This window comes from Desmodus rotundus, chromosome 13 (assembly GCF_022682495.2).
Source record: "Desmodus rotundus isolate HL8 chromosome 13, HLdesRot8A.1, whole genome shotgun sequence".
Classification (NCBI taxonomy): domain Eukaryota; kingdom Metazoa; phylum Chordata; class Mammalia; order Chiroptera; family Phyllostomidae; genus Desmodus; species Desmodus rotundus.
The window spans coordinates 10,881,826-10,953,914 of record NC_071399.1 but is presented as its reverse complement, the minus strand read 5'-3'; the positions used below and the strand labels follow the sequence as shown (position 1 = coordinate 10,953,914).

General features: G+C 37.7%; 1 pseudogene; it reads right to left on the bottom strand.

Moving 5' to 3' along the window:
• Positions 1-37,171: 37,171 nt before the first annotated feature.
• On the bottom strand, positions 37,172-60,452 carry LOC112306673 (nuclear receptor coactivator 4 pseudogene; annotated as a pseudogene).
• Positions 60,453-72,089: the final 11,637 nt, after the last annotated feature.

The following is a 72,089-nucleotide window of genomic DNA, read 5'->3' as shown; positions in this document are numbered from 1 at the left end:
AAGGGTTAACACATTTCCAAGTGCTTGAAATGCTTCTTTTAACTTAATGCTTTTGTTTTTTGTTTTTCTCCTGGCTCACATCTAAAATCAGTGTTTGAATTGGTTGATGCAGACCAAAGTAAATTAGGTAATTACCAAGGAAAAAAAGAAGTATCAGCTATTGTTTTTTACAAATTTAAGATGTATATTTTTATGTAAATGGTCTAAATATTAGTCATGTTTATTTCTCTCATGGACATAGAGCAGAGATAAAATTTGCTTTGTCTTTTTTCTTTAGGTCTATGACAAATGAGTTTCATTTCCAATGTTCTCTTCTCACCAGTCATAGCCATAACTAAATGTTTTCCAATGCATTTGAAAATGAATCATATTTTAAGAATACGAACTTTACTAAAGCTTTTAAAATTGGATCTTTGATGCAGTAGTGGTCAAGCTACTGGGAAGAACAGTCTGAGATTTTCAAACCAGCAATATGAGAACAAAGAAGGTTTAAACCAATAGAATAAAGAGCAAGTTCTTATCATTTATTATATGAATCAAATCCAATAATAGAAGTTGACTTAAGACCCAGCACTTATTCTGTGTACAGGAGAACATTGAATGCCAGCCAGTAAGTGTGTAAGGAGTACTGGAATTGGAAAATCATTTTACAACCATTATAGTAACGATTAGTTCAGGGAAGAATCATCCATGAATGCTAAGTCCAGGACAATATTTTGATGAAAAGTGGGCTGAGTGCATGGTCTTAAAGTGTCTCTGCATGAATCATTTGTTAGTTGCATGCAAATTATTATAACTATACAGTGGAGAAATTCAATGGCACCTTGACAAAGTGATCAAAGTTAGTGTCACCAATGAGGAACAGGCAACAGTGTGCACCCACAGATGTGAGGGGGCCAGAAATTCATAACCTGAATCTAATTATCAGAAAACACTGGAAAAACCCAAAAGATATGTATTTTTTTCAAATAAAGACAATGATAAAAGACAAAGACTCTATGAGGTATTCTATATTCTTTTATATGTAAGAAGAATAGACATGACTAAGCATCCTACCTGATCTTAGACTAGGTCCTATACTAGAAAGCAAAAATGGTTATTGAGTACATTAATGGGTTATTTGAAAAATTAGAATACAAATGTTTGATTAAATTATAAGATTTTATGGGTGTTAATTTTCCTAAAGTTGATAACTATACTGTGTTTTTTTTAGAGAATATCTTGATGTTTGTGGAATACACATGGATATATTTACAGAGAAAGAGAAATCAAATGGAAAACGTAAGTGGATAAAAATGCTAAAAATACATAAATGTGAGTATTATGTACCTTATTGCTTAACTGATTGCTTAACTTCCCTGTAAATTTGAGATCATTTTCAAGTAAAATGTTATCATTGGCTAAAAGCCAAATGTATTGGGACACACACACGCACACATAAATACATTTGGCTCTATATTTATCTTTTATTTTCCCTTAGTACCAAATCAGCGTGGTATAGATTACAGTCACTATAGAGATGTCTGTTTCGATTCAGGTTAGAAAAATCTGGCCAAGAGATAACACAGCCTAAGGGCATAAACACCTTGAAAGAATACACAACCGTAGCAAGTAACATGTGTGAGATTCTGAGCATAACTTGGTATCTGATGCTAAAAGTCTAATGGGGTAAAGCAGAGCTATTAGCAAAAATCTAAAGCAGCTCTTCCTTGAAATCTCCCTGGGACCCACCCCCTAGCCATCCTTCTATGGGATGGCTTTGACAGTGGAGCACAGGGAAGAATGACAGTGTCCTCTGTCCTCTCTAAACACAAGGACACACTGTAGCTTGAGCAGCTTGAGTCATGACTGAATCAGGGAACAACAGGGCTGTAAAGACAAGATATGATGTCTTGTGCCCAGTAGGTGACAGGAAAAAACAAAAAGTACTGTATATCATGTGATCATTCACATGACCACTGACTACATCTGCTTAAAACATCCACTGAAACTCTCAAAACTATGATCTCGGGGGAATGAGAACCATTAATTGCCATAGCTGCAATTCCATTTAATACCCACAGCCCAGTGATTTCTTGGGAAGCTTACTACATGCAACTACATGTAAAATCTACATGTAGATTCACACACACACACACACACACACACTTTCCTACGAGAAAAGCAAACCATTGCTCCAACTGAGAGGCAGACCCAAACTATCCATGTACACTAAGGCAGATTTTCTTAAAACATTTTTTTTATATTCATAAACACAAAGGCCTCAAAGCAGAACAGAAAATCAATGTAAGCTAGGGGGAGAATGCAAGTCTCCTGTTTTTGCAATCAAATGTTCCGCCTGGAGAGTGCTGCTTTCAGGAACATAAATAAAAAACAATGAAAAGTATTCATCACAGAGATGCCATTCCTCTGCTTCTCCTTTATCAACCACACCACCGTGAACACTGAATGGGGTGCTGTGCTCTCCATCAGAGATCACACCCATGCCCACCGAGAAGAAAGAACAAGAGCTCACTAGATTTTAATCAGCACTCTGTGGAAGAGCTTTAGAAAGATCTTTCCTAGTCCAGGACTGTTTAGGGAATGAAAAGGAGGGAAGATTGGAGAAACAGAGGTGGACTCAGGGTAGATAGGTTAAAAAAATAGTGAGAGAATAGTTTATCTGAGGGGAAGAAAGACAAAAAGGAAAAGAAGGGGGAAAGGGTCTTAAGGAAAGAATTTACTATGCCTCTGCTTTTGTGGAATTGATTTTTATGTCATATTCCATCTAGACTGTCCATTGCAAACAAACAAACAAAAAAAGAAAAACACTGAAGTTTGGAAAGAAGTGCTTCTCTGTGTGATAGAAGGTATTTTAAAATTTTCCCATTAAAAAATAATGAAGTAGTGAGGCAAGAGTTTGTTTGTCAAAGAGTCATTGCATTTATAAAAGAGCAAAGGTCATTCCTTAAGTTTCTCCAGTGACGACTAAGCACACATATATGTATTTAGAAATGAAATGTGTACTTTTTTGTGAGTCCAAGTCACAAAAACAGTAACTTAAACTCCACTGCTCAAAAGCCTTGACTTATGAAAAAATAATGTTGCTTTTCCTTAGAAGCTAAGGGTTAAATATATTTATAAAGAAATGTAAAAAAAAGTATTGGATTAAAATTTTATATGATATCAATTTTGTGATGGGTCATTTTACCATGAAGATAGCCTAAAGCAGGCAGGTTTAAATAAATTAGAAATGTCCCCTTGTGTTGTTTATGCAAGGGTGGAGTTACTCTACTTTCATCTCCCCACCCTGTTGGCACAGGGGTTCATATGGCTACCTTTCTGTCGGAGGTGTCTCTCCAGCCATGGGAAGCTGTTGGTAGCCATTTTCTTTTATACACAATGGCAGAGAAAGTTAGTTGTTTAGCACGAGGGAGCAGAATGGAACAGAGTAGCTCGATGAGCAGAGATGAGAAGGAAAGGGGTCCCCCGTTCCTCCTAACACTACTGTCCTCGGCTGCCTCCTGTTCATAATGCCCAGCTGAGATGTGGGAGAGTCTAGATTTCTCCCCTACATATTTCGTCTTGGCTCACTTGGGTTTCCAATGCGTGACACAAATGTCTTACCTGACACAGCCACTGTAAAAATGTCTAAGTTTAGGAGATGGTGTGGGCTCAATTTTGTCCCCCCAAAAGATACACTCAAGTCCTAATCCCCAGTGCCTGTGAATGCGATCTTATTTGGAAATAGGGTCTGTGAAGCAGTTATGATGAGGGCGGGCCCTAATCCAGTGGCTGGTGTCAGTATAAGATGAGGGAAATTGAGACACAGCCACACAGAGAAGAGAATGTCATGTGGGGACATCGGGAAAGAGTCTCACAGGGAAGACAGCACACGAAGACAGAGGCAGGGGCTGGAGTGATACATCTACCAGCCGAGGCTGTCAATCATCACTGGCCTGTGCCAGGAGCTCGGACAGAGAGGCATGGAACAGAGGCCTCTCAGAGCCTCCCGGAGAAACCAGCTGTGCCGACACCTTGACCTTGGCCAGCTAGCCTCCAGTCCGTGAGAGATACATTTCAGCAGGGTGAGCCACCCAACTTGTGCAACTTCGCTAAAACAGCTGATGGAAACTATTCAGGAGACACTAGTGTGCTGGGCTTTTAGAGCTGGGAATACTGGGGCTAAAAGTTAAAGCGACAGGCTTAAACCAAAGTCAAATATCTGTCCACAGAGGCTGTGTGCTGGGATATTTCTTTCATGCCATGCAATTCGCACAATAGAGAAATTCTAATTGAATTTAATATGTCTTATAAAATCCTGTGATTGACCTCCTGCTTCTAGGTAATAACTAGTTTATCTCGATTTTAATCAATCCACTCTACAAAGAATAAGAGATAAAACCTTTATTAAAAGCGAAGGTGTTAAGCAGGAAGGTGTAACGTAAAGTGCTGTCACCATTACATCTGACATTTCGTGAAATCTCAAGGTACCACTCAGCTGCGATAATATTATACGCACCGCTGCCTCCGCTGTCACTTTGTTAAGCCACTTTACGAATATACCAGGCCTCACTGAATCTTTAAGGTATTTTTTACTCTGGCTTTCTGATAGATTTTGAGTTTTATTAAAGAAAGAAGTTCTACTTTTTCATAAGAATACAGGCATTTTGATAGCCATTATGAGAGATACAAAGAGAAAGAACAATCATTTCTCACATGCAAGATGCAAGTTACATGCCAAGCATTGTGATAAACACTTTCATTATATCTTTACATGTCGCTTATGTTGTCCATATTATTATTCCCAGTTTAAAAAGGAACTGAGCCTCAGAGAGGGTGGATCACTGGCCTTAGGTCATGTAGGTCCTACGTGGCAGAGCTGGGTGGGATGCCTGTGACCATCCTACTGAGCTGGCTAGCCACTTGCAATCAAGATGAGAACTTAATGCAGAGGCTTCCCACCCATGAAGGAAATGAAAGCAAATGTAGGTTTAAGAAGAAAAAAGACATGACAGAAACACAAGAAAGTGTCCTAGGATTAGACTAGATCTTTTTAAGGTTTCAGGAAAATAGCAGACAAAACGGGATTAATGTTTAAACAAAGCCGATGCCATAGCACCAGATCAGAGGAAAATGTGGCTCTTCCCCTGACTCGGCAGTAAATTAATGAAAGGGACATCACAGGGACAAGGAGGCGAGTCACAGGATGACTTAATAAAGAGTTTCCTGAGACTGTTGTCTTCCTTCTTTCTGAAAAAGGAATGGGTGGTAGCAATGGCATTGGATCTCAAATGGAAAAGACTGTGACATTCTCTGTAAAGGAAGTAGGCTACCTGCCCAGGGAGGCTTGTGGTGAAGACAGCAGACCCAAGAAAGAAGCAATGGCTGGCAGAACACTGGTTCTCCCTGGTGGAAAGAGAGGGAACACAAGAGTTCCACGCCAGGACAAAGCCCCCTTACTGTGAAATATGAAGTCCCCCTATTGTCCGCATGCTCCTGTAATGGAGACCATGTTGTGACACAATCCCTTTTGGGCTGAAGGACTCATTTCCCCTAGGCTGGGAGTGTTGCCTAAGATGAGGCTTAGTTGTCTGCACTTTTAGGGAATCTCATTAAGATGAAGAAAGCTGTTCACCAAAGTCACATCCACTTCTTCCAGCAGTCTATCACCACTGTTAACTGATGTATGAAAATATAAAGACTCGACCTCTTCAATCACCTTGGGTAACCGTGCAGGGCTTGTCCGGTTTAGCACTTCTGGTGGGATTGGCAGAAGCTTTGTCAACATATCACACCCAAACCTTTCCCTCTACCCCATCCCAACTGCTTTCCTCCCCCAACAGGAGTTTGTCCTGAGAGAAATATCCAATAAACATTCTCATGCTTACTTGTGTTGAGCCAGCTTTCCGAGAAACCCAACCTATACCACTCTCTTTCCCTATGCCCTGCAGGAGATATTTCCATCTATGTGGTCAGTTTACCTGGGACTCCTGGTTATTCTCCCATTCAAAGGAGAGGCACACTGGAAAACTAAGACTTCTTAACAGTGTGGAAAATCATTATGAGCCACATCACACTAACCAACCATTTTCACTTATTAATGTACATCCACAACTATATAACCAACAGATATTGGAGAAAAAGCAACTCTGTGAAACACAGTTATGAGAACCCACTAGAACAGTACAGTACAAAGGAAACAGGTAAATTAGATCCAGATGCACTCTTTCAAAGTACATCATTCAGAGACTGAAAAAGGTATTTCACCTATCAATGGAAATACTGTAAACAGGATAAGAAAAATTATTTCTTAAAAATTTGATATATGATTTTTGAGGTTATAAAAGAAATTCTGATTTTGAAGACTAAATTTAAAAAAGGAAACTTGAAAGATCATGCCTAGAAAATTAAGACCACAAAAAAATTGGAAAATCTAGCAATATGAAGAGTTGTGGAAGGACAAGCAATTGTCAAAGAGAAAATAGAAACAATGGAAGGACCAAATAACTAAAAATTATAGCCAAAACTTTTCCCAAGCTGAAGAAAGTTTTAAGTTTTTACTAGGAAAAGAAAAGCCTCTCAAAATGATTCCTGGAGAAAGTATCATGAACTTTCAATACTCTGATATAAAACAGAAAAGCATAAATGCTGCAGGAGAAAAAGCTCTCTGGGAGAGCTGTCTAATACAAAGACCGGATAATTCGGTCAATGAACAATGAGCTTTGATTGTGTTAAGCCACTGGGATTTGGGGTTTGTCTCCATGAACAGCTAGCATTATCTTGACATAAAATTCAACGAGATAAATTTGATAAGACAAGTAACAAAGATTTAAGTAGGTTACTAAAATAATAAAAACAAACATTAAGTTTAAAAATATTACTACTACTAATAATAGTGATGGTGATAATAATAATAACAACAATAATAATAATAACGGCAACATCCAAAGGCAGAGGGGGACTGGGAGGTTTGTAACTGTGTTAAATTTCTCATCAGCATAGCAGGGGCGCGGTTGAAGGTGAAGAGATACTATATGAATTTGAGAAATTAGGAAACAGGTGAAAAGGTATAATTGTTTGCATTACGGTAGTAAAGGCCATAAAATCTAAAGACTGTTGACACTGTGGTCTCTCACGAGCACAATTGGCAGTAAAACATTATTGCTGTCCATTTCACTCCCTTTTGTACAGCCTAGCCTCCCTTTCACCGTGTGCATCATTACTTTTAAAATGTAAACACATTTATTCCATTTCGTTTAGAAAGTAGCGTACAGCCCTTCAATGCAACGCTGTCCTGCATCCTGTAGATAAACTGAACGAAGGAGCACAGCATGCACATAACGATAACCTTAATACATTGTTTGGAATGAGTGACATAAGATGCCCAATGGTGCATGCAAAATGAGCCCAACTGCGTAAGTACATCTGTGCAAACAAACATACCTATGCACAAAAGGAGTAGAAAGGGAGAGAGGAAATAGAGAGAGAGACAGAGGCAGAGACAGAGACGAGAGAATGGGGAGGTAACGGGAGATGGTCCGAAGCCTCTCCCGGGACTGAATGGAGATGGAAACAGCAGCAATGACTATAATAGAGAAGGGTTGTCAACGGTCCAAGGTTTCCACAGTAACAGTCGTTTATTCCCTGGGTTCGAGATTTCCTGGGTGTGGCTGTTAGTGTCAAATAAGTACATTTCAAGTTTCTGTAATGAAAATCATAAATTACCATACTTTTACATGCTAACAGAGTCACTCAAAAGCACTACATGTTATGAATCTCCAGGAATTTGGCTGGCTGACATTTTCTTCAGGGGAAAAGCTATATTTAACTGTATACCTCTCTAATAAATATGATTGTTTGGAGTTTTACTTGAAATAGCGTAACACAAGAGTTAAAAAAATACAGTTTGAGTAGCCATATTGCAATTGTGATTCAATTTAAAATTAATCGTACCGAAAATTCCTACTGGAAATATCCCTTTTATTCTTTTTGATGCAGTTGAGTGTAATCTAGTTTCAGATAGCCAAATTTCTCATCTTTCCATACACAAGCAGCAGCCTGACATGTAGGTGGTTTCGTTTTATTCTGTTTTCTCCCCAGGGAAATTCTGAAAAGACTTGGTGATATTGTTGGTCAAAACATAATGGATAATGTTCTGGCCAGTAAACGGAAGCCACATATACGGTATATCTAGCTTTATTTTCTTCTTACAAGCAACTGAAGGTCACTGATGAAAAGAAAAAAAAAACAACAAAACGTGAGTTTGAATAATGCTTTTTACCCAAGTGATACAATGTTTTAGGCCGTGAAATAGACTGGCATTTCAGCAGTCGTCCAGGAAGTCTTGCTGGACAAGAACTCTGTATTTAGTGTGCTCAGCAAGCAATTTTGAACCGCTCTGCAGAGAATGGCATGCTAGGAACAATCATATACCTGCAGAAGCCTGAGGTCATGTAGTAATTTATAATACACAAATCCTCCATTTTTCCAACATATGTTCACTGGCAGAAGGGTGGCAAAAGCTGTCATCAGTGTGTGTTATCACGGGGACGCGACGTCTCCTCATTCACTGTTGGAAGCACGAAGCAATACACTAGGTAAAGGCCGTGTGTTGTTTAGGAGATGGACATAATAGGGTACCCGTGTGACCACAGCAGTGTCCCTGCCTGACATGACACCGACTGCTGTGTAGTGAGCTCTGATGCAGATGTCACATCTGTCATTGTGAGCAGTCCCATCATGTCATTTCTGAGCCACCCCTCACATCCACAGCAGAGTACAGTCACCAACAAAATGGTTCTGGAAGCCTGCTAACTCCCTGACAATGGGATCACTCTTGCTGAAATGGATCCTGCCCAGCTCTGTGTGCCTGGTGAGGAAAGACACTCTGTCCTAGGTCTCTGATGAAAGATTGGACACGGAAGAGCATCCACAGCAGTGCTTCTGTGAGGAAGCGGGACATTTGCCGTGACAAAAAGGAAAAGGAATGGGGAAGACACAACAGCCTCGGGGATGTATGGTGACAGCCCTGGCTTCCGGGAAGCAGAGGCGCAGGCAGGTGAGACTGGAGTGCAGAAATCAAGGTGTAAATTTTATAGGAATTTTTGGAGTAAGACGGTCAGCTCCCCCATTAGGTTTAAGGTAACTGCTGCCAATCACCAAAGCCCCTCTCCCACTCTTTCTCTCTCTTCAATAAAGAAATTAAAACATAGTTCGACTCAGTATTCGTCACATGCTTGCTATATGCCTGACAACGTGCAGGGGAGCATGACAATGCAGAATCAGACTGACATGCTTCCTTCCTTAGGGACTTGAGTAATTTTGAAACGACATGATCCATGAAATGTTTGGAGAAAGATAGAAGACAGGATATAATCAAATGTCACCGAATGTATTAGAGGAAATAAGTGCGCTGGCAGGTTAGGAAAGGTGGAGATCAGATTTTGGACCCTGTGGAAAAAATAAAAATAAAAAAGAGGAGGTGGGCCAGGAAATGCACCAGGAAGGAGAGAAAAGATCCAGAAAGGAAGGTAATCACACACAACCCACTTAAGAGGGGCGTTTTCGTAGAGGAGGCAGTGAAGACCCTGATGCCCCAGGTATCCTATGGGACAGAAAAGTAGATGCTGCCCCTGCAAATCTGGTCACTGGGAAGGTCACTGGGAATGCTCATCGCAATGCTTAAGCCTTGATGCCCATCGGTCTGGCCACTGAAGATTCTGTTGATCTCAAAGAATGTCACTAATGAGTAGTGTGGAGAATAGTGTAGAATTAGAGAATGGAAGGTTCTATCTCACAGATGCAAAAGCTGAGGCAAAGCTTTGTAAATGGGCCGTTGCTGCTTATTCGTCTTCCCAACTGTAGGTACCAAGATTGTTGGTGAGGAATCAGGTGTCTTCCCTTAAACCCAGAATGCAATATTTTTTGCAACGTTAGAAGCCCAAAGAAAAGATGGGTTGCACAGAAGTGAACCCAAACTTTGCAATAAGATAAGGGCAGTTTAATAAAAAATCAACTTAATTATAAGCTCGGGCTTAAGTAGGTGTAAGAAGGGTATAAACGCAAATGTGACACCTCCCCTGCCTCGTGACAGGTGACTGTGCACATCCCGTCCCACAGCTGGCACGGCAAAAACCTCCTGTGCTTTCTAAGACAAGAAAAGCAATCTGCCTAATTATGAACAAGAGCTTGGTTTGTCTTCATTTCCAGTTTTTCAGGTTTATTTTGGTCATTGGGTCTGACATGAACTGGCCCTTAGCTGTTTCTCAAACTGCATCGTCCACTTCCTGTTGCTCTCTGCCTCACTCCCTGTGTTTTAGTCACGGGTGTATGCTGTCTCTTAAACATTCTCAGCTCCTCGTCTCCTTAAGGCCTTTACACTTTCTGTTCTTTCTTTGCAGATACGTTTCTGTTAGGTATTTGTATGGCTTTCTCTCTCATTTTATTCGAGGCTCTGGCAAACATCACCCATTTCAACAGATCCTCATTAGTGACTTTCTCTAAATTGCTGTCTCCATCCATCATTCTTTATCCCTGTATTCTGCTTTATTGTTCTTGGTAGCATTTATTAATAATGAACGCTGCATTTTGCATTCCTTGTTTCTCATCTGACTTCTTTAGATGCCGAAAGGTTGGGGACTTTGTCTATTTTAGTCATTACATCCTCATTGCCTAGAGTGGTAGCTGGTATCAGTCTAGAATGACAGGCACTAATACAAGTGTTTGAAAGAGTGAAAGATGAATGAATCAGGGTGAACCACATCTACCGGATTGCATTCTTCTGTGATCCATTCCTAATTGGTCTAGGAGACTATGTCATACCAGAGGAAATACGGTAACTGGGAAACATTCTCTGTCTCTTAGCCTTAATTGTTAAAAGATCGGTCATTATAGTGTAAAGACTCTTTGACATCAACAACTATAATTCTATTGCTCTAATTATTTACTTCTTAATTGCTCTTTTGCTAATTTATACAATGTGGGGCCATCGGACAATGTGCTCTGTCTATATCTTCCATAAAAGAACTTATACAACTGATTTGAATAGCTTTCCTTTACCTTAAGAAAAGAAACAGTTATCTTGCTGTGGAATATTATGCACTATGTTAAAAAAAAATGAATTCTGGTGAAAAAAAATTCACTCTCAAATTCCCTGGGCTGAGCAGCAAGATGAAATTTAGTCTAGTACCAGTACCTTGCAATAAGATGCAAACCACAGTGTTGCTTTTATAGCTACTACATGCAAAGGTTGACTCTTACCAGCTCAATGCATTGATAGACATTAAAATACCAGAGAGCTTTAAAAATACTACACACACAAAGCCCAAGCCCCCACTTCCAAGGGCTCTGATTTCATTAGTGAGGGTGAATTTGTGCATGGCCATGTTTAAAGCTCCACCCATTGATTCTAATGTGTAGCCAGGATTGTGGACCAATGGTCTGGCTCATCGACCAATTAGGACCATGTATCAGGAGGCTGAACTCAGGAAAGATGTGAATCAGGCCTGGTTGCAACTATAGGGACAAGCTGAAAAGAGGAGAGGAAGGTTTTGGGAAGACCAGACATAAACCATTTGCCTTGGTGGAGGGCACTGGCACACTAGTCGATCCTGGAATTATTTGGGTTATGGTTCTAAGCCTCTGAGAAAACTGATTCTTGTCAGGCTGGCAGAAAACCAACTAGGGACCTCTATTCCTTAAGTCCTGCACACAATCAGTGTTCACCTCTGGCTGCTAAGTGGCCCATGCTTTCATGCTGGCCTTGGTTTCTGCGAGGGTGCCAGCATCCTCCCTCAGCTTTGAAAAGCTCTCCATGGCTATTTTGATGTGGAGTTTCACAGTATGCATATGAATTCAGGGTCCCAACCGGCCCACCCAAGGGTGTTTTCTATTGCACATCCGCTTGTTTTCCATGTTCCCCTGTCTCTAGAGTCGGAGTAGAAGGACGATCCAGGCTACAGTTTTCGTTCTGATCTCTGCGTTGTCTCAGCCTTAAACCATCTTGACTATGGCTAAATAATTTTAAGCTACCAGTAGAAATTTATCAAAGGGTGATTTGATGTTTCGCCAAAAACTCTGCATGAGACATGATGCATGAGGGGTGCAGTGTTGTGATGAAGCTGCCAGTCACTAGTTGCCCATAGCTGAGGCCTTCTGAGTCATCTGTGTAGTTTCCACAGAGAAATGTTCAAGCTTAACGAGATGCTGATTTGTTGCTCTACTCAGTCATTTTGAATGTGGTGGCCACACAGTACACATGCTCACTCAACAGTGTCTACTGCCCCCACTGACTAGTACAGGGAAGTCGTCATTGTTCACACATGTGCATTCCAGTCCACTCTCCTTGGCTGCCAGGTTACATCGATGTTGTGCAAACCATTCTCATTATGTTAATAATATCTGTAATATTATTTCTCTGGACAGACCTCATTGTATATTTAACTACTTAACTTTAGTCACTATATATATAATTTTTTAATATATGTCTAAAACTTTTTCTCTCTCTTTTTTTAAAAGAGGGCCAGAAACATCAATGTGTTGTTGCCTCTTGTGTGGCCCCCAACCAAGGACCTGGCCCACAACCCAGGCATGTGCCCTGACTGGGAATCAAACCTGCAATCCTTTGATTCTCAGGCCAGCATTCAATGCACTGAGCCACACCAGCCAGGGCCATATATATATAATTTTTTATATGAAACATATAAAGAAATTATTGCCTTGGAAAGTAATCTCAAAATCAATAACAAACAGTGGAAGAGTATTAAAGGGTATATGGAAGAATAAATTATTAAAAACTCTCTACCAATTAGAACACTAGATAAAATTAACACATAATAAGCATCTGTGATATTATAAAACTATATCTAATCATTGTCCCTAGTTCCTGGCATAGAACTTCAATAAGTCTTGATAAGAGTGTCTTTGTTAGGCTACCGAGGCAATTCACAATTGGGCTTTGCCTACCCAGCTTCTGGGTGGAGATTTATTATCAGAAACCAACCATGTGATTGAAGTGTTGCACCTTTGGGCCATCCTGGCCTCAGGGAGGGAATGTGGGATGGAGATTAATAAATAGTTCCTTTCCTTTTCATCAAACTCTGCAAACTCTCAATTGCAGAGTTTGATGAAAAGGAAAGGAACTATTTATTCAAAACTTAAACACACTTAGAGTAATGACTTAATGTCTTTCTTAAAATACTAAGTCCCTTAAAACACAGTCTTTCCTTCCCCCTTTGCTCAGTTAGGGGTACCATGTCTCAGGAAAAGAAATAGAAGTCTGTGGCTCAGGTAGCCCCCAGTTTTTCCCAGTAATCCATACTCAACTGGCAGGCCTCCTGAGATTCCCAGCACCATCTGCTGCGTCACTGGAATCTTAATCCAAACCCACGTGGCACCTTCTCGTGGTCCACAAACAAGAGCCCTTTCACCCCTTTCCTTCCCCCAACACCTCTCCTGCATTCTTCCAAACTGCTGAGAGCTCTGCGTTGCTGCTACCTCTTGCTTTCTAGCTTCCTATGCTGTGTGGCAAAGGGAGCCCCAAAATCTTGTGGTTCTGCCGAAAAACGTGTGTTTCTCTCAACCTCAAGACTGTGTGGTTCCGACTCGCAAGGTTGCCATGCCTGAATTTAAATCCCGGTGGCAATCTTCCTCTGTAACCCCATTTCCAACTCCTTCTACAATAGGTTACACCTGCCAGCATTCCCATATTTTTCCAGTTTTTCTGGGCTGCCATAGTAAGTCCTGGCAGGCATGGTCCCGTGGCATGGAGCCAACCATCTCCGAGCTCTCACGCAGGCTCTGTAACCAGGGTGAGTTGCCTCCCAGTTAAGTCCTGGGTTGAAGTCACTTCCATCTGCTTGGCTCAAAGCAAGGCTACAGCTACTTAGCATATCTATGAAACCAGTCAAAAGCTATAGATATGTTAAATAACCGTTCTTGTGGTTATTTGCAAAACTGTTGATATGCAAAATAGCTCTCAATTGCCCTGCTCCATTTTTCCCATCCCCCAGTTCAGACTTGTGGGGGTGAGGACATCTATATATTTTTAATATTTCCTGGACACCCCGAGTTCTGGACCCCATTACGAATCCCTCTTGGGAGGCCGCTCTGGCTGCACCTTTTTACAAAAAAGGTAAGATGTTCTTTTTTACATTTGAGTAGTATTCTAGGTGTCAATGTCCCATAGTTGTTTTATCTCCTCATCTACTGGCGGACACTTAGGATGCTTCCATATCTTGGAAATTGTACATAACACTGCAATGAACATCGGGGTGCTCATTTTTCTTCAAGTTAGGGTTTTGGGTTCCTTCAGATATATTCCCAGACGTGGGATTGCTGGGTCAAAAGGCAGATCCATTTTTAATTTTTTGAGGTATCTCCATACTGGTTTCCACAGTGGCTGCACCAGTCTGCATTCCCACCAACAGTGCAAAAGGGTTCCCCCTTCTCCATATCCTCGCCAGCACTTGTTGTTCGTTGATTTTCTGATGATAGCCATTCTGACAGGTGTGAGGTAGTATCTCATTGTGGTTTTAATTTGCATTTCTCTGATGATTAGTGATGTTGAGCATCTTTTCATATGTCTATTGGCCATCTCTATGTCTTCTTTGGAGAGGTGTCTATTCAGGCCCTTTGCTCATTTTTTAATTGGGTTGTTTGTTTTTGTGCAGTTGAGTTTTGTAAGTTTTTAAATAAATTTTGGATATTAATCCCTTGTGAGATGTACTAGTGAATATGTTCTTGCATTATCTGGGTTGTCTTTTTATTTTGTTGATGATTTCCTTTGCTGTGCACAAACATTTTAGTTTGATATAGTCCCATTTGTTTATTTTTTTCTTTTGTTTCCCTCATCTGGCGACATATAGCTGATAAAATATTGCTATGAACAATGTCTAAGATTTTGCTACCTATATTTTTCTCTATAATTTTTATGGTTTAGGGTCTAATTTAAGTATTTAATCCATTTTGAATTTATTCTCGTGTGATGTAAGAAGGTGGTCTAGTTGCATTTTTCTGCATGTATCTATCCAAATTTCCCAACACCATTTATTGAATAAACTATCCTTAGCCCATTGCATGTGCTTGCTTCCTCTGTCAAATATTAATTGACTATAAAGTTGTGGGTTTATTTCTGGGCTCTCTATTCTGTTCCATTGATCTATGTGTAATATTTAGTCTTTTATTCATAGCCAATAACTTTTGATTTAATTACTACTATAATATATTAAAATAATTCTCTCAAAAATAAGGACCATATTGAATATTATAGTAGCAATGGAATCTGAAGGTATTGACCAAAAATGACAGATTAACTATTTGTGTACATACTTATATTTTACAGTCAAATTGTCTATTAGGATGCTACATTCTGACATTAATTCTCTGACACCGTCTGGGTGTCATGCAATTCATTTGTTTATTTCTTCCTGATCCAAAATTAAATTAATGTGTTGTACAAGTTGAAGAAAAGGGAAGAGCTGTTATGAATTATTTATATTTTCTAAAACTTAAGACCATTGAAAAACTACATTTTTAAATGTTTTAATTTTTTTATGACTTTTTTTGTATAAGCATTTTTTCTCTGTTATGAAATCTTATGATCACATTTTATAATACATAACTCTGAAACTCTTTAAAGTAAAATATAAAGAATAATATTGGAAAGTTTGAAGAATAAATGCATTAAACGCAAACTCTTATTTTCTTATTCATTATCTCCCTCTTAAGCATCCTCCTTCTCCACCCCATCTCCTGCACAAGAAAGATTTGGTGCCAATGGAGAAAGAAAGCCAAACCAGAGGTTTAAAAAGAAGGTCTGTGACTCCAGGAGTCAGGGGTCAAAGCTAACAATTACTATTTCGAGTGGATTGATTATATATTGCCTATTTCTAAAAAAAGAGGGAAAACAATGTTAACAGCCTATTTTTTTAAAAGCACTCATAAAAGCCTGAGATAATAAAGAAGAAAAATACACACACACACTCATTCACTGTGGAGAAGTAATTAAAAACATTTGTTAATGAATTTGAACTGAGGATTAGAGATGTTTTGATATAGGCTCTTTCCCAAATACAAAATTAGGCTTTTAGAATGTTGAGAGGCAGCATAGTGTTTAAGTCTTAAAACATACATTTTGAAATCAAACCCTTTAAGTACCTTAGCTGTGTGAATCTGGGCAACTTAGTTAACCCACCTATAAAACATGCAGATATTGTGACAACTGGCGTGAGGATCAATGATAATGTGAAACGTCTAGCTCCTCATTGGCACCTGAGAAAGACAGCTAAGTTGCCCTGAATGACTCTAGACCTAGAGTCTGGGGTATAAATGAGGATGAGAGAACAATATTTAAAGAAAAGAAGCTGGGTTTTTACAAAGGGTTTTATAGACTATGGATTGGATACCTCTCATCTTTCCAAATATGAAAGCAAAGATGGAGTTTGTTTAAAATGACTCTTTACCTGTTAACCTTTACTTCCTAAATGAACTCCATGCCTCTCTGAGCTCGAACCACACATGTTCATGCTTTTCCAGGGTTACACAAGAAGATGCTGAAAATTCACTCTGCTGCATAATCACCATGAAGAAAAGGAAGCTCCTTTCGACTTCCGATTTTCTGGGTGAACCATGTCAAAATGATGTAAGAGAGGTAGGAGAAAAATTCCCACGTCTAATCCAATGTTTCTCTGTGTATTTCAATCCATGCAGTAGAGAACCTTTGGAACTATTTCATTGGGTCTGCATTAGAAACGTGAACAATTATAGCCACCCATTTATGTGGTTCAACAGTTCCTCATCTATTTGTCTTCGAATAGAGCCTCAAGAAACCTGGGGCCCACGAAGTAGGTATATAATGCTAAGTTGACTTTGAGTAAAAGTGTTTGAAACAATATCTTTTGACATTTCTTAAACTATCAGACATTATAACAAAGCTGATGAAAGTCTCCTTAAAAATAGTCACTACCCACTCATTTTAGTGGATATGTTTAGAGGAGTAATTATGGCTACTGATTTATGTATTAAAATAATTGATCACTTCTTGAAATTAGTATTTTCTAAGACAAACAAATGTTTGGCTCTTGTTTACAAAGTTAAGTTTTTTCATAGTCTGACTCCTTGTAGAACATTTCAAAATTACACAAAATATTTCTTTGGGTGATTCATGATTCCCAATCCCGTAAAGACTCAGTCTAGAAAAGCTTATGCGAATTAGCTCTCATGGCGTTTGCCAAGTAAATGAATCTGAAAGTAAAAGTCAGTTAATAATGATTCTAAGAAGCAAGCTGAACAAATCTGGGTTCAAACCTCCTTTTAATTACTTTGCAGTTTATTCTGTTAGTTGTGTTCAGCTAAAAACACCATAAGCTTTGGTGGCACAAAAAAGTGAATCTTCCTTTCCTTGACTTAATCTTTCTTAAACTATTCGAACAACACGGCGCCACAGATAATATATTTTTTGGATGATTTTCACAGACGAACAAGTGCATCTTCTAGGCTGGAATAAAAGCTTTGCACCTTTGCATTTAACCTTCTAAATCTTCATAGTCACTTTCTATGAATATAGAATGAATAGAAGGCCCTGTCACTTGGGAAAGTCACAGCATGAAAGATATTAGCAATCCAAGCTCACTACGCAAATTAAATTTCTAAGTTCACAAAAATTTTTGAGGAGAATTTTATTTGGTTTTCCTCAAGAAGAGTGTTTTCTAAAAATCTGTGCCATGTCTTCTGTTTTATTCATTTATTCATGTGACAACATATGTTGACATATCTGTGTTTAAATGAGCCCAATAAAATCCTCTGTTGGGAAATTGGAGTGAATTGTAAGTCTCTTGGATTTCTGAGAGATTTCAATCTGGTTAGATGGCAGAATATACTAGAAATGTTGAGCTACATTGACATATATCTTGCTGTAACTCCAGAACACCCGAACACCTCACTTCTGGATACTTTGTCTTCAATGTTATGATTTTCTGACTTAATGTAAACATATTACTCACAATAAAACACAATGACATACACTAGAACTATATAGAATGAGGCAGGAGAGGCCAGGGGCACATTAATCACATGTGAGGGGCAGGGTGACCCAGCAGAGAGTGCTTGAGAATCAATGACTTGGTAGCTCTTGGTTCTTTCTGTCACATATGAGTTGCAAGGCTTCAGGCTAGTGACTTGTATGCTTTTGTGGTCTCTCCTGTTCCACCAACATGCAAATCAGAATACAGAATACAGAAGTCAGATGGTCGCTCTGAAGATTGAATGTGATTTTTAACAATATTTGCTATAATTCGTTTCTATTGTTTGTCTAGGCACTACTATTACATCAATTAGTTTTCACAACATCCATGTGAGGCGGCTGTACTATTACCCCAATTTTACAGATAAAGAATTTGAGGTATATATAGGGAACTTACATATAGAAGTTAGAACAATACTACTCAGCAAATAAGAACCGTGAGATCGGCCACACTGGGAAGCCAACTTCAGGAAGAGCCTCCTTTTCTCCTGAGGTCTCAGTAGTGTGGGAGGGTCACAAAGAGGTGGGCATCCCCTGGGTCTGCCCCTGGGGACACAAGAGAGCTGCCAGAGCTCGCCTGCTGCAGCTCTGGGCCTGCAGTTCCTGGCAGGATGATAAGGGCTCCTTTGGGGAAACATGTGCATGCTACTTCCAGTTGCTGGTTTTGGATAACTTTTGAGTGCACCCAAACTCAAGCCCAAACTGACACCCAAAACACAGAAACTTCTTACATCAAGAAGTGAGAAATTATACACTCAGTTTTAAAGAAGCAAACATTGTGAAAAAGTACAAAGACTCCAAAAATGTATTGTTAATTACTTGTGAAATATGTAGCAGACTACATATTAAAACTTTCACATCACCGTGAAAGTGAAAGCTTTCCACCAGCGTTAAAGAGCAACCCTAGCATTCCTGCAAGGAAACCAAAGCTCGGCTTTTTAAACCTAAATCAAGCTCTGTCTGCTGCCGAAGGCAAGAACCCAGCATCTATTTTCAGGATGCCAGCATCTCCATAGTCAACACCCACTGGCTCCTCACAGAATTTGAGCAAAACAGAAGAAACCTCTCAACTGAAAAGGCAGCTTACAGTGAATCCCTAAACAACCCAAAGGCGGACTTCAGAAATTTCTTATTCTGTCTATAAAGGATGAACTATGAAAATAACAAATATTTAATGCAATTTCTGTAATTAAAGTACAAAGAAGCTTTTGAAAAAAAAACAAACCCTTCTATTTGTTCTTTAAATACATGGAAACGTGCTCCAAGAAGAAAACATTCTTGGCACCCTCCAGTGTTTACGGAGAAAATACTTAGAGTGACTAAGTGAACCCCGCCCACCTCACAGGGTGGCCCTGACGACTGAAAAGTGGTGAAGCTATTGAAGGGCACCTATTGTCTCTGCGCCCTGGCCACCACCATGAATCAAGCTGCAGGGAACATAGGGCTGCACATGTGCAAATGAATGCTTTCAAATTGCCGGGCAGATACCCAGAAGAAGAGTTGCTGAGTCATACATTAACTCCATTCTTGACTTTTTGAGAAACTTCCATTCTGTTTTCCATAGTGGCTGTCCCAGTTTACACTCCCACCAGCAGTGAACAAAGGTCCCTTTTTCTCCACAGCCTCTCCACTGATTGGATAAAACAAGATGTGGTACAGGTAGACAGAGGAACACTACTCAGTCATAAGAAAAGCTGAAACACTGCCATTGGCCACAACAGGGATGGATCTTGAAAATATGTAAGAAGTGAAATAAGTCAGAAGGAAAAAGTCAAGGACCATATGATTTCACTCATATGTGGCATATAAAACTGAAAGCAAACAAGAAAAACAAACAGCAAAAACTCATAGACACAGATTGCAGTATGTTGATTACCAGAGGGAGGAGGGGGGGTAGAAAGGGTAAAGGAGGTCAAATATATGGTGACATAATATTGGAATTTATATGGTGGGTGCACAGTGCCATGGACAGATGATGTATCACAGAATTGTACATTTGAAACCTATATACCCAACGTTATCCTAATAAATTTAATTTGTTTCAAAGCATGAAATCTCCTTGTAAGTAGTAATTATCTACATCGACATTGAAAAAAATAAAAAAAGACTTAGGCAGTCTGACGTAAGCACCCTACTCCCAGTCACTACTAACACTATCTCTCAAAAATGTATGTAAATACACCTGATCAAAAGTGCTGCAAATACTTGTTTTCTTTATTCTTTCATGCCAGAATGCTCGCAATACTTGCCGTAATTAGTCCTAGGAACTCTGAGAATTAATAGCAGAGGGTTACTGTGGTTTCTCCCATCCTGGACTCAGTTCCACTCCATCTCCCTTTTCCAAGGGAGGTGTTTTCCTGCTGCTCCAGTGTGGAGTCATTCAAGAAAGGGATTGCATCGACTAATCCCCATTAAATTGCTAAATTAGAGCACTTTCAGGAGAATTTACATTTTAAAGGGATATGGGGCAGGGAAATGATGAGCCCAAGGGAAATCATTACAAATGCAATTTCAAAGTTCCCTTGAATTCCTTAGAAGGAAATGAGGAGCTCTGAACACCCTGGAAACCAAAGCACTTGAAGTTATCCAGTGTACTTACTCTAGGAGAACCCCCAGGTAGCTGTGAGTGGGTACCACCACGTGTCTTGACCCCCTCACGCCACCCCTGCCACTGGGTCTTCAGGCTGTTGTGTGTCTACTTTTTAAGATAAGTGTGTCTACTTTTTTAAGATAAAGCAGAAGTTTGGTCCATACCTAGAAAATGAAGTAAAAAGGAAAAAAAAAAACAGAGGCACAAACCTACATAACTTTTAACTGGTGGAGTTCCCTGCCCCATAACAAATATATCACATATCTCATGTTACAAGTAATATAAAACACTTCTTTCTGTAAATGGTTGACAGTTGTGAAAACTGTAATCCTTTTTCTATAGACCAGAAACCTGAGAACTTATGTAATGTGTTACAATCCTGGCTTTTCTAGTGTTGTTTCTGTTACGTACAGAGGGCTACATTATTAAAGACACTGTTCCCTGCTTTGAGGACAATTTTACAAACTAAGTAAGAGATAAACCCTCACGAGACTTCATTTTCAACTATTATTGTTTCCTAGTCACCTAAACTTCTTTTCATTCAGGTTTTATCATTGTTTTTTCCAAAGAAAATGTTCACCACCTTACTGGGGTAAATTGGCATACCCAGACCTATGCATTTCCCCTTGAGGTTTGATGAGCGGACCTACACCTCGGTACCATCACCACCACCAAGCACCAGGCACCCAGCACCTCCCAAAGTTTCCTGTGTTCCTTCGTTTCTGCTTTTCGGGTTTTTGTTTGTTTGTTTTTGTGGCGAGACAACTTTTTTTCTTTTTTATACCTACACCCAGCCAAAATGACTAACCCTCAAAACTCAGCTTTGCCACTTTCCACTGTGCTCCACACACACGCAGTCTAGTGTGGCTTTCGCAAGTGCCACGGCATGGCGTCCCACGGCCCCTCGGTTGGCTAAACAGTGGACGTTTCCCAACCTTCATGTGCTGTTTTAAACTTAAGTCAGGGCTTAAATTAAATGCCTACAGTGCGGCAGCATTTGGTGCTTGCTGACCACTCCCTCAGTCTTGGCTGGGAGGACACTCTGCCCACTTGGGTGGCTGTCACACCAATTGTGGCCGCTTTCTTCTTATAAGTCGAAAGCTTCCTCTCCTCCACCCTAAGGCTTAGTGTGTCCCGTAAAGTTCTCTTAGCATTATTTTCGAATCACCTATTTTGGTCACATGTGAAGGTAAGGTCACTCAAAATTATAAGGTTCATAGACTTACGTTACCCAAAATCATAAGGGTAGAAACTCATATATATATATTATGATATATGTATATATATCAAAATATATATATATCATACATATATATATGATAGGAAAATCTATATGTATAGCTCTGCTCAGATCTCTTTTCTTAGCTTTAATAGAGTCATTTATAGTTAGAAAACTTTCTATGAGTATTGCTTTAGCTATATCCTATAAACTTTGCTAATCTGTGTATTTGTTTTCATTCATCTAATGTATATTTTTATTTTTTTTATTTTAGGTTTCATTTCTTCCTTGACCCATTGGTCATTTAAGAAGGTGTTTAATTTCCACTTATTTGGGAATTTCTAAATTTTTCGTTATTGATTTCTAATTAAATTGTATTACATTCCTGTTGGAGAACATATATTGTATGACTTCAATCTTTTAAAAATTACTGAAGTTATTTATGGCCTAACAGATGGTCTGTCCTGGAGAATGTTCTGTTTGTACTTGTTTGAAAAGAATTGTGTCCTTCTGTTGTTGAGTGGGGGCTTCTACAGGTGCCTGTTAGGTCTAATTAGTTTACAGTGTCGTTCCAGTCTTCTATTTCCTTTTTTATCTTTTTCCTAATTGCCTCATCCATTACTGAAGTAGATATTGATGTCTCCAACTGCTTCTCCATCTACTTTTGTCATTTTTTGATTTATGCGTTCTGGGACAGGACTATATGTTTTTAAGTACTCACCTTTATGTCTTCCTAATGGACAGGCCTTCTATTTGGGTCTTTAATCTAAAATATAAATATGTCTCTTGTAGCACAGTTGGGTCAAGCTTTTTTTTTTTTTTTATCCATTCTGGCAATGCCTGTTTGGATTGCAGTTTTTAATCCCTTTGTATTAATGTAATTACTGTAAAAGCAGGATTTATGTCTGCCATTTCACTATGCATTTTCTATGTCATATTTTTCTCCACTTTCATAGGTCGAATTCATTTATATATCCCATAGAAAACATAAACATGTCCAAAACTGAATCTACATCGACCTCCATGAGATTACTTCTTTTGTATTTTCTACCTCAAGGAAGGCTAATGTTCAATTCATTACTAATTCATATGAAAAATTTAATTGCCATTGATTACATTTCCATCTTTACTCACACTGTCCAATGACTCACTAATACCTACGAATTATCTCCTAAATCACTCTTGAATTCATGGACTTTCTTACTCCCCACCCACACTCCCTCAGCTCAGGCCGCCATCACATACTAACTGGTGCCCCTGACTCCAGGCTCTTCTTTCTGTATTCCAGTCTCAATTCTATAGCTGGATTGATATTCCTAAAAAGAAAATATGATCATGTTAGCTTAAACGTCTTGGTGGTTGCCCATTACTTTAAATTTTATAGTCCTCGGTTTGCCTTAGAAGGCTCCCAGCCTCACACAGCTCAGCACCTTCTTACCGCTCTGAACAGCCATCTCTTATGCCTTAAACACCTGGCCCCTGATGAGCCAAACTTCTTTCCATAATCTGATCATAACCTGTGCCTTCCTGTTGGAAACATATTTCTTCCAATGCTCCCCTTTGTCTACCTAGTTCCCATGTATGCTTAAGGTCTCTGATCTTTACTCTGCACAAGAAAAATCCCGACAGCTCGATTTGAATTATCTTTTTCTGTGATATTTACTTCCATGGAGTCCTGTACTCACCATATTACTAATGTCAATATTTTAAAGTCTATACTTTGTCTACAGTTTCTCAAGAATCTGAAGTTCCATGAAAGCATTTAAAAATTAAGTTTTTAAATATATCCTCTAGCATATACACTGAGATCTATTATTAATGAAGTATTTATTGAATAAATGAGTGAAATGTCTAACTTTCCCTTAAAATGCCATTTTGAACCTGACATCTATAAATTGTTAAAAAAAAATTAAAAATCTATTTAGACTTTTAGTTGTACTGACTCTTGGGTAAAGAACCAACTCAGTTTTCGGGTAATATCTCATTTTTACCAAATGGGTGGGATTAAGTGAATGAACCTGAGTTCATTCTAAAAGTAAATTTTCTTTTTTAAATAAAAACCTATAACATCTCTTTGTATGTCCCAAACTTTGAGATTTAATTCTTCTCTTAAAATTCAAAAGCCATTTCACACTGAATAAGACTTGTCAATTCTGTTATTTTCCTAGGAGTCTCTTTCCTCTAACTCTATTATAACTTTATTAAAATATGCATTCCCAGTAATCCACATGAGGAGACATCACTCTTACAAGAGATACAAAACAAAATATATTTTCTTTTCAATTATTCTTTCAGTGACATAAAATTAGACCAAAGTCTTTAATGTACAGTGTGACATAAAGCCAATCAAGCTCTTTTCCTGGAGCTTGGAGACCACCATTCACATACATTGTAGATCATTTTCCTTAAATGCATTAGATGCTATTTTCCACAGTGAAACATCTGTAACCTTCTGACGAAGCTTCCAAACACCTGGCCTCCGTTGGCCTGGCAGTTCACTTTCAAGAAGTGTATTTTTCTGTGTTTGCTAATAGAAAATCAGAATAAAATGTCAGTCCTCTAAATGAATCTTTATGAAAGTGTTACCTGAGGACTAGCTAAAAAATCCCTTTAGGGATTTGCTAAAAATTCAAATTTCTGGGCCACATATAAAACTATACTAGGTGGGCTTCCAATGATCAACGTTTTGTAACATTGACAGGAGGAGAACCTCTTAAGAGTGTGGATCTAATGCGAAGCTACTCTTTCCACACAAGGAGTACGATGTGTAAATTCTACTATGTAGGGTATAGTAGAATTCATTTTTGAAATAATTTTTCAATAAAGTTTTACTGTAATTATATTCTCCTATAATTTCAGCAAATAAATCACTTTATTTAAAAAATATAACAAAGTGCCCTGGGATATAAAAAGGTTAACAACAAGACTATAAATATACTGTGTTTTAGCAAATACTCAATGTTTGAACAAGAAAAAGATCATTTGAGGCAAATCACTGCCTATGAAATTTGTTTACTGGAAACATATTTTATTTAGAATACAACTTGTGAGATTCAGTTAGGCAACATAACGTGTAAAAATGCATTTTCACCTATAAATTGATGTTTAAAAGCTTTTTGTCTTGTTTTTTAGAAAGACATGCCATTATATAGATTTGGTTTTATAAAAACAACACATTTCACATACTGTATATTTATATGCATATGACTTTATTCATAGTATATGTGAATATATGCAGGTACAAGCATGTTATGGTAGCATTCAATGATCTAAACCATTTTTAAATAGTGTAATAATGTGTATTTATAGTTCTATCTGTATAGAGCTCAAACTTTTAGACCTTTTTTTTTAGTTTATTGAATTTGACATTTTAATATTTCTGCTATTGACTAGAAGGATATAAAGTACTTTGGGGAAAAACTTCAAAAAAATATTACTCCCTATAAAATGTGAATACCGGTGTGGCCTGGTAGGAGTAGGAATATATTTATTATGCGTTAGTTTTCTCCCAAAGGGGAGGGGGACTGTGGGAATAACAGAGGAGAATTGGAATAACTGGCAGTAACAGTGTATGGCTATTCAATTGTTTTATGACAGTTCTGAAAAGCAGCTGCCTTCTCATTTATAATAAGAGGACACACTCTAAAAAAGGTCGGTTCCCCTGGCAAAGGTCCTCTCATTTTATTTACTTATGTCCTCTGTGAATACTCAAAATAAATAGAATACCAAGGATAGAGATTGGCTTTCCACAGGTTGCTTCCTATTGGAACAATGCAGACTAAACTTTGTACGAGGTAGGAGCCGGCTTTCCAAGTCCATTACGAAGACCATGACTTTCTTATTGTTGCTGAAAATTATACTAATAAAGAGTATTTGTTAAATAATTACAACGTGCCAGACATTGTCTCCTGAAATTATGTATAAAATGCTGCTTAGTCTTCACAATAAACTTGCAAGATAGGTTCAAATTGTTCTCCTTAAATGAACAAAATAAGAGATACCACTCATATCAAGAGTTTGCGCTAATAAATCATAGTTTAAGAACTTGATGTAAATCTTTCTGATTCTGATGGTTGTGTTATTTAAAATTATGACTGAGCCCTAACTGGTATGGTTCAGTGGCTTGGGTGTCATCCCACAAACCAAAAGGTTTCAGGTTCGATTCCCGATCAGGGCACATGCCTGGGTTGTGGGCCTGATCCTTGGTTGAGGAGCATGCAAGAGGCAATGGTCGATGTTTCTCTCACACATCATCAATGTTTCTCTCCCTGTCTTTCTCCCTCCCTTCCCTCTCTCTAAAAACAAATAAATAAAATATTTTTAAAAATAAAATTATTACTGAAAGAAATTTTTCAAAATTTTGCAACACTAAACTTTATATCCATGATTATATATGTCTGTCAAGGTAGAAAAATGGCTCATTGATAATTCCACATTTTGAAGGTTACACGTTACATAAATATTGTTAGGCTAAAAATAGAAGATTATCCAGCTGTTTTGTAGAGAAACTGTGGAACTGAGTAACTTGGATTCTTTCCCTTTCGCATCATTTTTCTTGCAAAGTGTGGGTTTATGACATTATCTTTAGGACCATCATGTTAGAATTTTAGAGGATATAAAGCAGAATGTAGTTAAAAATACTTCCCCTTCCATTTAATGTGGCTGTTTACTTTGTCATTATTTTACTTAATTTTAACTGTTTCACATACAACTGGATCTGTACTACTTATTTTATTCTTTGGAACCTCAGGTAGATGCTGGGTTAGCCATCGATATCTGTGAAAATAAAACCATTGCACTGACAGAAAGAAACTCTCCTTTGATCAAACTTTAGTCAGATTCCTCTGATCTCTATTCTCCATGCACTAGGCCCAACCCAGGCTTCAGTCCCTGGCCTTGTAAAGTCCAGTTTTAGTAAGAACCCTGTTAAGTCTAGTTAGAGATAATCTCCACCCTTGATATCTGATCACCCTGAACACCCGAGTAAACTCCTCCTTCCACAGCACCCCCAGGTGATGTCTGATCACCCTGGACTGTCTCCAGTAAGTATCCTGTTACCTAAGTTTAGCAAGGAGTAGCCTACTCTCTCAGTCCACCCTCCCAGTGACTTTCCATCTATCCATCACTCTCTCCTCTCCTCTCCTTGGCTATAAAGCCTCACCTTTCCTTGTTGTATCTGGGGTTGAGTCCAGTCTCTCTCTCCTAGTGCAAAACCCCACTGGAGTGATCCCTTTGAATGAAATCTTCCTTATTATCTTTAACAAGAGTCAGAGTAATCTATTTTTTTCTTTAACAGCATCTAATTAGCTTTATCACAAACTTATTAAAAAAATCAACATAGTCCATGAAAATCCCCTCAGGATTCAGACAGGTGACTAATTAATATTCTATCACTCTAATTTTATTAGCACCCTGATTCTTAAGATGAAAAAGACAGCAAAAAACGATTTTATTACAAGACCAAATGAAAACTTGATAGGAAAACCCACTCTTCCAATTGAATTAACAACAGCAAAAAAGAACTTTCATTAATAAGCTAATTAATAGGATGTTCTCTTTTGAAAATCTGCATCAAACAAAAAATGCAATTAATTACTTGAGTCCTGTTTTAAGTTATCAAATGTAATGTGTAGGTATAGGAATCATTGGTGGTGGTGGGGGGGAATTATAGGTGAAATGTCTGGTAGATGTATAATGGAAATTCTAAGAATGGAGAAGAAAGAGAATGAATGAAAAAGAAAATAGCAGTATTTGTGGAGATAAAGGCTTTGAAACTAATGAAATACATGAGTTCATGAACTTCAGCAACTTCCAAGCAAGATATTCAATACAAATAAAATGACAGATAGGAACATCATAGTCAAATTGCACTATATCAAAAATACATTCACACACACACACATACACACACAAAGAATATCAGCTTTCAAAGAGATACAGTAAGATTGACAGCTGACTGTCAACAAATTATATAAGCCAGAAAGCAATCAAATATGCTAGGAAAAATATATATATGTTAGTGGACTCTATATCTATATATCTACATCTGTATCTATACCGTTATATCTATTATCTATTTATAAATTCGAAGTTTATATCCTGTTAAAATACCCATCAGAAATGACGGCAAAATAATGACATCTTTTAGAAAATAGAAATTGAGACATTTTTAGCATTAGATCAAAATTTTCAAAAAATACTATAGAAAGTTTACCATACTAATGGAAACAATCCCAGATGGAGACAGAACTCAAGAAATATATGAGGATCACCAGGAAAAATAAATATGTAAGGTAAATTAAAAGAACATTGACTATAAATGAAGTTGAAATGTTGCAAGACTCCTACGTTCTTTGAGAATCGGTCAAGATACACATTTTAGGGTAAACTATAAGAAGTCAAAGATGCATGAGGTAAAGAGCAATCACTAAAATTATAATGTAAAAAAAAACACAACTAAAAAGAAATAGAGGTAAAATGGAATATCAAGAAGTTCATTAATTCAAAAAAAGTAAGAATAAAAGTAGAATAAAGTAACAAGTAAAGGGTTTAAATAAAAAAAATATATTTCCTTATAAAAAACTCCATCAACAATTGCATAAAGGGAAAAGGATCAGACATTTAGTAGAAAGACAAAGCCTTGTAAGACTGGATACAAAACACGTCCACATACCCCTTCTAAGGAGCATACTATAAAAATATGGACACATAGATTGAAAGCACATGTGTAGAAGAAAGATGTCCTAACAACAGAAAGCAGGTAACACTTTATTAACATTGTTCCGAGTAGGCTCTAAGGCCAAGCGTTGTAGTAGGGACAAAGCGAGGCATTTCATCATCAAGAGTAGGGTGGGTAAATGGTCATAGTTTCATACACGGGAACACTAGGCAGTAATAAAAAGGGTAATGCTGCTGTATGCAACAATACGAATGAATCTGACATACATGATACCAAGTAAAAAATAAAGCCGGGCATAAAGGCTATACTGTATATATAACACTATTTCTATAAAGTTCAAGAACAGGTAAAACTGACTTATGGTGCATTAGAAAAGTTCTATAACTTCGTCTGAGTGTTGGGCCAAAGCAGAGCACCTGTGTATAGAAGAGGTTATTGTAATGATTTTAAAATATGTTCACAAACTCTCGGGGTTAATAAGTGTTGATTATTTTGTCATTAAAGAGTTTTGAGCGTTTACTACTTTTGTGGCCTTGGCCGAATCCCTTAATTGGCTTGGGACTGTTTGCGGCACCAGTGAAAGGCAGATAATAGAGTCTCCTCAATATCTGAGGGTGTATTATCATGATATTTATAATGATCATCCGCCTAGCAGATAATTAAGCACTGCTAATTCCATTAATCTTCATCATGGATAAATATTATACAACTATTAACATTTCTCCAATTTGTAGCACCTAGCGTTGCTTCATAAATGTTGATTTTAAGGTCCTTCCAGGGTAATAATTGCTTACTAATTGTTGCTAAAAATAGTTAGGTATGGGAGTTTGCCTGCGCTATCAATTTTCGGCTGCCTCAAGAGAGAATATGACAAAAATACTTCTTGAATACAAATTTATCTTTAGCTTTTCTATACGTGTGTATTAAGAAGATATTACAGTGTTTGATATAGTTTTTCATATGAAAAGGTTTTTTATGGTTTTTAGGATAAAAATTTATTGGTAATTTTGGGAGATACAATCATTTTACTTTCAAGATGCAGTTGCCAATCACAAATCCTAACGTTGGTTCTGGTAACAAATGTATCAGCAGGATATATGCTTGAAAGGAAGTATACACATGATGTCGGTTTCACTCCTCTCCAGGCTGTGGTTTCTGCAAGTTGCAACAGACCTCCATAGAACTGCGTTTAGACAAAATCTATCTGTAATAAATTGAAATGATATGGAATTATATTCAGCTGGTCAAGCCATTTTCAGTACACAAAACAGTATTTCCAACTGGAAAGAAGGAGAAAATGAGCACTTTGCCTATGTTCATACACACAATCAACAATTCATTATGATATCAAGTATCACAAAGGAGGCAGGATCAAAAATAGACCCAGGAGGTAATTACAGCAGCAACTTCGGTTTGTTAAGTCCAAACTTATCTTCCTGGATGCCCATCTGCTTTTACAAAGAGTAAGTAAAAGGTGCCATTCTTTTCTTCCCTCCTTTTGCCTCTAAATTGGATTATCAGTCACAGGATGCTGTCATGTGAAATAGAAAATGTTTGTTTACTTGCATGTTTACATTCTTTACATTACTTTTTCATCTTGAGAAGAACCAAGAAGGGGAAGAAAACAATTCTAATTCATCATGTGAATATAATTCTATCTCATATTTTTTACTGTGCCGAATGAACTTTTTCGCTACTGATTTTGAATACAAATCACAATGTGCTGTTGTCTACATTGACTTTCTCAGTTGGTTTTGGTGTATTCTGTTTGCTTTTTATGAGGGTTGGGAGGGAAGGGGGCTTACACGTGTTCAGGTGTTTAAAGAGTCATTATTCTTTCTGAGATTCTTCCCTGGGTTTTCAGGAAGTGAGCCAAATCTTTGTTCTTAGCTTGGTCTGTTTTTCCTGTCATCTCGGGAGTCCACATACTGGTGATTTGGTGCCTGTTGTTGGAGTAAGAGCTCTCACAGCTGGTTTCGCTGCTCTGGACATTAAATAAGATGTATCTATGCTTTCCTCTGCCTAGGATGAAAATGAGAAACTTAGTAAATAATTTTACACATTTACTTAGAAATGTGCAAAGGTTTAAAAATGACATTGTTTCCTTTTTGTAAAATGGAGCTTCTTTTCTTATAAAATTATCAAGATTATTTAGGGTGTTTGAAAATTTATCCCTAATTATTTCATGTTTTTGATACTATTAGAAAAGTTCTTTTTAAAATTTCAATTTTAACATTTTGCTGGTTTATAAAATATAATTGGTTTTTATAAAGTTACCTTGTATCGTTTAACTTGCTAAACTCACTTGTTAGTTTTGGGGTAGCTCTTTTTAAATTCCTTAAGATTTTTTTATACAGTTGATCACATAGTCTTCCATTACAAGTGACTTTTATCTTTTCCTTTCTGATCTGGAAGCATTTCACTTTTTCCTTTTGCTTTAATGAAGTGGCTAGAACTCTCAGGATGACTTTGAAAGAAACGATAAGAGCAAATATATTCAATATTTGCTTTGTTTCTAAATTGCAGGATTTTTGTAGGTTCCCTTTGTCACCTTCAAAAAGTGTCTCATTACCAGAGAGCTTTTAACACAGAATGAAGTTTAATTTTGTCATTCCTTTCCTGTAACTGTTGAGGCAGTCATACACTTTTTGCTTTAATTTGCTAATATTTTGTGGATTATCTATTGCTGCATAATAATATTGCCACAAATTTAGCAGATTAACACACCACGTATAACTTCCAGTTTCTGGTCCAGCATGTGAGGAAGCCCAGACATTGTCCCTCATCCTAATAAATAAGAAACTGACCAAACGGAAAATCAAGGACTCTTCTTAGCTCTGGCAGAGCATGGAGGCTGCCTGACAAACCAGTGCCCCCTCGATTGGGAAGACAAGCAGGCAGACGCAGAGAATCCAGAGTCACTGAGCAGAAAAACCCACAACAGGAGTTTCTGCAAGACCCCCTGCTAGGTAGGCTAGGGCACCCTAACCTGTAACTAAGTTATTGCTGGAGGCTCGCTGTGGACAAATCCGAAAGTTAAAAACCCTGGTGGGGGGCGGGGGGGACAATCATGCTGAGCCCACACGTTTTTGTGAGTTTTATCTCTAGGAGCAGCACCAGGTTTTGACAATAAAGACTGGCGAACAGGTCCCTTATTCTTGAAGCGGGGAAAGGGAAATACACTAGAGCATTCTGTGATTCCTAGCAAGTTCGCCACTCACAGACACTATTTAACCGGAGCCTGACCCACTGGTCGCTAGGGGGCGTGGTGTGGAGTACAGACCAGGTGGAGCACAGTGGGTTTTTTGAGCAGTAAAAATACTCTATATGGTTTTATCATGATGAATTCATGCCATTACGCATTTGTGCAAACCCAAGGAATGTATAACACCAGAAGGGAATTCTAATGCAAACTATAGGTTTGGGCGATAATATTGTGTCCATGCAGATTCATCAATAGTAACAAGTGCACCGCTCTGGTGGGGGAATGTTGGTAAACAGGGAAGGTACTTTAATGCTGTTGTTACAGGCGGCCTCAGATGTGGTAGAATTATATTCATGTTGCACTCTGTTTATAGGTTATCCAGTCAACTCACTTCTTTTTAATGAACCTGTTAGGATCACTTTATACTCTTTCTTTTAAAGACAGAACTTTATATAGTATTTAAAAATTTTGAATTTTGGTGAAGTTCACCAAAACATGTCAAGGTACCATGTTTTTGTTTTGTTTTGGTTTATTTCTTTTTACCTTTGGCCATTTTCTATGTCATATACTTCAATTTGTTATTGAAAATATGTGTACATATGCATCCAGAGTTACATATTTAATTTGATTCAATGTGGGTGAAGCATTCAATTTTATCCTCAGGTGAAAAACTTGAGGGACACTATCCAAGCTAGGCAGTCATTCTTAGAGCAACCAGTTCTTACTCAGCCTCTTCCCTTCTGAGTCAGACATCATTTTAAGTGCAAAGAAAACAGACAACCAGTGACTTTGGAAACATACTCAAATTATCAATCTCTCAAAAAAGAGATTTTCCTCAGCTAAAATGACACATTTGGAGAGACATGTGAGTTGGTCCGAATGATAACATGAACATCCCGTAGAATTATCTTCCTTCAATTGTAAAAGTAAAATAGAACAGACGTATGGAATTGTTTTATCTCGAGGCTTACATTCTAGTCATATACTAAGGGCAGGCATTCTCTGAGTTTCCTTTCTTCTCTTCCATCCTAATCTTATTACCACCTGTCCTTGTTTTCCCACAGACCCCTCTGCCTTCATTTATCCAAAATTGGTTATTTCTTTTAATAGTTTACTTCTCCCCTTTCTCTGAACTCTAGCTAACTTTTATCATGTGAATAAAATACTTTAGAATAGTATATCGTGACTCATTCTTTTTTTTATTGTTGTTCAATTACAGTTGTCCCACTTTTTCCCCAACTGCTCTCCCCTGCCTGCCCCCCTCCTGCAGTCAGTCCCCACCCAGTTATCTTAATCAATTTTAAAAAGAAATTGTAAACATTCTTGAATTCTTCAGTAAATTGCCACAGGTTGGTATCTTCATTAGCCTATAATTTCTGTCTCCTAAGCCGTAATGGTTGTTTTGGATGCGAGAGAAAATTGTGAATCTGGCGACACTTCAGGGATTTCCCCCGTCTGGAATTTGGATTAAGCTTTATTTTGACCCAACTGCTATTTCAGTATAATTCAAACAACTTGACCAAATCATTACAACTGTTCATGCCCAGAGAAAAGGAACAAGTAAAGAAGACTTGACTCAAATCACCATTTTTTTCTTCAGTTGACATTATTGACTGAATATGTTTTCTGGATTACTAAAATCCCTGCTTTGATATTTTCCTCACATGTTTCTCACATAGGAAATATATATCTAAGAAAAACTGAAACAAAAATTCCCAAGAAACATTTTCCTATGTCTTCGATATAGGCATTCCATAAAAAAGTGGCTTCAGAGATAAAAGATAAAAGCGGTAGTAAAGTCCAGAATTTTTATTGGTCAATAAACCTCTGGTTAGATTTATGTACTTAGAAGTGAATTTGTTTATTTGGGAATGTAACTTACCTCCTAATGTATGATAAAGATAATTGCATTTGGAATTTTAATTTTATGTTAATACACCAGTAAGAGGTAAACACAGGCAAAAAGAATACAGCATCATAGAAGTTCCCCATAGGGCAGACACTTCCTATTAATTAGGTGTACAGCCTCATCCAAGGGCCCCTAAGTCCACTAGCTTGTGAGTCCAATGCGACACCATAAGTGACCTATGGTACAAGTAATGAAAGGTACATTTTATCCTTAAATCAGATTCGTCATGGAGCTATCCCTGCTTTACTTTTTTTCTTATTTTATTTCATGTCTCTAAAAATACTTGCATCTTACCACTTGTAATAAATTTACACACAGACCTGTTTCAGTTAGAATGGAAGCTCACCTTAGCCCAGTGTGTCCGTACTGCTGACCACACACAGCCTGTAATGCTGGGAGTAAGCCGTGAACCATGAGTGGCAATAAAATTAAATAGAATAGAATAGCAGAGAAAAGGAAATATCCAAGTATCCCCCCATGTGATATTGTCTTGTGAGTCTTTCACTTAAATTGTATATGCGTGTTTTATATGTCAGGGTGTAAGATGTATCTCTAATTGAAGGCTGTGGACAAACACCTTGAAAGCCACTGTCTGAGATGGCAAAGCGGCAGTGGCTACAGTGACAGTGTGACCCTGGAAGCACCTGCTGATGGAAGGCAGACTTGACAAGCTTATGCTCTGGTGAGTGACCGTTACTGTCTGTAAACACCCATAAGTTCAAAGTTCTTACTCACAGGATTGTGCGACCCCAGTAAGCCAGACTTCAAGTGCTGTGATTGGTCTGTGCATAAATCTACTCTCTCTTTGGTATTTCAGCTTGTCCTCGGTTTAAGAAACACAACAGTCTGGTTGGGAATTTGGGGACACTTTATATTATAGAGATTTGTTTTCAGCATTTTCTGTAACATGGGTTTGCCTTTTTCCTCCCACTGACTCGGCAAGAAAACAGTCACCAATTCACCCTCTATCTTCTTTCTTCATCCAAACAGAATGTATGGCTCCATTAAACCACTTCTCATCATTGTTTGATTTTAAATTATTGCTTTTACAGGCCATCCACTTTCCAATGATATGCTGTCAGAAAATACTCAACAGAGAGAGACTTGATGGGAGTCTGCTGTTTGCCCCTTTTAGCCTATTTATTCCTCACACCAGTAGTGTAGCTTATTGCTTATTAACCACAACTAAAGCAATATCTGGCTGTAATCTTTATATGTACAATGTTCAGTTTAACCTTTCACTTGTGATCAGGAGTATTTGTGAGCAGTAATGGGCTGCATAGAAGGACTTACGTGAGTCTGAATATGTGTGACAAAAGGTTTCCCCTCCTTTATTTTGAAAGCTGAGAGTGAATTTGCTGACGTCTGGATGAGGTAATGCTTTGAGAAATGGGGAAGAGAGAAGTTTCCCAGCATCCTAGCAGCCCTCATAGGAGCTTCTTGCCAAAGAAAAGGACAACATCATCTTCCTGACCCTTACGGTCCCATAGGTGGTTCCATCAATGCCCCATGAAACTAATACTGAGCTCATGCCTAATTCTGACTTTTAGATAGAACTTTAAATCACAGTGCGTTAGCTGGGCTGCGTGACCAAGTCTGTCCTACCCTCTCCCTCCCTTCCCCTTGCGCTGGTTTTCTTTCATCTTTCCCAGCACTTCCTTTCCAGGCCTGGTTATCGGTGGGCTATAGGGAAACTGTGTTTAGATAGAAGAGAATTTTTACTTTGGGCCAAGTGGTTTTTCAACCTTTTATAGCTATATGGGCCATTGATATCCATGGGTCCCCAACACTTTAATTCTTCTTCTGCCTGGTACCCACAAAGTCTGAAACCCAGTATCCCAGTTTGGAGACACTAAAATTTCTCAGGATGGCATTGTACAACATGATTTTTTATTATTAACCATCAGTGTTGTCTACTTTTAATAACAGCTTCTCAAAGATGTTAGTAGTTTATTAGATATAAAAGTAGCTTTGACTAACTTACACCCTTTAATGAACAAAATAGGTCCAGGTTTAAATCTTCTCTGTATGTCTCCATTTTTATTTTTTATGTATTTTTCTATGGCTGTTGTAGTTTTCATGGAGGGACATACAACATGCATCAATGTGAAACACTTTTCAGTACTCATTGGCATGGTGATTGATGCAAATTTAGGAATATACGGCGTGCTACACCTGAAAAACTGCAGAGTTTCCTGCAACCCAAGACAATGGAAAGGCTCCTTATGTCTTTACCCTCCACCTTTGCTGAAGTTGTAAATGGTGTCTGGTTTGGAGAGTGGGCTCAACATAAGAGAGGGCGTTTTCAGCTGCGGTTCAAAAATTCCAGTGAAGCTATATGGGAAATGACACGGTGGGACTGGGAAATGCCCCCCAAGGGGCCCTATAGATGACAACATCCAATGCCAGATACTAAGGCAAGTTTCGTGGCTTAATAGTTTAAAGATCTGAAAAGCAGCTATGTCAGAGAATTTAAAGCCACTATAAATCCCATTTCTGTCCCACAAAGACACTTTTTAAAGCACGGACAAGACTTTAAGTATATTAAGAAAACATCAGTTTTCATAAAGCTTCAGTAGACACCCCAAGGCACAAGTGCTCAAAATAGCCTGTTCACTGAAACGCCGCCGCATTATACTTTTAGAGGCAAAGGCACACATGTTTCAGTGAGAGGCCATTTAATTTACCGCTAGTTAAAAGCACCAGGTGTCAAGCTCAACTTCCATTTCTACAGGATGCCCCAGTAACCAACAGGTAGGAAAAGGAATAGTTCAAGGATGACATCTCCAAATCTCCAAATCGTCTTGCCTTTTGCTCTTTGATTAGTTGGCACTGGGGCTCTTTTGTCTGCATTTCCTCAGAATATTTTCAAAGAGTTTAGGCCAACCCTGGATACCGTCTGTCACCCTGAAGCAATTCAGAGTTCTTCTAGTAGAGCTCATTAGATGCTTCAGTATTATTTAGAGAGGGAAATAAGGACAAAATTGCCAGTAACAAAATTTCTTCCAAAAGAAAATAATGTGGAATCTGACTTGTGGGCTAAAATATTTTGTAATTAATGTCAAAAATAGTCAAGATGTTGATATGCATTTTGGCTTTTAAAAATATCGCTATTCTCAAGGTTAATTCTTTGTGTGAAATATATTATATATTAATTAAGCATAAATCATTTCCACTGCTAATGGAAGAAAACCCACAGGAAGGTAAACATCTAGAGAATGGTGATGAATAGGTTAAGGAAGTTGACTAGCTTCAGAATACATCAACACCTTAACTATAGTAGTATTTCATTTTAAAACTATAGTGTTTTAATGTGCTAGTAACAACCCAATCGAAGGAGCCGTGAAGGTGAATTAAGTTAATACTTTGTAAGAAGGAACTGAATCGCCTCAGCATCGATAAACAACCTTTTTCTTTTACACAGTAACACATGCTTTGAGGACTTATTTCTCTCTACTAGTTCAAAAACAGGCAGGAAAAGCACTAAGCTGACTGGTCACAGCCAGAAACAAAAGGATTTGGCAAGTTGCTGTCAACTTTGGCAAGCTGGATTATCGTGGAAGGGCAGTCAGCCACAGAAAAGTTGCTTGACCCTAGTCCACCAGCCCTTCACACCTGTAGAGGAGTTCGTTGGATACAACCACTTTTCTTTACCGTCTTAGAGCTGCATTCAGGCGAACAGATCAGAAACAGCTAGGTGGCCATGGCAGGCTAGGGGAAAGTTACGTCCCTCCTGTAGGCGTGAATTAGGTAATACTTCCCTGGCCTTTTTCACAGCGGCCATGCATCTTCTCCTGAGATAACTGGCCGAAGCTTCCTGACTTCTTTCCTGGCAAGACTCAGTCAGCTGTGCTGCAGGGACACAAGGAAGTGGCCACGGGGCTTTTTGTTTGCCCGTTCTGTCCTTGGTACTAGGCATTTCCTTGGGATGTCCTTCTTTGCATGAGGGTGTGATGAGCCACTCTGACAAGGGACTGTTCCTTATCATTTTGAAGAAATCAGCAACTCTAGGAGGAACCATTCATTGCCTTTGCTGTCTTAGCTTGTTCTGTTGCCTCTTCTGGAAGGACAGAGCCACATATTCAAGTAATCTGTATGCTTCTCAGATTCAGGTTCAGGGTCCACAGGCATACCATTGTTATTCTTTCCTTCTTTCTCCAGCTGCTATTTAGATACAGCTTCCCTCCCACAATTTTCATCACACACACTCTGCAAAGCTTGTACAGGGCTCGTTGGCTTCGCAGACCTCCTTGACTTTACGTGGGTCCTGGTGGTTCTGGACAAGCCAATCCTCAGTAATCATGCTGGGAGTGGACAAGGGTTTCTTGACCTCCATGTGGTCATTCAGGCACTTCAGAGTGCCCAGGTTTTCAATCTCCACCCCTCTGGGCTGGTTGCCCTGACAATTTGTACAGGAAATGGCCTTGACAAGCCAATCATTCATACTATAGGACTCCTGGAACACCTGAAGTAAGAGCTTACCACTGGTTTCCCAGCTGCCATTCCCAGGATTCTCCATCTTTTGGGATTCCTGGAGAATCACCAGCCAATCAGAAAAACCCATCTCATCTTGATCAAGAAACTCTCAATCTTCAACCTTTTCAGTATCCATGGGGCAAGAACTGGCAATAGAATAGCTATTATTACCCTTTTGGTAACTTGGGTTTTTAGGAACTTCTTGTTGCTGACTTTTGCAGAACCAGTTTTCCAAGCCCTTAGGTAACTCCAGACATTATGAAAGAAATTTCAAGCTCTGACAGAAGTCTGCCTGTTCTCCACGTCTGCTTTTGGGTGAATTGGTCCTGGAGATTGGTGCTGGGAGTGTAAGGGTCATCAGGACCCTTGGTAGGCTTGCTTCTGAGGAGCCATTCACTGAGAGGGACAGCTGTGGTGCTGGGTGTTGACTTCTGCTGTGGCAATGGGATTCAGCCTCTTTTTTTCCAAGAAGGGCCCAATATTTCATGAACTAGCATGAGAATCAAGTGCTCAGGGATGTGGATGGTCTTAAGGGACCCAAATGTGGTGATGGCCTGCCACAGAGTAGCTGTGTCTATTTCAAAGAGTAGGACGGTCAAATCTTCAGGGTTGAAGGTCAAACTGCCCAGTCTCTCTAGACACAGAGACTTCATTGGCTAGGCCTTTGTTTTGGCTGAACTCCAGTTGATGAGTAAGACAATTGAACTGGCCAGTAACCAGTGTTGGCCTTGCTGCTGAAGTGTCTCCTCTTCAAGCTGATAGATGAGATCTACCTGTTCATACAACCACATCCCACGGCTTTGAAGGCATTCCAAGTGATGGCTTACATTGATGTGAATCTGGGCTTTGATCTCTTGCAAGTTATCTTTAATTTGCTGTTCGGCCCGGAGAACACCAACAGCAAGCTCCATGTCCCTCAGTGCACTACACCACCTCAAAAGTGGTTCTCTCTACGGGGGCCACGCTGGCCCTGTGGAGTATTCATTCCACTCAGTGCTCCTGCTACAAGGGCAGTTCCAAGTGATCCAAGGGGACATTCAGTGGAGAGATGCCTTCTGACACAAGCCAAGGACCAAAAAAGTTGTCTCCATTTTTTAAATAAGAAAATACTGAGTTCCAAGTCTACTCTTTTAAAAGAATGTCTTCACTTTTATGAAAAGATTGAGGAAAGAGCCTGCATGCTGTGGCAGATTAAGTGAAAAAAATGATTTGATTAAAATGCACCTGTTCTCACCTGTCTGCCAAAATCTAATCCTATGAAATGGTGCTCTTCCAGCCCAGAGTGGACACTGCTCTTATTTTGGAAATAACACAAATGTAGTATTTCACACATGTGTCTTTTATTTTGGGACTCTTCTCAAAACCTCCTCTAGTAGAATATCATAATATTTTGAAAGTGGAGAAGTAACCAGAAGAAAAAAATGAATCAAATTATTTTATAATGCATGTTTATTTTCAGGAAATATTCATATTACATACAAGTATGTCCGGTATACATCAATCCCAAAATAATGTTAGGTGTAAAGTATGAGTCATTTAAAAAGTCTCTTGTAAGATTACAAATATACTTTTCTTATTATCTTAAACTATAGGTAACCTCTTATTTATAAAAGTAACCTAAATAATTTTAAAGACAGTGGGGCTTTGCATGTAATATTCTATAATGCTGCCATATGGACCCATAGTGCCGGTCTTTTTAGGGATATCCACCAACTGAACACCAATTAACTTGAGAATCAAAATAATTTGATGGCAAATGCAATAGAGGAATTTGAATCTTATTCTTTCTGACAAATATAAAGAACCCTGGGGTTTGCAAGCTTGTCCTGGGAAACCAGGAAAAACTACAAAGCTCATCCTGGGTACAGCCTCAGGTGGGCAGGGACGGGGGTGGTCTTTTAGACCCATCAGGTTAATTGGTGACCCAAGCTTGAATTAAGCTTTGGGAAGTTGTGTGCTGACTGTGATATTTGAACCATTGCCTCCCCTCTTGGGATTGCTCCACATCACCTCACCATGTCTAATAACTCTCCAAATAATAATGCAGAAAGATATTTCACCATTTACCATTTATGATACCATATATTTTTACTAGTTATTACATTTATTAGAGTCTGTTGTTGGTCCTTTGCTTCCCTGTGTACTGCTCTCTGAGGGCAAGTTCCTCCATTCTCCCGTCTTGGCAATCACGCACACGCAGATGACTCCTGGCTTTTCTTTACTAGCCCAGGCTGCTCCTTTACACAGGTAGACGTTTAACCAGCACAGGACACAGGCATCTCAAAACCAATATATTCAAGCCAGAACCCACTGTCTGCTTTCTTCAGTGTTCTCTTTCTCTTTTAGTAAAGTACAGTCTACCCCGTCACCCACACTAGGAAACGAGGGATTCTTGGCTCTTCCCCTTAGCCTCCATGTGCAGTAATTCATCAGGTCTCAATGTTTTTTAAGTCTGGCCTTTCATCTTCATCTCTTTCATTTTTTCAGCAAATGTTTAATAAGTGCCTACCATATGCAAGGCACTCTTCTAAAGCTGAGCTGACTTTGAACAACAAAACATAAAAAATATCTCCTGTCCTTCTGGAGCTTGTATTCTCATGGCTGGAGACAGAAAATAAGCAGTAAATACAATGCACTAATTATCAGGAGCTGATCTGTACTACAGACTAACAAAAATAGCATAGGATAATGAGAATCAGAAATGTAGAGAGGATTAAAACTTTAAGTGGGCTGGTCATTAGTTTACATTGATAAAGTAATATCTGAGCAAAGATTTAAAGAATGCATAAGAGTTAGTTGAGAAAATATGGAAGAAGAGTGTGCGGAGCGCAAGGGCTGCCAAGTCTGGGGGTGCGTGCTGGCTGGAACAGCAGCAAGACCAGGGAGCCTGCAGATCACGGCCTTAGTCCAGGTCACAGTTATACCTTCTAAACGTTCCTTTTCCAGTTTGTTCCTCTCTACTCTGTCTTTTACCAGCTTCCAAAGGGATTTCTCTGCAACTCAAATTGCCATGATTCTCTCCTCCTCACACCTTCCGATGGCTCCGCACAGACCACCAGGAGCAGTCAAACTCAGCTGGTGTCTAAAACTTTCCATGATCCACTTGTGTTTACTTCTGTGGGTATATCTCATTCTGCTTCCTATCCACTCGGTGTCAAACAATATCCAACTCTTTGTAGTTTCAAAGACACCACTTTTGGACTCCATTACTCTATGCTGTGACTTCTATGCGGACTTCCTCTCCCTCTTTCATCTGACTAAACAAATCTCATCACACTTCATCCCTTCTCCACCCTGGTACAACTAAAATACAGTACAGCTCTTTTTTCCTACCTCTGCACATCTTTATTGTTTCTCCTATTTACTATGTTATAAATACATTTTTATTAGGCCTTGTCTGAGCTCATTACAAATGAAGAATGTCTGCCTTGGGCAGAGTAGATGCCCAGTAAATATTGGTTGAATAGTTGAATGATTATTATCATATCTAAATTGCCATACAATGGAGAGATTTCAGTTGAACTTTCACATTTTTTTTTATAGTTTTAAGATAAAATTACAGTCTCTTTGCCTGCCTTGGACCTCAAAATATTACTCCACTTATATGGCTTTTCAAACTGTGTGTATGTAGTCATTTTTTAAACTGGGTTTCCACTATGCAAAAGGCATGCAGGCTTTATGCTTGAGGCATTCAGAGCTTAATTTCCATTTATAAGTGAAGCTCCTTTTTAATATAAGTTCAGTAAATTAATTGATTGATAAGGTCCTTGTTTGTCCCACAAACACACTTCTCATTCCAGTCTCCAAAACTCTGCTTTAGTATTCTCTTTCCTGGAGAACCTGTGTTGTTTTCCTCCTGGACTCCCTAAGGTCATCAGAATGAATATTTGCTGAAGAACTTGGGTGTCTAACGCTAGAGTGGGCTAAGGAAGTCTTTGAGTTATTTGTATTTGGAAATGGTTAATTAAAGCGTGAACAATTATTTCCCCATGCCAATTTGTAATTCACCTTTGTATAAAAAATAATGATCAAAACCAATTCTAGTTTCAAGATTCTAGCCAGAATCTTCAAAATAAAAGGAAGTAAATGAACACATCTTAATGAGGAAGGAAATCAATGACAACAAAATGGTCAGGTGGTTTTTTTTGTCTTATCATAGAAGATAACTTCATTTCTTTTCTGTTTTTCCCATCTGTTCAGCATTCTAAGGTTTAGCTTTCTTGTGACTAATTGCAACTGCTTTGCATCGATTCATTGTGATGCAAACCAAGTAACTACATAGGGATTTAATCTTGATTTGAAGCTGTTATAGTTATAGTCCCTCTTTTTTTCTCCTGACCTTCTCTCTGGCTAATAGAATACTCTACGTACCCTGATGTGCCGTAATTTCCTCAGGAACACCAGAGTCCTGGCATTAACAGCATGCAGAAAAACAATAAATCAGTGGAATATTGCAACACATTTCCCCAAGAGGAACATTAGTAGGTACAATAAACATGTAAAGACCCACTGACCTAGAATGCAATTAGCTAGTTGGCAACTGCCTGTGTTTGAGAAGCTAGTCCCTCTTTCAAATATTATTAGGGTTCTAACTGTTTTAGAAGAAGCTATGGGGATAATAATGAGAAAACTCTTCCCTAACAAGTGGACATTGGTAATATCTACTTGATTTTGTAGGAGGAAAACATTACAATCTTATATTTTCAGATATCAAATGTATCTGGAATGCCTTCTTATCACTTTCTAATCTTTGTCCAGAGAAATGCTCTTAATAAATACATGCTTTTATTAGTTGGTTAATATACCTTGAAGGGACTTTAAGACATAATTTTTTCTGTCTCTCGTGGTTTTAGGTAGATAACAGTGGACCCTTCTCAATAAAACAGCCTCATTCACTTAATCTGTTATGGATCTGAATGTCATACATAGGATTAGTTTCAGAAGTAAGCAGTCACCCAGATGGTGTGACTTGGAGCCATCCTTCTGCACCCTATGACAGCCCTAACTCCAACACTGGATGCCTGGAAATTTACCAAGGGAGGCAGTGTGACCCTGAAAGAAAAACAGGTGGCACAGTAATAGACTCTGGCATTGGTGCTTGGGTTACACTACTAGTCTCATAGTTTACTTTTTGCCTCACTTTTCCCATCTCACTTTTCCTGTAAAGGAGTATGATGATTCTTATTCCTTTGGGTTAAAGATAAAATGAAACAATACATACAACCTGCTTATAATTATACCTGGTCAAGAGTAAATACTTCAAAAATTTAATAATTTCTACTAACATAACATATTCATAATTTAGACTTGGTGTATCTGTACCCTGTCTCTAGTGGAGATGAAGCCTTAACTAATACGCAGCAAAGCATTAGTTTCTTACTCAATGAAAGAACAGACGGATGACCTTCAAAAACTGCACAGAGCTGTCAGTGCACTAAGAAAACAAAGAGGTGGTGTAATTAGCATTTTAAAGGGCAACGTGAAAACAGAAATGGTTTGTGTACAAAGGCGATGGCAGAAAAAGACCGAAGGGAAATTCAGTTATCACATTTCCAAGTGCCTTGCTTTATCACGTACTGGAGAATGAAATTCATGTCTACGTGGTGATTGAATGAAAGAAATTCCATAAGAGATTGCTCATGACACAGACCAAACTGAACAAACCCAGGCCAGTGAGCCAGCCCTGCACCGGAGGCTGAGGGAATTGCTAGCCTGGATACATGCTGACCAACCAGTGAAATGTGCCCAGGGGAACAGGGGAACATGCATCTCCGTGAGCCAAGGGAGCAGAAACATGGTAGGTTTAACATCTGGAGAAGCTGTTTGCTATGAACAAAACAAAAGTGAGGTTGGCAACATTCCCCTCCCTTTGATTTCCTGCCCAACCCCCAGCCCTGCATAATGTAGGTGAGGCCTGAAGTGGACAATAACGTCTGTAGGTGCCCAGCTCCACTATCAATACATCTGGGCAGTTCTAGAGCTATTTGCAGGGGGCAAAGCTTGGGGTGGGAGGATTGACGGTAAGCATGTCATCATCATTTCTTTCATTCCTGCTATCTCGTACACAAGAAAACACTGAAAAAAAACCATAATAGCTGCTCAGTGATTATTTTTAGGACAAAAATGAATAAAAGAAATCGTGCAAAAGGTTGCCTTTGAAATTTCCTGCAGAGATCTATGTGGGATGAGACGCAGCAGAGTGACTTAGACAGGTGGTCATGGCTCAGATTTCTCTGAAAATCCCTATCGAGTTCTACCTGGTGAGGCTGAAGCCACGACTTACTAAACAGGATGTCCATTGTGAGTCCACTGGCATCTCCACCTAAATCTGAAAAGATTCCAGATGCTATCTTAAGCCAACATGATTATCTTCCTTTCCAGGTGAATCAGAATAGACTTCAAAAAATGTCACAAACCCAGGGTAAGAGAGAATTTGCTAGTAAGGAACTACTCAAATATTTTATGTTATAAAATATTTAATAAGATGCTATTTTCAAAGGAATTCCTTTTGTTACTTGACTGAGTGCTACATATTAAAAATACCTTAAACAAACATACTGTCAAACTGTATATAAAATATATGTAATACAATTACATTAATCTGTTTTCTCATGCAAACCCAGAAAACTAACTCTTGTAATTATGTACCATAATATATATATATATATATATATATATGCACATCAAATTGCATTATGCTGATTTTATATATAATATTATATATATATGGATAACTGATCTCTCATTGAAATTGACTCGTCTCAGGAGGGAAATTCACTATAAAGTTGGTATCACTGACACTACATCAATTGTGTTGCAATGTATTGTTCATAAACAATACAGTTGAATAAAACAACTTCAACTTTTTGTCTTGTAGAAAGAAATGTTATCTAAGTATACTTTTCTGTAGACAAAGAGACAAGCGTTTTGTTGATTATTTTGTATGGGTGTCATCTAACAGCTATTTTCAGAAGCTAGTGATGCTTTTATTTTGAGGATCATGTCAGTCTTGGAATACATGGTTATCCTTAAAGTCTGTTTAGCATCTCTAAAACAAAACAAAAAACCCCCTACTTTTTGACCATTTAAATTGTTAAAATTAGAATTTTATCAAGAATGTTATGATCAAATAGAAGTACACATGTATATCAGTATACCTTTTAATAAGAAATAATATAAAAAATACAGCAGACTTAGATCTAGCCAAGATTTGGATATTTGGTATTTGTTTTCCTTGTTCAACTCCCACTAGCTCTTGAGTTTTCTAGGAAATTTGCAAAATCAAACATTCTGTATAAAAACACTTCTAACAGTGGACAACAAGAAAAAATTGCCCAGAAACCGAATCTGTTTTTTTTATTTTTATTGTTATTCAATTACAGTTGTATGCCTTTTCTCCCTATCCCTCCACCCCACCCCAGCTGATCCCACCTCCCTCCCCCACTTCCACCCTCCCCCTTAATTTTGTCCATGTGTCCTTTATAGTAGTTCCTGTAATCCCCTCTCCTCGCTGTCCCCTCCCCACTCCCCCCTGACTATTGTTAGATTGTTCTTAACTTCAGTGTCTCTGGTTATATTTTGTTTCCTTTTTTCTTCTGTTGATTATGTTCCAGTTAAAGGTGAGATCATATGGTATTTGTCCCTCACTGTCTGGCTTATTTCACTTAGCATAATGCTCTCCAGTTCCATTCATGCCATTGCAAAGGGTATAAGCTCCTTCTTTCTCTCTGCTGCGTAGAATTCCATTGTGTAAATATACCATAGTTTTTGAATCCACTCATTTGTTGATGGGCATTTAGGTTGCTTCCAGTACTTGGCTATTGTAAATTGTGCTGCTATGAACATTGGGGTGCATAGGTTCTTTTGGATTGGTGTTTCAGGGTTCTTAGGGTATAATCCCAGCAGCAGAATTGCTGGGTCAAAGGGCAGTTCCATTTTTAGTTTTCTGAGGAAATTCCATACTGTTTTCCACAGTGGCCTCACCAGTCTGCATTCCCACCAACAGTGCACTAGGGTTCCCTTTTCTCCACATCCTTTCCAACATTTGTTTGTTGATTTGTTTATGTTGGCCACGCAGCAACATCCTCACAGACATGTCCCCTAAAGCAAGGGACATAAAGGAAAGAATAAACAAATGGGACCTCATCAAAATAAAAAGCTTCTGCATGGCTAAAGAAAACAGCACCAAATTACAAAGAGAACCAACAGTATGGGAAAACATATTTGCCAATGATACCTCAGACAAGGGCCTGATCTCCAAAATATATAAAGAACTCACACGACTCCACTCCAGGAAGACAAACAACCCAATTAAAAAATAGGCAAAGGCCTTGAACAGACACTTCTCCAAGGAAGACATACAGAGGGCCCAGAGACATATGAAAAGATGCTCAGCATCACTAGCCATCAGAGAGATGCAAATTAAAACCACAATAAGGTACCATCTCACACCGGTTAGAGTGGCCAACATAAACAAATCCCAATCTGTATTTTAATTACGTTTAATTTCTTCCTTACTCTGCCCTTGATAGATATCTCTGAAACTTGGTGCATAAACTCCACATGTATTAAATACCCCTCCTTCACGGGTGTGCAGCTTTCTCTTCCTCTCTTCCTTTCTCCTTCCCTCTCTTCCTTTCCTTCTTTATCTCCTTCCTTTCCTCCTTGTTTTCACATATGTTCTAGCACTTTGTTAACTATTTTCAACCCTCAGGCTAGATCTGCAGCTTACACACCACTTATACCCCCCACTGCACACATTCCTACCCCTAAAGCAACCCCTTTCTCTGAGTTGAAAGGTTTATTTGTGACCATCTCAGGCAGTGTTTCCCCAAACACCAGATTATAAAAATTACCTAGGGATCTAATTAGTATACAGATATTCAAGATCAAAGAAAAACAAAACTTTAAATAAACTCCTTAGATCATTCTTTTGATTAGAAATTTTTGAGAAACACTAATGTAAACCCCCATCCCCCAGTGGATGCTATTTCTCCTCTGCCATTCTGACATGTGGCGTATAACACCAGCTACAGTAGAGTGATAAATACTTATTCAAGAGAAAGCCTCTCACTGTTTGCCCACTCTAATTAATAGAAGAGTCTTCTCGTATTTTTCTTAAATATATTTCCTATTCTGCAAGTTGCGGTTTTATCATGGCAATGTACTGCTATCATAAAAAAATAAATTATAGAAAAAACGAAAGTGCTGTAATATATATGATTTGACATGAGCAGACTTTTGCCAGCAGGAAAGCAATGAAAATGGGATCAAGTCTTACCAGCAAAAGAAATTAACCAACAGGAGCCTGACAATTGCAGGCCTATTTTAAGGGTGTGGTGATATGTTTTGAAGGTTATTAAACTGTAACCTCTTATTCATCTAGAAAGTTAAATGTTTCTCCTTGAGAAAAATCTTTAGAAAGGTTAAAAATTGTTACCTGTAAAAAGTGAGTTCATATAGTATTGATACTATTACATGATTTTTATAAAAAAAACCTTGGGTTTAAATTCCAACTAAGACACACTAATTTTGCCATTTTGGGTACATGATTTAACCCCTCTAGAATTAGTTTTCCATGTATACCATAAGGCAATTCTGACATAATTATAATACAGATTAAAGGTGATAATGTTCATAAATTGTTTAAGTCTACAAATATATGAATGTTGAGGAATTATACCAAGCTGGATATTGAAATGTGTCTGGTAGGATTCTATCTCCAATTAATTGAAAAATATTTTTAAAAAGCTCAACAGTTCATTGGCATGCACGTATGTAAAATTGTATGTCTCTGGAATTCACACCTAGGACTCTTGAAATGTTATTTCCTCAGCAGCAGATTTCTCTTTAGTTCCTTATTGGGTTTCATATATTAATTGGGATGCAAGAATAGAGATAAGGAAACCAGGAGGCGAAAAGAATTTATCTTAAAACCCAAGTTAGATAACCCTTCTGTATCCTGGCCATTGGAGATAATGAAACTATAGGGAAAAAGAATGCTTTGTGATTTAAAAGACAGTGTAGGAAACTGGATGAATGAATGAAGCACCTGAAGTCATCTGTAATACATCCTATTATAGGGAATGCATTCAGAGCAACTGTTTCATTATTTTATTGCATTTTTTCTGTGTTTTTATTTTATGGAACAAATCTTTATTTTTAGGACAAAAATTAAATGTTTGGTTTCATCTTTAAACACAATACATATGCATATGTGTGTGTATGTGTGTCCAGAAAGTATCCAGCCATGCACTATGAAAACTAGAGACATTTATTGAAAAAGACACAAGGTACAAGAAACATTGTATGTAAGACAATGATGCCTCATCCCCCTGTAAAGTAGGAACCTTGGGACCTCACACAGTTCTCCCAATTGCCATCAGCTGCCCCGTCATATTTTCCTGAATCTCATCGATGACCTAAAAAATCTCTTCCCTTTCAAAGGTGATTTTAGTTTTGGGAAAAGCCAGAATTTTCAGAGCGCCAAGTCTGGGTTATAGTGGGGCTGAGTCACCTTCGTGATTTGATTTTTTGCCAAAAAACTCTCCATGAGATATGATGCATGAGTGAGCGAATTGTTGTAATAAAGCCTCCAATCACCAGTTGCCCATAGTTGCGGCCTTCTGCATCATCCGAATAGTTTCCACAGAGGAATGTTCAAGCTTAATACAAAATTTGAAGCAGATTCGTTGCTCTACTTGCTCAGTCATTTTGAATGTGACAGCACACAGTATGCATGCTCACATGAGGATGTCTACCACCCCCTCTGACTAGTACAGTGAGGTCATCGTTGTTCACACATGTGCATTCCAGTCCACTGTCCTTGGCTGCCAGGTTACATCGATGTCAAACAAACCATTCTCATTATATTAATAATACTTGGACTTTTTTCAGACAGACCTCGTATATTCAGGACCATACTTTAGTGTTTAAGTTTTTAATGGGAGGGAAATAATGGGGCCCAGAAAAAAATTAAGTGCTAATTCTGACATTATCCAAATGTTTATTCCTGATAAAGACAAAATGTACATACTTGGAATATCAAAGGGAATATTTTGTCAAGTACATGATTATCTAACCATCATGTTGAATACCTGAAAGTAATACAAAATAATATTGAATACAAAGTGTAATTGAAAAAAAAATTTAAGGAAAAGAACATTCAAACATCATTTGTCTTATCTTAAAATTAGGGAGTGCTGTTAACGATCACCGAAACATGCATCTAATTTCAACCTTGAACTGATTTGCAAAATGCGTTTTTATTTAAAGAAACTATTAAAAATATAAACAAATAATTTGAATACCAACCAAAAACAAAAGCACACAAATTAGAATGGATATGTTAATTAGGTTAAATATTCATCCAAGAAAATGACAAAAAGTACATTAGATGAACTTTCTAATTTAATATCAGAATATATATGACATTAAAATTTTAAATGTTATTTCATTACTATTGTTTTAGATAGAATATTTTTATTTTCAACTTAATATCAACATTTTGTATTTAGTGAAACAAAGACAAATTTGATGGTGGTTCAAATCCATTTTGGCTTTTATAATATAGTTCTCAATAGAGAAGTTTTAAGTCTAAATTATTTATCTAATTTTAGGCATGCCACTTAATATAGGTGAAAGGGCTGAAAAACTATGAAGAGACTCAAATTAATTTTCTGACCAATTTCTATTCAACATGCCACCAAAGGAAAGAGGGCAACTCAAAATTTAATGTGCTTATTCAACAAACACACTTTTCCTGAGTTTCCCATACATTCCAGGAAAGACTAATGTATAGCAGAATGTCTGTGTAAGTGTTGTAAAAGAGATACAAACAAATTACTTCTGTTAGAAAAGAAAATCAGATTAATTCCAAGTATAAATCTCAAGAGAGTGACTAATGAATGTATTCACCAATGAATACCTAGGTGACTTAACAAAGTCACTGTGTTCAAACGAGTTCTTAGGGATATAGGTCATGTGTTGATGTTTTTCCTTAGTTAATTTCAGGATCTATATAAATAATATAATTAAAATGTCCAAGTCAACTACTAGAGAATCACTTCAAAGCAATTTTATGTTTCAAAACTATTTCAACTTTTTGGTTAGGCTGTAATATAAATAAAATTTTGCCTAATTAAATTTTGTGAAAGAGGTGCCAATATCCTTATTTATTAAATTACTAAATTTGTATATTATTGATTGGTTTGGCTTTTCTTGTTGTTTTTTAATTGTCCACAAATATCTTTATAAACTTATAAAAATCAAATCTTATTGAGTTATGTGTTGTCATTAGTAAGCAAAATGCTCTATTTCACATTTAAGTGATGATTTTATAATTTCACTCTTTACTGTGTGAATTGAAGCCACTTTCCTATGAATTTGTCTCTATACTCTGTAAGAATGATCTGGATTGAAAAGCACTAGAAGACTTGTACTTGTTATTAATTTGCCATTCAAAATTTTAATTCCACAAAATGACTTGAGTGTCTATTTTACCCAAGTTTTGTTTATAATGAAAATTCAGCTACTTACCATCTCCAAAAAATGGACAAAGATAAGATTTCATTTTTATTTTCTTGTCACTAAACACATATTGATTCATTTTTGAACTTTCCTAAATGAACTCTGATATTACCAATCTATATTTAGATACTTCTGCTGATTCAGTCTTTTGCCTCTGTTATAAAACATAGAAGAGGAACTTCTTATTTGTATTTCAATATGTCATCTTTTAAGTTGATTTTCACAATTTCTTTTCTTAAATTTCTGGAGCAGTCTCTGGTGACGTGCCACTACCTAAAGCACTTAAAGTCTCCATTTCTTTTGCTCTTGACATCATGTTTCATACAGCTCAAGTGTGACAACCCCAGATCCAAAAGCTGACTTCTGAAAGAGGGATTTACTTTACATGTTTGTAATTTTAAAATTAATTTTATGAATATTTATTGAACATGTATTACATGCAGTATGCTTTTAACATCTTTCATTTCATTGTTCTTTTCAGAAAATGACAGTCACATTTGTTCTTCAATTACTCTTACTTGTTGCTCAAATGGCAGGTCATAAAGAAATAATGGGAAGCACAGTGAGATAAAAAGTGTAATAAGTACAAAGAGAAAGTTAATTTTTGACACTTTCCATTTTGAAATTCCGTAGAAGTGGTGTGTCACTGTGTTCAATCATTTTTCTTCTAAAATGTCTCTTTGATTTTCCTTTTCTTCCCAGTTCTGTCTACTGAGACGGAAGCCTGTACCTTCCCCACTTCGTGCTTGAAATACTGCAACGGCTCTTTAACTAATTAGCCGGCCCCTGTTCATCTCGTCTCTGATTCACCTTGTCCCCGTAATAGTCCTTCTGAAACGCTGCTATTATGTCACTCTTCAGCTCAGGAAACTCCTATACCCTATTGCCTTTGGCATGAACACCAAATTCTCCTGCCTGGCATCAAAGTTAACTCATAATTTGGTGCCATTGTGCTAGTGAGACTTTATCTTCTACTTTTTCCCAGTCCACATGCTCTTGTCCCTGCCACACTGGTCGACTCACTTCCATCCCCACACACTCTGCTTCTTGCCAAGTATGCTTTCCAAGTATGATCGCATTTCTCAGAATGGTTCTTGTCCTCCCCTGAACCTAGCCTTCCATTAATCCACTCTGTAAAGTCAAAATTGAACCCCACTTATTAAACAGTTCTAACACATCCTGAAGTTCATTCATTTTCTGAACTTCAGTAACATTATCAGAATCTGACTTACTCAATTTCTCATAAAAGAGGCACAAGAATCAAATTCAGATAACATGGGTACTCGTTCACTATTGAGTGTTGAAACCATTTCAACCTGCCTTACTCACTTTATATTCTATGGATATCACAGTTATTACTACTGTGTTGGTTTATATTTCTTTTTCTCTGTGCTATTCAGGAAGCCCCTGGGAAGCAAACAAGTGTTTTTTCTTTACTTTCCATTCTCAGTGCACCTGGAATGACACCTGACACATAGTGATTTCTCAATGCATGTGTGAAGATTTAAAAACTGCCATGAAAACCTTCTGATCCAGGGATCATCTGTAAAATAGAAATAATTATTCCTGCCCTACTTAGCTCACAAGATTTTATTGAGTAGAGAATAATGCTGGAAAATACCTTGTAATTATAAGCAGTATAGAAATATTATATGAGTATATGATTTTTCTCTATATATAGTAATATTTTACTTTTTTAAAAAGATTTATTTTTCAGAGAGAGGTGAAGGGAAGGAGGAAGAGAAACATCAATGTGTGGTTGCCCCTCATGTGCCCCCTACTGGGGACCTGGCCCGCAACCCAGGCATGTGCCCTGACTGGGAATCGAACCAGCAACCCTTTGGTTTGCAGTCCCATGTTCAATCCACTGAACTACACTAGCCAGGGCTAATATTTTACTTTTACACTCTTTGAATCTAGAAACTATTTTACATGTACACACTCAGATGCTAACACACTATTTACTCATGACATAACTTTAGGGAAATTCACACAGATTTGTTGATTATATATAAATAATATAAGAATAAAATTCACCTATTTTTACATTACTAATCTATTTGTCTCCCATACTTCATGATGCCTAAAAATCTTCATGGTGACTGGAGAAATCTTGGACTGATCCTCTCTGAACTATTACGCTCAAGGGAAATGCATTTCCCTTATATTTTTGGCTCTCTTCCTCACTTAGCATCCTATACCAAAGTTGACTCCTCAAAACCAAGCCTGACTGCTACCCCACCTTATAACAAAAGACTTTAGTTTTAAGGGTAGGGTAGGCAATTCACCCAAGCTATGGTCCAGTAGGAACAATTAATAGCACATCTTTTGGTATCTCATCCAATGGGGGAAAATAATGAGTATCCAAAACCACTTCTTTTATTGTTCAACACAGCTAACACTCATGCCTCTTTTATGCTTAGTGTTAGGTGCCGAACTGAAAGGCAGAATATTGATTAGCATGGATTGAGGTAGACTAACTTTAATTCCTCCGAGAAGCAGTCTATCTTCAACAGTATCCATCATCATGAAGGCTTTTCCGAATCATTTAAGAGAGAGTGTTTTTATTTAATAAAGTTTGAATTGCGTGTATTATTTACTTTGTGAAAATAGCCCGTGCTACATATCTCTTTGTGTATCGAAAAGACTATGTACAAAATACCATAGTAAATGTTCGAAGACAAGGAAGGAGAGAAGTCCTGGGCTTTGCATTTAGCTGATTTTCTTTATATATCCAGTTCAGACCTCAATGGGAAAAAACCTTTTCTATTTTTTCTCCCAATTAATGTTGCCCTCCAAAACCTTTCTACCTCTTGGTTTCCCAGAGGTGCAGTTTGGTTTCCATTGATTGACATGGTGTATACAACTGAGTGAATATAGAAGCAATTCATCTTTCCTTCTTTTAACCTCAGCAAGGTCTGACATACCTGCTAGGGAAGATTGCATTGTGTGAGAATAGCTTCTACACTCCTGGGTCCATGGAATATATACAGAACATTTTATGGATGCAGACACAGGCTAAAAATATATACATATATAGGTAGATAAGTAAATAAGAAAAGATAGGCTTAGAGACAGATGTATACTACATTGTGTAACTTAAACTATCACTAATATTGACTTGGAACTAGGGATATCTAACATTTCAGATGTTTCCATGGCTGTTGGGGATAAAATAATAGTTCATCTGGCAAAATCCCATAAACTTAATTATTTGTAGAAATATGTTATATGGATATTTTCATATATATACATATATATAAAATACTAATGTTAAGTCAGCACATTTACTTAGATATCTCATACCTCAAACACTCTGGATCAATAAGAGCTTACACTTTGCTCATTATATGTCCTCGATCGATAGTATTGATTCTAAACTTTGAAATTTTCCTTCTGACAGAACTATCTGACTTTCCACCCTTTCCATTCCTTCCTTAACAGCTAACTTGAAGTTTGTTCTCCGTGTGAGGTCTCAACCTTGAACTGTCCTTACGCTGCTGGTGCACTCACATGGGCCTGACTTGATTTTCCTTCTTATTAACTTAGGTTCTGAGACCATAGAAAACCTCCTTAGTGGTCATCTCATTAATACCAGAAAACACTTGGCCTGTTGGACTCTTGCTATCTGTATTCCAATAAAGCCAACTCTGAGGAGGCCTTTCAGTCCTTTTTTCTAGTTTTAGACAACTTAGCATTACTGGGGAAGGTAGGTAAATGGTGCTAATTTCACTACAGATGCCTAATCCTGCTGCTCTCTCCTGACTACTCTGAAATGGTTTTTGTATCCTGATTCAGTATTGCAACACCCTGAAAAGAGATTGCAACTCTCTGTTTCTATTCTAATGTATTTCCTTCTTAGGTTAAAACCCTCATCTCTCATTTAACTATGTGTATTAATACTATCTCAAATGATCTGAGTCAACTGTTCTCTGTGTAAAGAGCTCACCTCTGTATCTGGCCTCTTGCTCTCCATTCCTCTCTCAAAGAAAAGAAAAAAAAACATAATGCTTCCATTTTTAGTGCTTAATTATCTATCTGGACTTTGACATTAGCCTTCTCTTCCTTTCTTGAAAACTTGCTCCATTAAGTTATCACCATGTTCTGTGTTCTTCCCTTCTTTCTTGCATTTGCTCTGCCTCTAACGTGCTTAAAGTTTTCCTTTGGAAAAAGCCTATCCTCACACCAACAGTCTCTCAAGGTCTCACTTTGTCTTGTCCTCTTGATACTAAGGCTTTGAAAGAGCAGCTGTAGTGTTTTCCTCATAATTGAGTCATGTTTTCACTTCTTGCTGAGTACCTTCCACTAGAAATACCTGATGCCCAGCCAGTCCGTCTTTTCCCAGTCGTCACATTCATTGACTTCTCTTTCATATTTGACCATTGCAATCACCCTTATTTCTTGAAATCTATTTACTCTTGCTTCTGCATCATATTTTTTAATTCTGTGGTCATCCTACTATTGTTTCTACAGAAAAATGAGAACTAGAGTAAATGATACTCAAATTTACTAAGTTTATAAGCCATTTTGGTTTAGGTATCTTAATGTGCTCTAAGAACCATTATCTCCTCTTAGTTCTCAATAGTAACCACTCCCCCAAGAATCTATGCTCACCTCCTACCTCTTAGCCTCCCAGATCACATATGTACTTGCCACTGGCTCCTTACTTTTACTTAAATATCCTAAAACAACAAGCATAACTAAAGCAAAACTTATCATTTCTATAGCCCTTGTCTCCAAATGAATTTCTTCCTCTTAATTTTTTTATTTTAGTTTTTATTTACAGTATAATAATTCTCTATGTATTTCACAACCTGAAATCTAAGAGTATTCCTTGATTTTGCTCTTTCCTTACTTTTCAACATTGGGTTTCAAATTCTTTGTTTCTTTTCTTTTCTTTTTTGGTGACTTCCTTTTAAGCTTTCCCCTTTCCCATTCCCACTGCTATTTTGTTGGATTTAGTCCTCATATTCCTTTACTTGAACTGTAGCCAAATTTTTTTAAATGATGTCCCTGCACTTACTATTCTTTGTGCATAACTTAAAAGTTCTTCTGTGGATTTCCCATAGGTAGCAAGCTATTTTTTAAGCTACGTCTAATTTTCTTAAAATCTGGAAGAAATGTACCATTCTACTTCATTTCCTGTTATTTGTCTAAACCATACTTTAAATCTATAGCCTGTTACTCATTTTCTTTGACCAAACCCCGTAAGTTTTTGTGTCCATTTTTCTTTACTATTTTTCTTCTGCCTGAAATGCCTTCCTCCAAAACATCTTTCAAAAGGTGCTTCCTTTGAAGCATAGGTGCTTCCTTCAGAATAAATTTATATGCTAGCCTTTCAATGATGCTTAACTCCAGTCAAAAATTCGTTCTTTCTTTTAAAAATTAAATATAATTGATATATAAAATTCTATAAATTTCAGATGTACAATGTGTTGTTCAAAACATTTGTAAATGTTTTATAAATGTTGCAATATGGTTAATCTCTATAGCATTAGCTAACATTTCTATCACATCATGTAATTATAGTTTCTTTTTTGTGGTGAGAACAGTTAAGATCTAGTCTCTTAGCAACTTTGAAGTTTATAACACTGTGCCATTGGACTGTGATCATTGCTATGCAGTGTGTTAGATCTCTAGGACTTACTCATCTGCTAGTTGCTGGTCTGTACCCCAAAACAGCGTCTCCCCGATTCCCTCACCCTCCAGCCCCTGGAAACCACCATTCTACTCTCTATTCCTATGAGTTCAGTTTACAAAATGCTATGTGTCAACATGAGTGAAATTACCGCTTGTGAAAGACTACCGCATATCTCCTGTTAAATAATTTCCCTGAGTCTCAAGCCCTGGTGTAGGCCTTGTTCAATCCCTGATGTCTTCTTTCTTGTTTCAAGGAAGTCTATTTACAAGGAGATTGGAAGCCAAAGTATTTGGTTTCTACCTACACAGTCCTGCAGGTATACACGATGAACTGAAGCTGCCCTTCGAGTACTGCACACTCTTAATGAAACTATCTACTTCTACTCCATGTCAAGGGTTGGCTTGAAAGGTTTTCTGGGCTAATAGATTAAATTACTCTTAAGGCCAAAGGGCTGTGGTATGAAATTACAGCTGATGAAAAGAAGAAATAAATTATTAAGAGGATATGAAGGTAATAAATCTTCCTTTACAAGCAACACATGAAGTGCTATTTTATTGCTGAGAGTGAAATATTAGTATCGCGTTTTCCTGAAGGGGCACCGGCGCCTAACCCAGAACTCTCCATAATGATAGAAATATGGCAGTTAATGTCCATTGGCCCAATTCTGTGCACTTAGGTGAAATATCCTTAACGGTGCACCTCTTGGTGTTTTTTCTCAGGCACTTGATAACTTCAATGAGTATAAGGAAAGTAATTGGGTAGAGTCAACAGTTTTAAATGCTGTTCTGTAGAGTGCTGAACTTCACGAAGATTGCAATTTCATCAAATAGCTGTTCTATAGCGCTTAGCTTAATGTTGGAGAAGAAAACCAAGTTTATGAGATTCCCGAGAGCAAGAACTTGGCCTTGTTCATCACACTACTTTTAGACCCTTGCTGGAATATAGAAAGTATGACTACAGATTTACTGAATAAATTAAGCTAGAAAAATCAATCCATAGTCAACTTGCAAGTAGTATAATTTGGATATGCTAACATTACAGTGATGTTTTCTAAACATTGTGTAAATTCAGGTTAAGTTTCATTAGAAGGCATTGCCTTGTGTTCATTTAATAAAGTTGTAAATACTCTTCTTTGAACATCTATTTTTCCAGTGAAATCACAAGAAATGTGACTTGTTTAAGGCATAAAGAATGTTGTGTGGCATCATACTTTTAACTCTCCACTTTATTTAATGAGTGAATGCCATTCTTTTCTTTTTTAAAATATACAAGGGGTCCCCCCAAATGGGTTATCTTCTGGAGGGCGGGCCCCTTGTAGTACACCCACTAGGTGAGTATTCTGGGAGCCCATCTGTATCAGTGCACCAGCTGGTGGTGTTGTGATAGATTGCACTTGGCTTCAGTGAATTTTTTTGTGGAGACTCAACGGTTTACCCACTTGACGATGGGCGATTTACAAGCATACTTACCCAACCTGTGCTGAGTGTTTAGCAGTTTTTGACCAAAAATAGCGTGATCCTGTGCCCCACCCTCCCTACGTACCTGATCTTCTCAGAGAGACTTTTTTTTTGTTTCCCTGGATGAAAAAAGTCCTCAAAGGGAAACGTTTTGCCAGTGTGGAAGAGGCAAAACAAAAAAATGGCAGAAGCACCAAAAGGCATCAAAACTGACTAGTTCAAAAAATGTTTTGAGCAGTGGAAAAAATCATCTCGATAAATGTGTTGCATCAAATGGAAGGTACTTGGAAGGTGACTGAAGTTTAAACATGTAAGAATAAGTGAACAATTTTTATAAATAAATTCCATGTTTTTTGGGTTCCCCTCATAAATTAGTTCTGTCTTTAAAGTGGTGGACACTGTAAGGTAAAGCAAGTTAGAAATAACCTTATTATTCATGATTTAAAAAACAACAGGACAACATTAAATTGTCAATACTTTCAGATGTGCTAAAAATTAAAATAATTCAATTTCCCTAAGCAAGTATTTGCTACAAAGTACTATGAAGTATGCTCACTTTTATTCTAATTCTGACATTTGAAATGTCAGGTTCAATTCATATATTTGTGTGTATGGACATGGACTTTTTTAATATTCTTCGGGTTAGATTAAAAATACCAAGTGAAATAAGGTTCATTGTAGAACATGCACAAAACCATCTTTCCTGTTCTGTGGCTCTCAGAATAAGATCTAAAAGCCTTTCTGTGTGATGGTTTGACTCCCCCAGAAGTTAGGAAAATGTTCTAAAGTCTGGACAATATTTAAATCAAAAAACTCTAAATGTCACTAAATATGTACTCAAGATTTGGTAGTTCCCAAATGCCAACCTAAGGACTGGTTAGTTCCAAATTACCTGAGAAATTTTTTTAATCCATGTTTGAAATCCATGTTATATTTTCTAACTTGACAGGAATCTGTTGCAGGAAATGTAAGAATGTAAAAAAAAAAAAAATTCCTCACCAAACCACTGTTCACTATCCCATGCTTCCAATTTTTCGCACTTGCTTTTTGGCAATCACCTCCCAGGCTGACATCTCAGAAATACTCACTATTATCATTTCTCACTGTGCAACAGAAGCAGAAGCCTGCTCCCTAGATGAGCTCAGTGAAAATGTACCTAGGAAATATATTAGAATCTAATTTCCATAAATCAATGCTCTAGAGTACAGTTTCAATACTGTAAGGTTCCTGCCAAATGGACATCTCATCCTCCTGTATGCCATTTGCACAGTTTAGTCTCAGGTTGAAAGTTGTTCCAGAATAGTCGAAGTTAACAAAAAGTGCATTTCGACAGATGGAGGCTGGCACTGACCAACCAGGTTGACAAAATGAGAGCTGACTGGGCGATGGAATCCTGGGGAAGAGGGTTGGAGTGGATGGAGATGCTTGGGGTGAGGGTGGGGGCCTTAGAAACAGCAGCAGGAGCATAAAGATGCATCCTAGTGTGAGATGGGCCAAAGGTCCATGTTGCTCTCCATCATTTCTGCAGGAATCTCTTCTCTTCTTCATTACAAATAAAGAGGTTTATCATGTAACATTTATTTGAACATTCAACCATAATTTATTCAATAGTTACAGTAGATAGACAAGCACACATACAACTAATTAAAATACAAGGAAGGGTGTAATTTTTAAAAGGCTGCATTGCTGATGTGTGCAGTTGAAGACTGTATGTAGGAGGAAGCTTTTGAGCTGAGTGGGTGAAATTTTGACAGTTTGAAGTTAGGAAAAGGGCAAGAAGCAAGGAAGTGGGGAAATGGACATTGCTGTAAGAAAAAGATGTGTGGTTTTGTATGCCAAAAGTGAATCGTGGTTTGGTAGGGTCATCATGTGAAAAATAAGGCCAGAGAGAGAGAATCACGAATCAGGCTACAATTTTGCCTTTCATTCCGTGGGCCATGGCAAACCATGTGAAATGGTTGGTAAGAATACGCCATAATCTGATGTGTGCTCTAGGAAAACCTAAGAAAGGGCCCACAAAACAGTTCAAAAGCAAATACAGCAGCCTGCGTAAGACAGCTCACAGCAAATCAACCAGAGTCCACCAAACACACGGTAGTGCCTGCGTGTAGGTGTGCGACGAAGAGCTGAATGAGGGTCGACCTGAAACACAGACATGATGAACAGGAAAAAAAATGGGACTAATTGGAAAGGCATTGCAGAGATAAAAGAACAGTGCCTTTCTTTTTTGAACAACTTTATTGAGATATAATTTCATACCATAAAGTTCATCCACTTAAAGTGTGCAGTTCAATGGGTTTTAGTATATAGACTGAGTTGTGCTTCCATCACCATAATCTAATTTTAGAACATTTGAATTGTCCAAAAAAGAAACCTTGTAGCCCTTAGTAGTCACTCTACCTCCCCCTCCCCTTCTCCCAGCATAAGCAACAGCTAACGAATCCATCATTTGTCTTGCTATATTTTCTATGGAACTCTAAGTTACTAGGCCCTAGGGGAAAGAGTTGGTTTTTAATACATAATACCTAATAACAAACATTTGTGTAAAACAATATTTCTGCTTACTATTTTTCTTTCAACTTCTATCTTTCCCTTTCCCCTCCCAAGAACCTATGCACAGTCAGCACAGGTATTTCTAGGGAATGATACTCTTACCTTTTACTTCCGTTGTCCTTGTAGAGGCAAGGAGCCCCAGATACATTGCAGAGGCCGGCAGAAACAAGTAATCCAGTAGAAGAATAATCCATGTTTGTGGGAATAAAGTGATGCCAGAAGCAGACAGCTCCTCTGACTTTTTCCACTGCTTTCCTTGGGGGAGCTGCACTCTTGAGTTCTGTAAGGAGACAATGTCACCCTGTCTACCGCCAGGGCTGGCTCTGGAGGCCCTGTGTTCACATCAGCCTGTGAGACACACCTAGCATGAGGTCTAGATGACTCAGTCCAGACAAAGCTATGCCTGGAATAAAGAAAAAGTCTTCCTTCAAGAGTACGAAAGACATAAGATTCTGCCAAAATTCCCAGTTGAAATTGAATATACAAAGGATTCACGCCAATTAATCCTCCTCTCTTCCCAAGAAGGCGCAGCTTCTCAGGGGCTATCTTCCCTTTCCTAATTCTTGCTTGATCCTAAGATTTTATGGAGCTCCATAAACCTGGAAACATCTGTATAGTTTGTGATCATAATGATTTTGAGGTAGCAAGAACAAAATTATAAACACTATTTTTACAAATGAGGAAATTCCTTAAGTGATTCACACAGTAGCTTAGCAATATTTCTCTACTATATTCCATATGACTTTATCAGGTAACTCAAGCTTCTCTCAGTCCTCAAAGATGATATTTTCAGGATTGTTTTAAGGATTAAAAATAAGACAATGAATAGAAACTTAGTTTGGAAATGATTAAGTGATACATGGTGGAAATTGGTGTTTCTGTACTAACTAGTCCAGATTGCCTTGGGCGAGCAGGAGAATCCATACTTAGTACTTTGAACATTCCTGGAGCCTGAAGCTTTCTCATACATGGAGCATCACACATCTGACTGGGCCGTGGGTGTCTGTCAGCTGGGATGGTTCCTTCTAAGTCACTCCACCAGCACGTCAGAGTCATTTCAGTCGTTTGACACTTGGTTCCAGATTTCCGCCTGCTGAAGAAGGCGATGCGATCCTAACGTCACCCTTCCGGTTCTCTGTGTGAGCCTCGAGCTGTCATTCAGTGAGTCCCTATGTACGGACGGTCCTCTTATCTGTTGCAGAGGTGAAGGGTTTTGAAGAAGAAGATTTTATATTTTTTGGCTTTACTATCTGATTTCTAACAGCCATCAGAAATAAGTGATTTCATATTCACCCACCTTTTATAACTATTAGTTGGTGAAAACACCTCTTTTGATGTTTAGGTGGCTTGCAAGGAGGCACTTAACCATGGCAACTTCTAAATTTAGTCATTTCAGGCCCCTCCAAAAATGCATATCCAATAATGGTTTATCTTCTTCCCAGGGTTTGGAAGCCTCGTTGCCAAGAGCATTTAGTCATGTTCCCAAGGGAACAACCTATTTGCAGAAGAGCAGGTTTTTAAAGAATATTATATTTTATTTTATTTCTTACTTGCCTCTTCAGCGTGGTTTCTTTGTAAGGCCATGTGCACTCCTGATATTTTCCCTATGGATTTATTTACCATATTTTTCGGACTATAAAACACACCCCCACCCCCAAATTGGGGAGGAAAGTGGGGTGCATCTTATAGTCTGAATGTAGCTCACCTGGCTCGCTACAGGATTTCTGCTTTAAAGGATGTTATTAAATATTTTACCACATTTTTTGCTTCAAAAATTTTTTTTCCTATTTTCCTCCTCTAAAACCTAGGTGCGTCTTATGATCTGAAAAATGTGATACTTACTTCTTTGATACCTGAAATTCCCTTTCCTTTTACTTTGTCAATACAGATCTCCTGCCCTCTCCCAGGTCTATATTGAGATACCTAACAGAAGTTCCCTTCTGATCAACCATATGCCAAATTAAATATGCTGTTTTTGCTTTGGGGCTCTCTTTAAGAAATCAGAATTTTAGAGATCAAGAGATTTGGATGTTTTTTTTTTTTTTCTGTTATAAACCAGAGCAGTGCTGATGGAATCCCATGTCTCCAAATTTAAGTAAAATAGCACAGCTTTTTATTTCCTACAGTTGATTAAAGAGAAATATTGAAAGAAATGGTAGTTTACATGTTTGAGTATCCTGAAGTATTTACATTTTAGGTAATTTTTTAAAGAACTAAAGAACAAAATTTACTAATTACAAAGGGGTAATATACAAGCTATTCGTTTTATAATAAGCAAGTAAGCACAATTTATTACAAATTTATTCTTCAGTCTTAGACTACTCGCAAAATGGAAACTCGAGCTTAGTAGCATATGTTTAGGAATAAACCAATGACTGGGAAAATATCCAAAAAAAAAAGAGAGTGTTCCCAGCTTAGAAGTTTTGCTCTCTATTTCTAATTCCAGGTGGTCTGGCCAACTCTCATTTTCAGGAAGAGATGGAAATGAAAACTGAAATGAAAAGAAATAAGCATCTTAATGCATGTATTGAAACACTGAAATTGTCAAAATTTGGTAATGATGGCGTCACAGGGACAGAGAATCTGTTTGCCAAAAACATCATATATTACCTAGATGACAAGGTTCCTGAAAGTCCTATTTTATGCTCTTTCAGCAGTAATCCCCAACAGCACATCTGCTCACACACAGAAAATGCAGCTCTTTGCTGGCTGTTTATCTGCCATGCATCCGTAACTCTTGGTGAAAATAAGAACACATTTGGGTGTCTTTTAGCCTTCGGTGCATAAGTCCCTGTCTCTCTCACACACACACACACACACACACACACACACACACTCACTCACTCACTCACACACACTCATAGCAAGACAAGGTCATTATCCTCCAAAGGTTAAAACTAAAGTTAAAATATCCATATAAATATAAGTATAGGTTCTGCTTTGATCCACTTTGCCCAAAACTTATAGGTAATTATGAATCATGTCATAAAACCATAACTATTTTTAATACATTGTTTAAAAATAGGCTAACAATGCATTTATTTCTTATATTGTCATCTTAAAAAGTCATCAGTATTAATTTTTTAGGCTTCTTGGACCTTCTTTATCCTTTTTACAAAGTATTTAATGTATCGTAACTGGTTATACATTTCAATCTTCAGAAATATTTATCAAAGAATAAATGTCAGCCTGGCAGGGGGATGTACAGAGGGTCTGTGCTTCACCCTTTTTGGCTGAATGTCTTCATGAATGGCCCAGGCAAGGAGAGAAATAGCAGGCTTGGGACATTAGTGGTTGACAGAAATATAGGTTGAGAATCACCATTTAAAAGATTCCCAGACTTAACAACATGTCATATCTAACTAGAAAGAAAATATAACAGGAATAAAATGTTTGGCACTGTTCTTAGGGACAAAACATTAAGTTCAGAGTTCAGTATAAAGGAATCCAGACTCAGCAAAAAAACCCTCTACAAAGTGTTTTGGTTACATATAAGCTCAATATGAGTGAATATTGTCATGTGGCTTTCCTAAAATACTGTCAGGAAAAAGAGGCGAAAACATCTACTCATACATATCACTTAGTTAGTGTTTACTCTAAGCACCATGTTTCAAGAGTAGTTTCAAGAACTTTAAAAAATTTAGGGATAGCATTGATGATGGAAATGGGACTTGGAATACGTTCATATAAGGAATTTATAACATTTAACTTAGAAGAGAAGTGACTAAAGAATAAAACAAATAATGTCTTAAAAGGTTTTATAGATCTGTTAAGTAAAATAGTAATAATTACATTTGGAATTTTAGATCAAGAGAAGGAAGTCTCAGGAGAATTGATTTTAATTTGAGAGAGACAGAGGAGGGGGATTCTTAGCTGTGGAATTATGAAAAGGACAATTTTGAGAGGTATAATTTCCCAGCAACTGGCTGAATTCATGCAGAAGCTGATGTCCTCTGAGAAGGGGTAGTCAAAAAAATGCAAGTATTATATAGCGCTGAACTAGATAAAATTTAAAATCCAGTCTAACACTGAAATTGAAATTTTATGGTGTAACAAATCTACTTCCTGGCAAGGAAATTTGTTTTTCTTTTCTCTTTGAAATTAAAATAAAGAGAGTCTCATATTTATCTATTATAACAGGAGGTCAAAATGCCTATAATAGATAGATGTCTCACTTCCTAATAAAGAAATAGCATGATACCTATATTATTAGGAAATATGTTGGTAAATACCAGAAACAGAACCAAGTGTGAAAGGGGCTGCCTTTGAGTGACTGGTATTGGGGAGGGGGTCAGTGAGAGGGTTAGTAAATAACATGCCTTAAGCCCCATCTCTTTAACTGTTTCTTATATCACCATAATCACTTTTTAATACAAGGGAAAAATGTTGAAAACATCAATTGAGAAAAATAAATTACTCTTAGATTTTTTTCCCAAGGCTTCCAGTTTATTTCAAATTGCTATCTGGTACTTCTTAGATTTTGTTGACTTTTTGACTTATCCAAACTGTAGCTTCAAACAAGTCCATAGTGTTTTACGTAGATTCGGAACTAGGACACCATTATGTGTTCCCAGAACATACAGTACAGGACTGGTGAAGCAGGGAGCGAAGAGCTAAACAGTTCACCTTCAGATTGTTTTTGAAAATTAATTAAAAATTTTTTTTCTGACTTAGAGACTGGACAAGTTTTGCAAAGTAACAAATTTTGCAAAGTAACAAGGGGGATAGGAAACTGGCTTCTGTGTAGTTCAAATAACAAGGTCATAAAAAAAGAAAATTTACTGGCCAAATTATCTCTTGTCTATTATACCTTCTGCACAGCAACAGTCTTTTTTTTCTCAGTCAATGACATAATTTCGACCCCATTTTTCTCACTATTTTACTCAGTAAACTATGATATTGTTTCTCCTCTGGCATTACTACTAGATCTACTTAGAATGGGTGGTAAATAGGTGGATGATAAATAAATAAATGTGATAGGCAAGATTAGACACACAGACATATGGACAGAAGGTACTTTTGGAACATAATCTATTAGTTACAGGTGTTTAAATTCTACCATTAGAGATTTATTTTTGTGGCAAGCAGAGTCTCAGCTCTCCATGACCCACCTCTCTTGGTATTCAGGCCTTGTATAATTCCTTCCCCTTGGTGTCAGTGGGACTGGTGACTTGTTTCTAATCAAAAGATGTGGCAACGTGATGGAATGTCACCCATGTGATTACATCCCATCATATAACCATCTTGCAAGCTGACTTGCCCTGCAGACTCCCTTAGCTGGCTTGATGAAGTAGGCGGCCATGTGGGAAGGAAGTGTAGGTGGACGCTAAGAAGTAGGGACAGACTCAAGAAACTGAAGATGGCTTCAATACTACAGCCAGCAAGAAACTGGGGCCTTCAGCCCTACAGATGCAAGGAAGTGTAGTCTTCCAATCATCTGAGTGAGCTTGAAAGTGGATTTTCCCACAGTAACTTCTAGATGAGAGCCCAGTCCAGCCTACACCTTGATTTCAGCCTGTCAGTCCCTAAGGAGAGAACCCACCTAATCATGTCTAGACTCCTCCTGACCCAAAGAAACCGAGATAATGAATGCATGTTGCTTAAGTCACTAAGTTTACAGTGACATGTTATATCGCAATAGAAAATTAATACAGTGCCTTTCTATTGTACAATATATTGATGTTGTGAATTCTCAGCATCATAAATGAGCAGATCTGATAATATCCAGCTCACAGTTGAAAAATCTGATTGCAAGTCCATTTGATGTCCCATGGTGGGGTGTTCAGTCTTCACTAGAGTCCAGTTGCATGCTTCCGAAGGCACTTTTATCCAGGACCTTATATATCGGTGCTATAACCCTTGTATTTGGGCATCTATTCTACCACATCCAGCACCACCAGAATTTTTGGATCACATGGAAAAAGAGATAGAATTGATTCTGCTACAGAGCCCTCTGTTTCTCGAAACCCCACCTAAACTGGTAGACTTCAAGTTACCCAATAAGTAACAGTGCCCCCCAAATTCAAAGAGCCTATCAAGGGCTGGGCCTCTTGCTTAGTGATAGAAGGTGAACCAGGCTATTTCTATCTCATCACATGCCCCAGGTCACTGGACCTCTGAAAACATCAAGAATCTGGCAAACCTCTAACTCTCCAAGAGGTTTACCAATCCCCCTCTATGATGCATCTATTTTCCTAGAGCATTTTGGTTACTTACCTTCATTTTATCGAGCCTAATTAAAATGATGTCACCAGTTAGTAGAGCAGAGTGATGCCCACTCATATCCAGGTAACCAAGGTCTCGGCAGTTTATATTTGGTAGAGGACAGGGGAGTAAACAAAGTCTAAAAGCAAGACAGTGAGTTTATGCTTCTGTCCCTATCATGTAAAGACAATCTGACTTTGAACTCCTCTGCTGCTGTGAATTACTCCTTCACTACAACTGCTCTTGAGAACTGACCAATCAGTCCCTTCTGCCCCTCTGGGTATTTTTCACACCATCAGTTTCCAAGCTTGTTTCCCACCTAAGAAACTTCCTTCACTTCTGTTTGCCACATTCGTGATTTTCCACATCTAAACTCATTTTCATCCCCAAGTACTTTATCTTCTATTTCTCTTAATTTTGTATTATATGCTTGAAACTTATTAAATCCAGAGTTCAAGGCATTAAAAAGGAAATTTGTTTTGCTCTATCCTTTTTCCTTGAGAGAAGGGAAACGTTAATCTTAAAACACTGCAAGGAGTTTTTCTAATGTAGTGAAGAAAATAAATTAAAAAACCAAATTTCCATATTATACATATTTAATATTCATATTCTGTTACTGTTGTTTTGATATTTTCTTTGAGGGAGGAAAAATTTTATAGGTTAGAACTGTTCCAGGTTTTGTACTCAGCCTGGATTTGGCTTAAAGATACTTTACAAACTTTATAATAGCAAGTTCAGTCATATAATATCCCTATTGGGTTATTACCAAAATAAATGAGATATATATAGAAATCATATATCACATGATAATATTCCATAAGTTAAGCCCTTCATCCACTTTATATATATGTTCCTAATATATATTAGGACTAATTCAAAGTCATACCACTGTGTATTTTTAATAAAAATATTATTTTTTAGAAAAAAAGACTTTAACTTAATTAACCATGCAAGCTGTGAAGTTTAATACTTTTAATCTAAAATGGAGTCATCATCCACTATTCCTAGAAATGGAATGAAAGAGAGACATCCAGTGAATGAGACTCTTAGGAATCATACAGAGTATATCTGTTACATCTGGTCAAAAAGCAAAAATGAAAAATAGAAATCCTTCACTGTTTTTGAAACAAGGAGAATTTAATCCTGGGAATTAGATGCGAGAGATATGTGATGGAAGAATTGAGAAGCCAACCAACTGAGCATAAGACCCAGAGCTCGGGAGCACCAGCCAGGGTTTCCTCTCCCCAGGCTGGAGCCTCAAAAAGAAGAGGCATTTTCCCAAGTCTTGAGACATGGGGATCATCTGGCGGAAACTGAAACCACAGTAGATTTTCTAGAAAGTACCTACAGAAAATTGCAGCCTCTGTCTGAGCCTCTCCTTGAGGAAAGAGGAGAGAGAGGGTGCCTTGGCTTCTTCCTTCCCACTCCACATTGGAAACCAGATTTGAAGTCAACTAGCATGATAACCTGGAAGAACAATGTGGTCTGCAGGGAATGGCGCGAGAGGAAAGAAGCTCCCGACCACAACTGACAAATTCACGTTAAGTGGCAATCTTAGCAGAGGTGAGTAGTTTCACTTCCACGTGATGGACTTGGGAATGTGTAAGTGAGGAGTTAGTGAATACGTGGACCTACATCAATCGATAGAATCTGGGCTTAAAGTTGAGGCCATGCGTGCGGTTGATGTTGATTATGTTATGATTTGTTTTCCCAGAAATATATAGCTATGCTAACATTCTTGAATCGCAGCATGTCTTAAATCAGAAGGGAAAGGAAATCATTCATTATTACATTTGAAAGTTAGTATCTGTGACACTAAAAAACAAACAAAAGCTTTTATTAACTACTTCATAAAATGAAGATCAAGCCTGAGAAAGTGGTTGGAACCATGTCCATGAATGGCCACTGGAATAGATGGTCTGGGTACCTTTTATTTCATATATACATACAACAAATATATCACACATATAATAATTGAGATATTTATTAATGTTTTATATGAAAAGTGAAAGTAAGATCAAGGTACATGTAAGGTATTTTTTTTCTTTTTTCTTTTTTTTTAATTGTTGTTCAATTACAGTTGTCTACATTTTCTCCCCACCCCTCCAACCCACCCCAGCCAAACCCACCTCCCTCCCCCACTCCCACACTCCCTCTTGGTTTTGTCCATGTGTCCTTTATAGTAGTTCCTGAAAACCCCTCTCCCCACTCCTCTCTGGCTATTGTTAGATTGTTCTTAACTTCAATGTTTCTGGTTATATTTTGTTTGCTTTTTTCTTTAGAGCATCCTTTTCAGGACTTCTTAAATGGCATAGAAAGATCAGTGTTTTTTCTTTCTCAGATAATGAAAGATTACAGCAACACCCTTACACGTGTGCAAAGAATGGGCAACAACTGAACCCTACTAAAATAATAAACTCAGCAGGTTTTGCGGCAATAAGTCACTCTGTGATACTGTAACTTCAACCTTTAAGAGTGATTTATTGGAAAGAAAACTCTTGCAAGGACAATGGAGAAAAAGAAGTTATTAGAATAAATCTAGAGACCAGATAACTTAGTTTGAGAATTCATATTTTAAGGGCTTCTTAAGTGTACTCTCAAATTTTCAACTACATAAATTGCTAATTATTAAATTTGCATAGTGGCCAAATAAAATGTTTACACTAATGCTTAAAGTCAGGGATATTTCTTTTTCTTTTGACAGATATGTATTGAACTCATAACGAAAGCCAGGTAACATGCTAAAATTAAAAAATTCCTCTTCTAGATGGCCTTAGAGGAGAAAGAGTAACAAAAGACTACAGTAAAATGGAGGAAATGATAATTATAGGTGAGGAGTCATTATTATTGATATATTCAGAAAATTTTAATTGTTATTTTCCAGTATACTATTTCAGCTAAAACCCACAAAAATACAATAGGATGGCATCCTGTGTCCTTATTTACTGATGAGAAAACCTGAAAAGTAAGGATTTATACAACTTACTTAAAAACACACAGCTGGTAAGCAGAAAAGCCCGGCAGCAAGCGACACACACAGACCTCTGCTGCTCTCTGACGTGTGTGGCTTCCCTGACATCTGACCTGGTACAGATAAATTCAATGAAAGTTTCAATGAAAGAATATATCTCAGATCCCAGATGTGTCGAATGTTTCTCTGATATTAAAAAAATCAAACCATAAAAATGTTCACACCATGAAAAATGAAAGATGAGGGATTTTTATTTTAGTTTAGAACACTATAAATCTTTAAAAAATACTTTATTAGAAGTGATGCCCTAGTTGTATAAGTCTCCTTTTTTCACATTAAGTATTGAAAATATTAATAATGACCACAAAGATTAAAAAATTTTTAAAAGCCAAAACTAGAAAATAGGAAGTAAATGGGTGTGAAATCCATGCCTTGAATGTGAAGGGCAATGTCTGACCAAAAATTGGGTCAATTAACAAGCATGGAATATGAATATTCATTTTCAGAGTACTCCTCTAGTTGTGAATAAATATAAAGGTTAACTTTGAGAAAACCAGCAATTCCTTATTCATTCTGTTTAATGTAAAACAAAGCTAAACCACAAAAAACAGAAAAGAGAGGAAGACGAAAATAGGAACAAGAAACAAGGCCAACACATAGAAAGAGGTAAAAAAGATTACAGATATTAATTCAAATCTTTCAATAATCACTTCGAACATCAATGGTCTAGCTCTACCAATAAGAAAACAGACTGTAGGAATGGATCATAAAATAAGACTCAGCTGTGTGTTGTCTACAAGAAAGTCACTTTACATACAAAGATATATATAGCAAAAGAGTAAAGGAATGGAGAAAGATATGCCATGTGAACAACAGTCAAAAGGGGGGGGCAATCTTAACCTCAGATTGAGCTAGCCTCAGAGCAGGGGCAGTTATTAGGGGGAAAGGGAGGCTTTACATGTGATAAAGGGGTAAATTCTCCAAGAAAACATAACAGTCCTAAGCATTTATGTAGCATCCAACTATGAGACCAGGAACAAAGCAAAGATGACCCTTCCACCACTCTTTTCCAACATTGTACTGGAAGTCCCACCCAGTGCAATAAAATCAGACAGGGAAAGAAAGGACATGATACTTGGAAAGGATATACCGATGGTTGCAAATAAGTATATGAAAGTGATGCTTCACAGTATATGTCATCCAGGAAATGCAAATTAAAACAACAGTGAAATACTAATAAATACTTATTAGAACCAAAATCTGGAACACTGATCATAGCAAATGCTGACAAGGATGTGGAGCCATGGGAACTCTCCTTCGTTACTGGTAGAAAATCACTTTGGAAGACAATTCAGCAGTTTCTTATGAAATTAAGCATACTCCTACCATACAATCCAGCAATCACACCATTTGGTATTTACCCAAAAGAGCTGAAAACTGATGTCCACACAAAAACTTGCCCATGGATATTCAGAGCAGCTTTATTCATAATCACCAAAATTGACAGCAACCAAGATGATCTTCAGCAGGTAAATAAATAAATAAACTGTGGCACTTTCAGATAATGGAATGTTATTCTGTGCTTTTTTAACCTGCTCTAAAAAAAATGAAGTCTATTTTTAAAAAGCACAGACACACCAAAGACAATGGTGGACTTTCCGAATCACAAATTCCTACCCCTTGAACGATTCATTTTGCGAAGCATGATCAGCTATACCCCTGGGGCTCCCAGGATGGCAGGTTTACCTGGAGTCAGAGATTTGCAGTTATAAATTTGAACACCACTGATATTTTCTTTATTTCTGTAGAAATGGATTTAGTGAGAGTATTTTGACGGACACAAATAAAGTCAAAGTCACCAAAAATTAGTAATCCAGTGTGTCATTTAAAAATGAACGTTGTGCCTGGTACTAGTTTTTGGTTGTTGATTGTTGTTTCTTTATGTTCTCTGCCTCTTAGAAATATCAGTACTTTTCATCAGTCGCGAAGATCGGAAATTTCTACCAACTGCTTTCTGTGGCTGGCTTGAGCAAGGGTCAACCTCCATCCTTCTCATAGTTCTGTCTTCTGAAGACAACACTATCATTACCTCTGTTACATGAATGTGTGAATCTTTCACACTCCCCTGTCAAAACAAGAGAGTAATAAGGTAGATTGCATGCTCATTTTACTGAGTACTGCATTATTTTTCCTGGGCCCTAAAGAATGGATGATAATTAGCTGTCTTTAAATTTAACACATGAGAAGTGCTTAGGGAAAAGAAAGACATTTAGGTTTTACAAAAAATAAGCCTTCTAATCTATGTTCTTGCTTCTAATTGAACAGGCCCGATCAATGGACATTTTCTTTTCAAAAGACTTGGGACCTTACTCTAAATAGTAAAGGTTAGGCAGAGGGTCATGGCCCTTCCTGTTTGTTGTGGTGCAATCCATCCGGTGACAGAATTATAACCTCGGAGGGGAAGGTGGGAAATAGCTGTAATGGAGAGGAAATAAACTCGAGGGCAAAGTAAAACTTCTTTAAATATGCACCAGCATCATAAAATTACCGTTTCTATTAATAAAAGTTTGAAAGAACATAATAAACTAATTTGTTTTTCTAACTCAAGTCACATAATAATTTAATTTGAATAAATACCTAATATAAATTTTCTACT